Below are 60948 nucleotides of genomic sequence, written 5' to 3' on the forward strand. Positions count from 1 at the left end.
AAAACAGAGCTCCTAAGATTTTTATCAATTCTAAGTCTTTATTACTATTATGAATTTCTCAAAAAAAAACACGTTACTTTATATCTTAATTAGAATTTGCAATTGAACCTTTAACAATATGGGGTTGAACTGCGCAGTCCACTTATACTCAGATTTTTTTTCAGTAAATACAGTTAGCCTTCCATATCCACAGGTTCCTCATCCACCACCAAACTGGATCCAACATAGAGTATTGCAAGATGCAAAACCCTCAGACAAGGAGGGCTGACTTTTCACCTCCTTGGGTTCTGCAGGGATGATGGGACTTAAGTATGCAAGGATTTTTATATCTGCAGGGGAATTCTGGAACCAATCCCTAGAGGGTACCGAGGAATGACTCTATTTCATTTGAAGATTTTCTATCAAAATCACTGCTATGCCACCATAATCACTGCCATCTTTCTCTTTTGCCTGGCTATTTGCCACAGCCCCCTAACTGGCCTCACTCCCTGCCTTCAATATGATCACCAATCCATTTTTCTCTAAAAAAACGTGATTATACCGAGACTACCGTGTCATTTCCCTGCTTAAAACTATCAATTGTATGTGATTGCTCTGAGAATAATATTCCAAGTTCTTGAGCAACATATGCAAGGCCTTCACCATCAACCCGTTGTCATCGTTAGCAACCCTTCTGTAGCTTTCCTGAGCAACCCGTGCTACTCCTGTGTACCCATGCCAGCATTGATTTTCTCCTCATGCCTGCCCCACTCTTATCTGTTTCCAAAACTCTTCCACATTAAGTGCCTCTTCTGTGTCTACATCTAAAACCTTGTACAAATTCCTATTATCACCTGTCACGTTGTAAAAGTAACCCTGTTAACTAATACCATTAGACTGCTAGTTAGGTATTTGAGAACCAAAAACATCACTTCACCTTTGCTGGGATTCTGAAATGGTGCCCAGTACTTAATGAGTTCCATCAATATTTTCTGAATGAATGATTATGTAAATAAATAACTGGAGAAAGCTTGGGATAATTGCAGAACTGGGAGTGGGAATTGCACAAAACTTCATAATTTCTTCTTTACAAAAGGGATTTGAAATGTACTGATTCTAATAAAAATTTCCTTCCCACCATTTTCTCACTCATGAATCATTAAGTTGAGAAAACAAAAACGTATATAAACCATTTTATATTTTATCGATTGGGGTAATGCCTGTCTTTAGTCTCCATTCTCGTATCTAAAATTTACTTTTAATTCTTCACGGGTAGAAAGCCCTAGCATTTAGAAACTTGTTTGGAAACACACTTTCATGCTTTCTAGAATGTTGCTATTTCATTTACTATTCTATTCCTCACTTTGAAATTTATAACACTGAAAGATTGTTTCTTTGGGTTTTACATTTTAGAAAACACATTGTCTCATTTGAATCCCAGGACAAATTAAATAACATAATGGGGAAATCAAACAAATAATAGCTCAGTTTTTCTAGCTTGCAACTTTATCATTTTAGAATGTTTGTTTAAGATAACAAGTGCTTACAGAATTTTTACAAAGTTACACGTTACTTTAAGAAACTTAAAAAAAATAGTAAGTAGAACTGCAAAGAAAAATTACCACAATGAATGTAATTTATCACAAATCAGGATTTGGTACACTTCTTCCCTTCAAGGTGTATATGTGTGTAGGGAAGACAGGGGAAGAAGTTGACAGAGGAGGGGTAAAGGATACAGGTATACTAGATATTCAGTTTATATTTTTTAGGAGTAAAAATAAGTTTGGCAGCTATAATTTAACCATCCCAATTTCTTCTCCCTATTCACCCCAAAATAGCAAAATGAGCAAAATAGAGCACCCCTTGCTACATTTTTAAAGACATTTCTGTGCCCACTCTCCAGTTTCTTGCTTTGGATTGTACCTGAAATGCTGCCATTGGAACCTGACATCTTGATACTCTTTTAAGTGAAACATACCCTTGAGTGGGGTAACATTTCAATCTGTTAGCAGTCATCTATTTACTTTAGGTGAATAAGTGATCTGAGAAAGGAGTGTTGAAAACTACATATGGGAACCAAGCATAAGAGCTCTGAGCACAATATGAGAGCACCATACACTGATTAAAAGAGATGTCACCAAAGAGAAAGCTGCAACAAAGGGAAACAAGAGGCTCCAATCACATGGCCTTCAGCCTTCCCAGTTTCGCTTTTGGACAACCCAAATCCCTAGTGAAAGGGGCATGGAATCTGAACAGGAGTGGAGGAAGTTGAAGTCAGCTAAACACTTTTCTTTTTAACCACAAAGGAAAGTTGCTTTTGTCTTACTGAATGAATAGGACCCTAGGAGTGGGCATGAGGGCTCTGCTGGAACCATGTGCCCTAAAGACAACGCCGAAGCGTGCAACTGAAAATGAAAATGAAACTGTAACTTGTGACCATCTATCTGTGTCTTCTTTCGCCTTGCCTCTCTGTGCTGTTGACTGTTGCGGCGTGTCTGTGGCAAAGAAAGACCATGCTGCAGTCAGAGAAATCAGAGGACACCACTTCAACAATTAACCAAAAATAGGACAGGGACACCTATCTGCCTGCTCTTGGACGTATTAGGTCATTCAGCTCAGCTGCGTGACTGGAGAAATCATTTTGCCATTATAGGAAAAGGTAGGGGTGTAGGATGATGAGAGAAAGGAAGAGACATGACTCAGAGTGGGAAACAGCACATAGCCAAGGGCAAATATTTCTCTCAGACATAAATGGATCAGGAAGAGGTGAGAGCAGCAGGTCATCTTTGGAGCATTCTTTTCTTTCCTGCCTCCCAGTCACTTGTCACCGAGCACCAACCAGTAACAAAAGGGGAGAGAAGGGCAGTATACAGGACCTGTTTCTCTAACTGACTGGCACATCGGTTCCAGCCAACTGCTGTCTCAGCTAACTAGGGCAGTGAAACAAGGAGTCATTTGGAAAGTTTCAGGGATGCACACTCCACATCCCAGGGAGGCAAGTGGTGAGGAATAACCACCACGCTTATTTTACTGAGAAGGAAACTGGTTGAAATTCTTTATGCATTATATGGCTGGGAGACCTCTGATCTCAGTACAAACAATAACGGGAGTATTTAGATTTGTTAAGCACTTATAATCTTCTGGGCATTTACTTAATCAGTACAATAACCCTACGATGGGAATGTTACTGTCATTCCCATTTTTCAGATAATGAAACTGATGCTGTGAAGTTAAGGAATTTGCCCTAGACCACAGTCAGGATGTGAGCCAAGAGAGCCTGACATCAGAGTCCACACTCTTAATCACTGTAGAGATGATTTTCTACTTCCTGAATGAATGTGTCCATGGCTGTTCTTATGACTTCCAGCCAAAATCTTCTTTTTTCATTCATCCACCTTTCCTACTCTGAGAAGACCTTTTTTCCATTCTCCCATCAACGGAGGCAGTTTCATGTCCTCAGTTGTAAGAGCTGCCCCAAGCTAGCACCTGGGCTTCATGTACCCTCCTCACTCGGCCTCTTCTAATCCCTGAGCCCCTCCCCCAGCCCTGTAAGCCGGTTTTCAGGGCACACCCTTTCTTTCTCCTTAGGATCTGAGCTCTAGACCTTACACTCCAGCTAAAGTCAGAAAAATCGTTCCCAAATGCCGTTATTCTCACTTTTTGTAAATTCTATAGAATTTTATTCCTTCACACAGACTTCCCTAATATGTATCAAAAGCTCAGTGATGATTTTTCTTCTCAATGCTAAACATCATGACATGTAAAATATTAATAATTACAGCAATAATTTCAGTTTGGACTAAGCATCTTGTTTTCTAGACAGAATCCTTATTTTGTATTTTCTTCATTTTGTTTGGAAATTTCTTGTCAGTTTGTACATCCTTTAATATGTTATCCAATTTTATTGTCAGTTACTTTATCTTGGAGATCCCAGGGAAAACCATATATGAGTTTATTTTCTCCTATTGAATAATTTGCTCATGATAAATTTTCTTTATTTTATTTTTTAGAGACAGGGTCTTGTTCTATCACCCAGGCTGGAGCACAGTGGTGCAATCTCCTAGGTTCAAGTGATCCTCCCTCTTCAGCTTCCCCAGTTTCTGTGACTTCAGGTGCATACCATTGCACCCAGTTTCTACATATTTTCTCACAAAGTGACGGTGGTAAACCAATCGGTATCAAAGTCAGGAATTATATTGAAAAATTGGAAATCATGACACTAGAATACATAAAAAGAAACATAAGATGAAACCAACCCTTTCTCTCCAGTTATCTATAGCCTTTTTGGGGCAGACATAGGAATAGCACACATTATTCAGGGTTAGGTTAGGTAACATAAACAAGACGAAAATATCCCCACAGAATTTCTAGTCTATTCAATCAATTTCAAATGTTGTATGTGCAGGGGCCATGCAGGGGAAGGGATGGGTGGAGTAAGGAGCATGATGAAAGCACTGGAAATAAAACACCAAAAAGTAATTTGTTATCATATAGAAGAACCAAGTGAGCAATCAACTGAATCATTAATATACATTTTATTTAGACGAGGAAAATCCTATGATGATTGCAATTTTTAAAATTAGATTGCTAAAAAAGTATCAGCATTGTTGGTATTATTTGTCCTAGAAGTGACTGAAGGGTCCTAGGGAAAAAAATAGCTGTGTAAAGTGATTTTTATTAAAACTATTTTTTTGGCCGGGCACGGTGGCTCAGGCCTGTAATCCCAGCACTTTGGGAGGCCGAGGCAGGCGGATCATAAGATCAGGAGATCGAGACCTTCCTGGCCAACACCGTGAAACCCCGTCTCTACTAAAAATACAAAGAGAAATTAGCCAGGCGTGGTGGCAGGTGCCTGTAGTCCCAGCTACTCGGGAGGCTGAGGCAGGAGAATGGCATGAACCCAGGAGGCGGAGCTTGCAGTGAGCCGAGATCACGCCATTGCACTCTAGCCTGGGTGACAGAGCGAGACTCCGTCTCAAAAAAAAAAAAAAAAAAAAAAAAAAAGACTGGTTTTTTTTTTTTTCTGAGGAAGAGAAATCCTATGTGGGGTTATCCTAAGCAACAATCCCATTTGACTAGGCACACATAAACACAAAAAACTGTGACAATCAGTATGTTCAAATAAGGGACAATGGCAAATAGAAGATTGTAAAATAATTTTCCTGGAAGAACTTTGGCAATGATAAGCATTAATCTGGGGCAGATCAGATGCAGACCAGGCTCTATGATGTGTGATGAGCTAGGGGTCTATTGATTTCCATGATTTTACGGTTCTTAGAGTTGAAGAAATATTCAGAATTGGAAAGGAAAATCCCTCAAGTCTGCAATGAAGTCTGCAGGGCATGGGACTCTCCAAAATGCAGGATAGGTTTGGGCTACTTTGAAGCAGCCCCTAAGAAATTGTTCTTTTTATGAAGTTAATAGATTGGTGCCACCTCACCTCTTGCTGTTCACCAATACCTTTTTGGTGTGGTCAATGAGACAACTTAATATAGCTCAAGCCCTTTCATAGCAAAAATAAATAAAAAATAATAATAATCCTGTCTACTGCCCAGTTTGTAATTCTTGATTTCACATTCCAAGAAGCCTTCAGTTTATAGAAATAGAAAGAACTGCCAGTTCCCTGCAAGCAGCTTGGCCAACTTAGCCTGTAGGGTTCCCCCTTAAATGATGCTTCCTTCAATTTGCTTACAAATATTTCTTTAATAGTATGTTCCTTCATTTTATTGAGTTGGGATTCCCTGTAAGTCATCCAGCCTGCAGTGCTGCTGCTCTTCCCCTGATATAAAGGATCCTTTTGTGTGTATTTGTGGAATTTTGTTCTCCATTCAGGGTTCTTACATAGGAGAGTGATATTTGCTGGCATAACTTCTGCATTTTCAAACATCTTCAGGTTTAAAGTTTTTATTTCGCCTACATTACTGTTTCTCAAAATAAAATGAGCATAGGAATCACCAGGGGATCTTATTAAAATGCCAATTCAAATTCAGTAAATCTGGGATTGGTCCTGGGATTCTGCATTTCTAACAAGCTCCCTGGATGCTGAGGCTGCAAGTCCCTAGATCAAACTTTGAGTAGCAAGGATCTATCTAGTAAGTAGCTTGAGTACGACATGGAAAGAGATGAAGATAAAGTAGCTACAGACAGACAAGAAAAGAAACTAATAGAGAGTTCATTTGTTTGGCTCTATGAAAAGATTCTACTGGCTGTCCAAAAACTAAATCCCCCACACCTGCTTTAAAACATATTCACATTCCCTCTGAAGTTAGCTGAGTTGCTTGAAGGCAAAGCCAGCAGTGCAGAAATAAACCCCATTCTCCAGTATGCACAAAAGCTGATGTTGCAATTACAGATTTTCCCTGGAATTAGTGAAAAAACAAACTCATCATATGATTATAAGAAAGTAAAGTTCTGTATGAAGAGCAGATCACTTACGTGTATCTTCACCACATGAACCTACACCCACACACACACACGTATATAAACACACACACACAGAGTCTTTAAAGACTGACTTTATTTTACACTGTAATCCCAGACTTCGGGAGGCCAAAGTGGATGGATCGCTTGATTCCAGGAGTTCGAAACTAGCCTGGCAAAAATCCTGTCTCTACCAAAAACATAAAAATTAGCTGGGTCTGGTGGCACACACCTGTAGTCGCAGCTACTAGGGAGGCTGAGGATCACCTGAGCCTGGGAGGTGGAGGCTGCAGTCAGCCATGATGCATGCCACTGTACTCCAGCCTGGGCAAGAGAATGAGACTCTGTCTCAAAAAAAAATATGAAAAATCAACTTGCATACATATATATAATGTGTGTGTATATATAAGCACATATACATATATTACATACATATATACTTTTAAAAGAGTAAAATATTTTACTCTTTTAAAGCATCATTGCCTCAAAAGGAGTGGTTTAGAGATAAATTTTCCCCAGGTAAAACCAACTCCTGATAAGTAGTTTATTTACTAGGGAAAGGGCCAAAAGGAAAGAGAGTTTCCTTTGTTAAATAATGGAGCCCTGACTTAAAGCCAGATGGGTTACAAAACAAAGGGCTTCTGTGGAGAACTACTCCCAAATATTTACATTAACTTAAGAAAAACATGGAAGTTTAATATCTCCTTATAATTTGGGGTAGTATTAAGGGGCTAAAGTCATTTTTATTCTTTATCATTTCATTATAATCAAAATGGATTTTTAATTACTTACTTGTCAATAATAAAATCTATGTTTCCCTAATATGCTATTTAAAAGCTCTACTAGTATGCTATAAAATGGTGCGTTTCTCAGATATAAGCTATATTATGTTAAATATATATTAAATCTAGGTACTAGTTATAGCATATTGCATTATTTTGTTGTCCTACTAGGTTTGAGAGTTAGTCACACTTTGGATAACATTTATGGGGCCTCTATACTTCTAAAAGGTGGTCATAATTTTGTTTTGCTTGAATAGGAGAAAACGTAATCATTGTATATTTAAATATTTTACATCTCTCAACTAGATGAAAAGTAATAATTTGTTTTAACACTTGACCATAATTTTTCTGAAAATTGCTAAGCTCAAGCTTTATAGTAAATATTTTCAGTCTTGAGTTAGGTAGGGCTGTAATTTTTACTTTTATTATTGATACAAATCTATCCAGATGGAAAATGAGCCAAATATTTATTTACCCCTCATTTCGTGCTTACTGAATACATTATCCCTTGATTATATTAGGGTTTGGCTCCCAGTTTAGAAAAAGACTTAGTGTCTTTAGAGAATGGTAGCCATTATTTTGGTAGGGTTATTATAATCCACTCAATTTCATGGCAGCTAGTTTGATTTCTTATGTGTCATCATAATGAGGTGATGAATTGAAACCTGAAATTTTTCATGGACTTTAAGCACAAATGAAAATAACTCAGTGAAATTTGGTTTGCTTATCACTTCACATTTTCTCAATATTTGAACTTACTTTTATACTGATAAATCATATTGCCTTTATGAGTTTGTTTTTAATGGAATTAAAAAGAAAATATTATCCCAAAGAACAAAATTTTGCAATAAGATAAAGTAAGATAAAGAAAGAGTGTACACTTTGAGATAACCTACCTTTAAAGGCAAAATTTTGCTCCATTTTCAAAGACAAGCACAAGTTCCATCAGATTTAGTTCTAAATCCAGAATAATAATGATGATACTTTGCCCTCTGTAGCACAAATGCCAATGAGACTATTTCAGGAAGTCTCTGCAAGTGGAAGTTTGTTTCAGAAATCTGGTTTCAGGCAGCATCTCTCCAAATCTTCATTAAAACAGTGAAGAAGTAGGAGGAAGATGCCAGCACTTTCAGCAGCCCTACTGAATGTTGGCCTGGGGCAAGCCCCTATGCTCTGCCAACTCTGCTGTAAAAGACAAGGAGGAGAAAAATGAATGTTTTTGTTTTTGAGATGGAGTTTTGCTCTTGTTGCCCAGGCTGGAGTGCAATGGCATGTGGTCTCGGCTCACTGCAACCTCCACCTCCTGGGTTCAAGTGATTCTCCTGCCTCAGCCTCCCAAGTACCTGGGATTGCAGGAGCCCGTCACCACACTGGGCTAATTTTTGTATTTTTAGTAGAGACGAGTTTCACCGTGTTGGCCAGGCTGGTCTCTAACTCCTGACCTCAGGTGATCTGCTTGCCTTGGCCTTCCAAAATGCTGGGATTACAAGCATGACCTACCGTGCCCAGCCAAAAATTAGTGTTGTAAAGAGTGATTTTTGTCAGAAATTACTGAAATATAAAAGCTGGCACTCTAAAGTCTAGTTTCAGCTACCTAAAATCTATCATTCTTTTAGGTTTCATCAGCCAAGAATTCTGAGGAAAGGTGGTGGCCTAAATTATTATTTCAGTAAGATAAATTATCAACTGTCTTGAAAATCACATTCTATTTTAAGGCAAGAGAATGTATCTGTGACCACCGCAAGCCCCTCTCTCTGAGGCCCTCTGTCAGGCATCGTGTTTGAGAATCTTCATCTAGAAGTTTGCATTTGATTTGTGATTAAGGGATTTTTGTTTTTGTTACCAACTGTTTAATGGAAAAAATTTTAATATACTGTATAAAGCTTTCTGAGAAAGAAGTAATAAATGGCAAAAATAGTAAGTATCAAAAAGTTAGATTAAAACTTATAAAACTGAAAGCCAAAAAAAAACCTCTAATGACCACACATATGTGATATAGATTTGAGTTCTTCATACATCCCTTGCCATGGCCTCATCATTGGTAGCAATTCCATCCCCATCCCTTGATGTTGGGCTAAGTCACTTGACTTGCCTTGGCCAAGGGAACAAGGCAGAAGTGACAAGGTGCCTCTCCAAGTCTGGGCTTTTAGAAGCCTTGTATGTTTTTTCTTGTCCTCTTATGCCACTGCTGCTTTACGGAGCATGGGAAGAATGTACCCCAATTATCTTGCTAGTACAAGGAGGAGGAGAGACATACCAAGCGGTGAGAGGTGGATCTGCCCCAGACACCTCACCTAGATCAGCCGAGCCCCAGCCAACCCAACCCATAGCTCTATGATAAAAATGGTGGTTGTTTAGAGCAGTGAGTTTTGTAGTAGTTTACTTATGCAGTATTATTGCAGCAATAATTGATTGGTACACCCTAAAATGTAGTCTTAAAATAAATGTGTGTCAGATACATGATGACAAAAATATGTTGGGTCACTTCATCTTTCACTGTCAATTGGCTGTTGTGATATCCTTTAGACAGGGTCATAACGCCACATCTGCACTGCTGGCCTAGCAGTCACAATATGGCTATTCCTCTAGCAATTTTAGCTAGGACACACAAAAAAACTGCACTTTCAACATAGGATTTGCCACTCAAAAGCTTTCTTAAGAATTAACCTTATTTCCATTGTATTAAATAACCAATCAGATTTATTTTGTATTGAATAACAAAATATTTTACAAATAAAATTGTAAAGTGACATAGGAAATGCTAAAGACTAAACATATTCTTTCACTATCAATATTTGGAGTTAATTAGGTTAAAAAGCCTTAATCAAGGCTACCAATGAAAAGTAAATATTGGCAGAAGTTCTGAAATTACATATGTGAAATTTGAGTTCGAGGGTTTGTTGTAACTCAGAAACAGCAGCCCTTAGAGATGTTACCGGCAAAAATCTTGGCAAGATTTGGTTGAAGGAAAAGAGGGGAAAATTAGGGAAGGATGACACTTCTGAAGTTTCACTAATGTTCTTTTCCGGTTGCCCCTGGAGCTTTCCCCTACCCCATCTACCCTTGTGGAAAAATTTTTATAGCATAAAAGCAGAGATAAGGCTTTTCTTAATTCCAAAATCCTGGTCCTGGGGGATTCATGGCATGAAAATATTGGTGGGCGATGTAAGAACAAGGCTTCCTGCTCAAGGGAGAAGAAATTGAGAAAAGAAGCAAAGTAGTTTTTGACAGGAGTATTTCTAGGGTGGGCCCTGATAAATTAAGAGGATCGAAAAGCAAAGATGTCTGTGCCTTCTGTTTCAAGATAGGGCACATGGAGGCAGTGACACGCTGGAGCTTCTCTGCACCATGACAGAGCATAGGACTCATTCTGTTCTCTACATCGCACTCAACATAGGAGGTTCCACTATGCTGTATCAGACCTGCCCATCCAGATTCATCAGATTTGCTTGCAGAGAGCTCCAAGAAAGGAACAGAAATAGCAAGAAAGTGTCTCTGGCCCAAAGGGGCACATTCAATGAGCTTGAAGGAGAGTGCAGCTCTTGTTCTCCTGAATGGATCAATAACCAAGGACAGACAGAGTGACATACTCATCAGCAGATGCCAAGATGCACAGCTAAGGAAGAAACCCTCCTCCACAGACACACCCAAGATTCCTGGTCACCTCATAAGCCCCTAGAATTTAGAACAAAATGGAAGACACTAGAAATTGACTGAAATTAAGTTTCTGCCACCTGAAGGAATGTGGCTCTGTAAAAGACATTAAGATCAGTTACAGAAAAAGAGAAAGTTACAATTCACGTGGGACTTTGACAGTATCTATAATGTTTTCTGTTTAAAAAGCTCTGGAGTAAATAAGGCAAAATGATACTTAATCAAGCTAGGTGGCAGGTGTCCATCATACAATTTGCCATATTTCAGATAATTGAACTATTTTACAATAAAAATACTTTGAAGTAAAATATGTTTATTTGAATCTTAAATTTGTGGACTAAAATATGTTCCCTCAACCTTAGCAACTATTGTGCTTTAGGCAGTATTCTCAGAGCTTCAAATACATCACCTCACTAAAGTTTACACACTCCTATTGGGTAGATATCAGTGGTATTTTTCATTTTGTAAATAAAGTGAAGTTAATTTAAATAAATAGTAGGAAAAGAAAACTCTTAGCCATCTTGATCAGAAAGATTTTTAAAACACAAAATCGCTGTTTGCTTGCTTTTTTTAAAAAAAAATAAATAAGTGAGAAAAAATTATTTAAAATACTCAAAGTGGAAAAGCCCAATCCACAGAAGCTTCAAGTTAGAACAAGGTGAGGAATGGGTCAGGTGATGTGGCAAGTCTTCATCCAGAAAGCCATTTCTTTCCACATATGAAATGGGCAACTGTAGAAAGGAGGCCTCAATGGGATTCAGCAGATGCAATGAATAGCAGAAGGCCTATGGGGTGGTGATGCTGATAAACAGGGTAAATACTGAGCTGAACTCAGAGATCATTAAAAGATGACATGTTTATGTACTTACACACAGATGGTTAAAATGTTGGCATGTTTATACACTTGCATGTAAACAGTCACTGCTCTGATATGTACGTTGCCCTTCCCCTGAGGACCCTTAACTTCCTAATGATTCAGCAACTAACCAGCAGTACTCTAATGCACAGCTCCAGTGCCATGGCTGAAGTTTGAAATGATTGGTTGGTGGCTCTGCCATACTGATTATAATATCATACCTGGTGATAACTCCTATTATAACCCAAGCTGGAATTCCTTCTCTGAACGCATTGCCAGAGGCACATTTGGGAAGTCTCGGAGTGCTGAGTGTTGGGAAATGTTGGAAAGATGCCTGCTTCTTAACACCATTGATATCATTGAGAGTGGTCAAATCTTTAGATTACAAATCTTATAGTGGTAGTTAAAAAAAAAAGTAGCCAAGAATGCGAAAAGAACCCATGGTGGCAGGGATGGGAAGAGGAAGTTGTACCAGAGTAAAGCGATACAGAGAAGGAGATGAGAGAACACAAAAAGCAATGAATTTCACAATTTTGCCATAAGCTGACCCTGACTAGCCTACTTAAGAACCCCATCTCTCAGAAGTTGCTAACAGGTTCTCTAGTGATTTATCAACTGTAAAATGTTTCATTATCCAACAAAACTCCTTAGGAAAATGTATTTTTAATGTATTTAAGCTTTAGTATCCTCATCGCTCAGATGGTTGGTTTGGTTCGCCTGAGTGGCTTTTAGATCTATATTTCTAGTGCCCTCTAATCCATGGGATGAACTTTAATGCTGCTTCTAAAAAAGAAAAAAATTAGAGGGCAAATGAATTGCCAAATACTCATTTTTTAAGTAAATGATTTGGAGAAAGTTATTAACTCGCCTCCAAGCCTAAAGTTATCTGTGTGGGAATCAAACAAAAACAATTTTGCTTATATCATCTATTCATTTCCAATTTTGTACCTATGCTAACAATGTTCTTCTTCTCCTTTTATTTCTCATAAATCTGGAGCAGTTTCTCTAAGTCAGCTATTATAAACAGACTAAGATGTGTTTCTCTTTGGTGCCAGCTTCTTGATGAGGCAGGTTAATGAAGAGTTTGTGGTTTTTCCTCTCATTAGGAATGCATTTTGGCATTGACAACGCTTCACTGATTATTATGATTCCATGTGTTGCTGTTGATTAGACTTTTCTACATGGACTTTCCCAGCGAGATTGCTTTCCCTCGGTTGAGTACTAGTTAAGCATTCACTTAAAGGCCTCCCTGGAAAGTCCTTTTCTTGCTGGAATGTAGGACAAGCTCCCTCTGTGTTCCTGTTGACTTTTTTCACAGTTAACGTTACTCATCACAGCTGAAGACTGAATAACAATAGATGGGAAGTGGTTTCCACATTTTTCCATAGAACGTAACCTCAACTGACTTGTATGAAGGAAAAATTAAATGAATTTATGGCAGTCGTTAGAGGTGGGCTAGGTACTATAGAACATATTGAACCTGACAGTCCTTTTCTAGTATATTGTGTTTATTAATATTTGTTAATATAATTTGTTCAAACAATTTAGAAATGCAATCTGACAGAAATGAAATTAAGAAAACACAACTTTTTGGCCAGTTGTAGTGGCTCACGCCTGTAATCCCAACACATTGGGAGACTAGGGCAAGAGGATTGCTTGAGGCTAGGAGTTTGAGACCAGACAGGGTAACAGAGTGAGACCCCCGTCTCTATAAACACTTTTTAAAAAAAACTAGCAGGGTGTGGTGGTGCACACCTATAGTTTCAGCATTCTATCAGGAAACTGAGGTGGATCACTTGGGCCCAAGAGGTCCAGGCTGCAGTGACCTATGAATGCACCACTGCATTCCAGCTTGGGTGACAGAGGACACCCTGTCAGAAAGAAAAGAAAAAAAGAAAAAGAAAGAAGGAAGGAAGGAAAGAAAGAAAGAAAGAAGAAAAGAGAAACCCTAATTATTTGTTTATTCATAAATAAGCTTATTTTAAAACATTCCAAATTTTTTTAACTTTTATTTTAGGTTCAAGAGTACATGTGCAGGTTTGTTAAATAGGTAAATTTGTGTCACAGGGATTCATTGTACAGATTATTTTATCACCCAGCTACAAAGCCTACTCCCCAATAGTTATTTTTCTGCTCCTCTCCCTCCCCGACGCTCCACCCCTCAAGTGGGCCCCAGTGCCTGTTGTTTCCCTGTTTGTTTCCATGAGTTCTCATCATTTAGCTCCCACTAATGTGGTATTTGGGAAAACCCAACTTTTGAAAGATCTTTAGTCTGCTAATCATGAATGACCAACATAATTACAGGCATGCCAACATTTGTGACACTGTGACAATTTCCCTGCCATTCTTAGTTAAAACTGATCTTTTGTTCCAAAAATTTTTGCTACCAACAATAGCCTGTCCTTTATAGTTCTTTTATATTTTTGTGTCTTCTCTCTAACTAAATAATCAACTCTTTCAGCATTCCATCCATTTCCCTTTCTCCTCCCTCTTACTCGCAACCCACATTCCCCTCTCTATTGTAATTTTAACCTGTGCCCCTTCAAGTGTATTCCAGCTTTTTTTAAAAAATAATTTCAAGTGATACTTTGACTTTTGACTGCACATGGAAGCGTAAGTAACATGTCCTTTCATTTCTGGATAATGAGTTTCCTGATTAATTACAGCTCAAAAGTAAAATGACTGATTACTATTTAATTCATTTTGTGCTTCTTTACAATAAAGACAGAAGCCCCAAATTCAGGAACAGATAAAATACTTTAATCGCTATCACATCTTTTTAAGTCTAGTCAATTAGAAAAGTCAAATCTTTCCTCACAGCCAAGCACATTAAAAAAAAAATCTTCTCTGGTAATAAACTTGAAGCTTTAAATAATTCCACAATTATAAATATTTCGTGTATTTTGCAAATATGGCATAACCTGTTGGCATAAAATTCCATTGTTCCAGAAAATATCGGTAATAAAATTATAGAAAAGTTAAAGATCTTCATTTCTTATTTCGAAGCGTTTGGGAGACATTTCAGAAACGGATGGGAAATGTTAAATTCTGCATGCCTGCTTAAGTTTCCATCCACACCGACTAGATGTAAACGAGTGTCACCAAAATTACAACACAGGCACCCACACAGATTCCTTCCACAAGGGATCCACAAAGTTTAGATGTGAAATGTACCTAAAGGTTTCTAGCCATCTTTCATCCCTCCCTCTGTGAAACAGGGAGACAGATGTGTCTTAAGGCAGAGATGGAACTTGGGCGATGGGCGGGGGGTGGGGGAGGTGGGAAGGGACGGCTTAGGACAGGGCAGGATTGTGGACTGTTTCTGCCGCCTTGGTTGCCCATACTGGGCATCTCTGCAGGCGCGTCGGCTCCCTCCACCCCTGCTGAGATGATGCACTGCGAAAACATTCGCTCTCCCCGGGACGCCTCTCGGTGGTTCAGAGCAGGGAAAATGTTGCCTCAGGTTTAAAATAATCTGCCCAAGCACCCCAGCGCGGGAGAAACGTTCTCACTCGCTCTCTGCTCGCTGCGGGCGCTCCCCGCCGTCTGCTGCCAGAACCTTGGGGATGTGCCTAGACCCGGCGCAGCGCACGTCTGGGCCAACCGCGAGCAGAACAAACCTTTGGCGGGAGGCCAGGAGGCTCCCTCCCAGCCACCGCCCCCCGCCAGCGCCTTTTTTTTCCCCCATACAATACGAGATCTTCCTTCCTCAGTTCCCTTAAAGCACAGCCCAGGGAAACCTCTTCACAGCTTTCATCCAGCCACTGGCCAGCATGTCTGGGGGCAAATACGTAGACTCGGAGGTAGGCATCGGTGGGGGCGCGCCGCCCCGGGCGCGCGGGGAGTGTCCGCTTCTGCTATTTGCCTCTCCAAATATCCCGACTGCTGCCCTGGCCCCAGCCCTCTCTCCACTTCGGAGCACTTCTCTGGCGTTGGCACCGCTGAGGAATGGGCCTGGGCGGGGAGGTGAAGAGAAGCCAGGAATGTTTTATGTTTTCCTAATGGTGAGGGGGCCTAGGGAGCCCCTAAGCTAGGAGGACACGGAAAAGAGGACTGGGGTTCTGAGATTGGGTCTGTTGGGCCCAGGACGCGTTTTCTGGATGGGTCTAGGTTGCTCCCTTGTCGCGGGACCCCCGCGGTCCGGCCCTGCCTGCTGGGGGTTCGAAGAGGTGGAGTGCAGGGTGGAGGTGTCATTTATCCGAGTCCTGAGGACAGTCCCTGGGACTCCCCTCCAGGCGCCCAGACCGGCAGGTCCCGGAGGCGGCGCGCGGTGTGTTTGCACTTTCCAAAGTTCTTGAACCATCTCAAGAACTCCTTCTGCATCTTGGCGTCTCGCAGGGGTGTTCTGAGAGGGGCGGACCTCCCCTCCCCAAACTGCCACCATCACTTCCAATGCCCTCCACGCGCTGGAGCTCTGCCCGGGTGTGGAAACCTCATCTTCCAACACTCAGCTGCCCTTCAGCCACCCGCCCGCAGCCTGGGAGTGCTCTGAGGGTGGGTCGGGGGAGCTGCGCAGGTGAGACTGAGTTCTAGGACGTTTAGGGGGTCTGGCGCCTGGCTCCGCCAGAAATGGGAACTTTCGGGATTGTGATCATCACGGCGGATTGAGGAGGGAGAGCCGTGGAGGGACAAGAGAGGGCCGAGGCAGGGTGGGGGACGCGGACAGGTGCGAGGGGGACGCGGGCAGGTGCGAGGGGGACGCGGCCAAGAAGCAGCGATAAAGGGAACATTCCGCGGGTCGGGCGGCTGCTGTTGGATCTTAGATAAAGCTGGAAGGGATTACCCGGGCAGGGGTAATAGGGGCCGGGGACGGGAACGGGAAACAGGTGAAGCGCTCAGGGCGAGAGCGGCGCGGCTTAGGGAGTCCGGGAGAAGCCTGCGGCTGCCCCCTCGCCGCCGAGGTCCTGCGGGTCCTGCGGGTCCTGCGGGTCCTGCGTGCTGAAGCGGGGCGTGCGCGGGCGGGGACCTGCGGACGGCGCAGCGGGGCCTGCCCTGACCCCTGGCGGTGGGCAGGGGAGGCAGGCGCGCCCTGCAGAGTACGGAGGGGTGTGGTGTCCTCTGCGAGATCCTCTTAAAAAGCTGGCTGCGCGCAGGCGGTTTCTGTGCACCGAGCCGTAGCTGTCGGAGCGGTTAGTTCGATTTCGAGCTCGAGGTTTCCCCCGCCGCCAGGCTGACTTCTGATCGCTTGTTTTTCTTTTTGCATTTTTCCTCCCACCGCCGTTGCCGCCCTCCGCCTCCTGGCCGTCCGCCCTCCGCCCTCTGCAGGGACATCTCTACACCGTTCCCATCCGGGAACAGGGCAACATCTACAAGCCCAACAACAAGGCCATGGCAGAGGAGCTGAGCGAGAAGCAAGTGTACGACGCGCACACCAAGGAGATCGACCTGGTCAACCGCGACCCTAAACACCTCAACGATGACGTGGTCAAGGTAAGCCAAGGCGATCAACAGGGAAGGGCTGAGACAGCTCTCCTCTGGCAGTTAGCCGGTGCATCCTTCTTTAGCATTGCCGTGTACGCACAACCCACCCCGCCCCCTACACACACACACACACACACACACACACACACACACAGAGTTTTGTGGGTTTGATGTGTGGGAGCTCCCGCAGTCGGCAGAAACGTTACATCTCCCTTCCCCCATCTCCTCCCAATAGTTAGTTCAGCTGAAATTCAGCTAAAGTGAGTTTTGTAGAAGTTCCTATAACTACACTTTTATCCTAGCAAATGAATCTGTTGACCTCAGCAACAGACGGCCCATACTCCTTGGGACGGTGAGATGGTTCCTATCCATTCCCAGGTTGAAAGTCTAGTGACAGGTCCCCACTGCACGTGGCATTAAGACAGTAAGATAATTGTGTCAGGTCTTGTGCTGAGGATGAGTCAGAATACAAGATAGATGGGCATGTTCCCCCAACTAAAACGATGGGAAGTGATTTTCTTAAAAATACTACAGTGGATGGAAATGCCTAGGACTAAAGACAAAGAAAATACGTACTTATTCATATAGATATGAAAGTTACTTTAACTAGACTAACAAGTCACTTGTGCACAACTAAGCAAATTTACAAAACCAAAAACAATGTATGCCTCTTGGTTTCTTCTATCTATGGACCTGCACTTAGATGTGGAAAGCTGCTTCTTTAGTAGCTACCTGGGTCAGCCTGCCCTGAGCTAATGGCACATTCAGGTTGGAGTTCCTTTTCATACTTTCAGGATGTGCTTGGTGAGATTAAAAATAAATGGACTGGGTTATTGGCCAGACTTAGATCTGACTCAGTGGTCAGTTTTAAATTATCACTGTTATTCGATTCTGACCCTTTTAGCCAATCTAGTGGGAGGAATTTATTGCCTAAACACATCTGGATTGGGATATCATGGGCTAGAGCCATCCTTGGCAGAGGGTTTTCTCTGAGAAATGGAAGGCTAAGGAAAAATCCTGGCTCAGGGATTGCAATGTGAAGATCTACTCCTATACAACCCCCAGCAATCAATGAGGTGGATGAGCAATTTCCACCCACCACGCCTGCTATCTATGGATGGGAGGAGCTATATAGTTCACAAACTGTTTACATTCATGAATAATACATTTCAAAAGGGGAAACAGTTTAATCTGTAACTGGAAGGAAAAAAAAAACTGTCAGAATTGACTCTCTTGGCTTCCTGGAGTAGGAAAAAGGAAAATTGGAGCATTTGCAGCTTTTTTTGACTAGCTGGATTATGGAATATTTAAAAGCAACAGCAACAAAAGTACCTTATAAACTAGAAAATAGAATTGCTAAAAAACTATTTAGTAAAAACATTACCTTAAAGGGAGAGGATGTTTGTGTTTTCCCCCACCCCCACCCTTCTCATGTAGCTTTGAACAAGAAGGAGAGTTGCCAAGAAAAGAGGCAGATTTCTGAGAGGGCTGGCTTCACTGGATCCTCCCTGTTGTTCCACTGCACTGTGAGTGAGATTCCCTGGAGCAAGCGAACCTCCCGGGATGAGTCAGAGAGGCCAACAGTGTGGATGTGGGTCTCCACACATAGCATGACTAAGTTGAGAAAGAAAGGCCCCACTGGGAAAAGAGACTTCAACACAGATGGAAAAAAAACATAACAGGCTTGGAGGAAATAGCAGTTTACAAAACAGCATTTCAAAGAGCAAGTGTGGGGATCCTCAAATTAAAGAAATTAAAAGAAAAAGCTAGAGCAAGCTCCTGCTAGCCTAAAGAAACCAAACCCTGACTAGTTGCTCATAGAACTGTGAGCAAAACAAGACAGTCAAACCAAAAAATCCACATAGAAAAGAATTTGGCAGTCTCACTCAGATGCCTGGCCTAGAGGGGACTTCAGAGAATGCCCTACAGAGAGACACCAAGACTACAAATGCAAATTCTGCCCAAAGAGTGCCTGGCCGATGAACAGGGGCCTATCTACATCTTATGGAGACTCCTATTTTATAAATATGTATCCTCAACTACAAGCACAAACAAAATAACAGAAACAGGGATGATTCTCTCCCAGTTTCCATGACAGTAAATAATAAATTTCCCTAAATTTTACTTTAGACAACATAGACTTTTTTATTTTTTATTTTTATTTTTATTTATTTATTTATTTATTTTGAGATGGAGTCTCACTCTGTCCACCCAGGCTGGAGTGCAGTGGCATGATCTCAGATCACTGCAACCTCCACCTCCCAGGTTCAAGCAATTCTTCTGTCTCAGCCTCCTGAGTAGCTGGGACTACAGGTGCACGCCACCATGCTGGGTTAATATTTGTATTTTTAGTGGAGATGGGGTTTCACCATGTTGGCCAGGCTGGTCTTGAACTCCTGACCTCAAGCGATCCACTGGTCTTGGCCTCCCAAAGTGTTGGGATTACAGGTGTGAGCCACTACGCCTGGCCAACAACATAGACTTCTTAAAAATATCATGACAATAATTTTGGGTGCTTCTTAAAAGCACCCAAAGCTTTACTGCTAATGCATGGTAGCTTAAAACTTCACATAATAAGAAAGAAACAGTGGCCAATGGAATCTATTGTTAAAGGTACCCAATCAAGTCAGGAAAAGTTGGTCCTAAAAGCAAGCAGCCCTGTAAAAGTTGCTATGTCCAATATGGTAATCACTAGCCATTTGTGTTTCCATTTAAATTTCAAGTAATTAATATCAAGTAAAATTTAAAATTCAGTTCCTTAGTCACACTAGCCACATTGTGAGTGTGCAACAGGTAAAGCTAGTGGCACAGACATAGAACATTTCTATCAGCACAGAAATCTCTATTGGACAGTGCCAGATTAGGGTGTTCTCTGCATTGTAAAAGCATCCCCTTGCCAAGTTAAAGAAAACAACAACAAAACTCTAGAGAAGAAATGAAACCCCAGTTTTATTTCCAGAGAGGAAAGAAAACTCATGTGTGGCATGAATTTATATTTCAAGAAGGTTCAGCATTATCACCTATTTTACTAGTAATAATGACACATTATAGTATACAATCCAGTTCCGATAAAATTAATTTCTCATCTTACTAAAAGCTTGCTGCTCCACATTATGAGACAACTTACCCAAATATAGACATTTACCCAAAAATATTAAGTAGCTTGTGAATACTTTTTAAAATTTCCTTTAATTAAAGTGGTCACAAATTCAAACCCTTCATTCTCCCTCTGAGATTTCTATGTCTTCTTCTTTTGTTCACATTGTTATTCACATGTTTATTATGTACTTATTTTGATTTTCTAGATAAATAAAATGGCTTCAAATCTATAATTCTGATAAAATTAGCCATCAATTAATTTATTTATTAAACCCATGCAATATGCTAGATTAGATGCTTTGCTGTGTAATTCCTACAATAAATCCTGGCAATCACAAAGAAGATTACAGTTAGTGAGACAACGTGCACACAGGTAAAAATTGTTTTAAAAAAATACATACATACAACCAAAATAGTAAGTCACTGCTACATGGAAACTGATTGGTCCTTTTTCCTTTTTTTTTTTTTTTTTTTTTTCTGCCTTGACTGCCAGGAAGCAGTTTCAAATCTATAGCTGGATTTTAAGTTTCATTAATTCATGTTCCTTATTCTCTCCCACATATGGTTTTGTATTTTCACTTCCCCCTTTTAACTGACATACTGTCTTATGTGGTCTCTACTGTAAGCCTTCTCATCATTTTGGAAACAGACCAAATACAATATATATGATAAGAAATCAAAAGTAAATACAGTAGTGTTGAATATTGCATAACAAAAAAAGGTTTTTAAATAGGGAATGATATCAATATGAAGTGTTAGGGAGAGCCAGCCGTGGAAAGGATAGCAGGGTCAGAGAAGGAGGATGTATTGCAGATGGTTTAATGGAGAATGGTATGAAGGAGGCGCAGTTTGAATTGGGTCATGGAGGACAATGGATTGCAAATAGCTGGGGCAAAAGCACAGGAAGGCATTCTAAATAAGCCAGGCATGGAGAAAAGAATGTCTCCCACAGGGGAGATTTAGTAGCTCAGTCAGACTGGGATTTGAGATTTCACATGGCAGAGTGATAGGTGATAAAGGTGAAAAGACTGATCATAGTAAAATGCAGAGTCTCTAAATCCAGCACTCATGATAAGTTTGGACATCATCATGTCAGCAGTGGGCAGTCATAAATGACTGCAAGCATCGGTGTGGTATAATGAAGGTGACATTTTTGTAAAATGACTCTGGTGAAGGTACAGAAGGTAATGAAAAGTAGCCAGTCTAGTTGAGCAGAAAAGAGTTCAGATGTAATTGCATCATGGTCCAGATGTGAAATGAAGACAATGTGAAGTGGCATTGGGGATCGAACCATACATGCACAAAATGACAGAATTTTAGAATTGGAAGGGATCATCATGGTTACCAGGCTGGCCTCCAATTCCTCTTTTGTAATATTAATAGAAATTAAAGGCTAACAAGTTTAAAATGTTATCCATCCTTTTACATAGTTACTGCCCAAAATGAATATTTTGAAATGTATCATTAAGGAAGAATAGATAAGATTGTGATTCACCATGGACTATTGTCATGACAGGAAAAATGTGTTTAGATGATTCTGTTAGCACTGAGACAAATCAGGACATCTGAAAGGAGGTCTTTGTTGAAAAACAGAAATACGCATTCATAACTTGCTTTTCTAAAATTGGAATGTAATGATTCTTAAATATGCACAGACACAAATTTTTCTTTAACAGTCAAGAAAATGCACGCACATGATAATCAGATCAGTTTTGATTTTAATACAATGGTTTAATGCCTCCATGATCCCTTTCAACTAGAAAGCATTCTAGAGCAATTGGTGATTAATATCAGTATAACAGTCATTTGTAAAATTATTATTTATTTGATATACATCTAATCAAAGTATAAGATTTAAAAGATCAGATTGTCTCGGCACCATGTTAATATCTTTTTCTGTTGGCACTAGTATTAGTTTTGCTTGTATGTTTGTTTAGGAGATAGCTTCACAAGTTGGTGATTGATATTCTACCATGTATGAAGTCATGCATGGAATTCAGAACCCCCAGCTTGTAAAATTGCATTGTGATCATCTTTAGTGGGAAATTGTTCTCAGAATACTGAGCAAAGCATGATACTAAAATGGCAGCTATTATTCATTCTTAAGCATATGAAATGATTTCAAGTTCAACCCAAAATTATATACATTTTAAATGCTTATTAAAAGAGTCTTTTCCCTCCTCCATCTATTAACTGCAATCAAAAAACTTCTGTTTTAACTGAACAAGATTTCATATTATTTATTAACATTTAAGGCAAGGTGCACCAAGTACCCTTGAATTATGAAAAGCTTCATGATGTGGGATATTCTTTCAATTAATGGCAGGGTTGGCTACACTTTTAAGGGGTTGAAAGTAGGAACAGCTGCAATAGTGAGCAGCATCTGGAAAGTCCAGTAATTTGAAAAACCACCTGTTTGTGTATCCTGTCCACTCAAGTCCATAAAATAACAGACACTTTCATATTCCAAATGAAACTGCTTTTTAGTTTGCCCTACTTTTAAACATAATTCTCTGTGATGGAATGACCAGAAACAGGTGGTCTCTAGGAGGACAGGGCTATGTGCGCTCACCTGCAGGGTTGGACCTTCCATGATCCCCCTGGCTGTGGGGAAAGTTGAGGGCTGCTGTCTTCATACAAAGATGCTTTATTCCAAGATATACACACTCTTCTTCCACACCCTGGAGACCTTGCATATTTATTATCTTCTTTACCATAATCTGAGGCCCTAGAGAAAAAGATCTGCAAACTATACTTGTTATAAAACAACTTTCTAAAAAAGACACTCTCAGCCCCTAGAAATTATGCCTAACACATAGATGCTCAGAGGCAACCTGTTGTAGTGAAAGAGAATTGTGCCAAGATTAGAAAACAAATATTTGCAACTTTTGTAACTTTCTTCTCTAAAACTTGAATGTGGTGATTCTAAAGTAGAGACTGACACAAAATTCTTTTTCTTTAGCAGTCAGGAAAAGGCATGCATGACGTAATCAGATCAGGTATGGTTTCAGCATAATGGCCTAATGCTTTCATGATCTCTTTCAACTAGAAAGCGTTCTAGTCCTACTGGACGCCAAGGAGGAAGAAGGGACTGAAAATATTAGGCCCATAGATTTATCTTCCTCAGTAGTCCATGAGATTTGACCTTATACATAGGGAGCAAAATTGTTTGTCTAAAAGCAGTTAATAAATGCCCCAAAAAGGCCGGGCGCAGTGACTCACTCCTGTAATCCCAGCACTTTGGGAGGTCAAGATGGGTGGATCATGAGGATAGGAGAGCAAGATCATCCTGGCCAACATGGTGAAACCTCATCTCTATGAAAAATACAAAAATTAGCTGGGTGTGGTAGCACGTGTTTGTAATCCCAGCTACTTGGGAAGCTGAGGCAGGAAAATGGCTTGAACCCGGGAGGCCAAGATTGCAGTGAGCCAAGATTGCGCCACTGCACTCCAGCCTGGTGACACAGCGAGACTCCGTCTCAAAAAATAAAATAAAATAAAATAAAATGAACACCCCAGAAATATTTTGGGCAAACTATTTTGTGTTTCTTTGCTTTATTTATTTATTTATTTATTTTGAGACAAAATCTTGCTCTGTTGCCCCGGCTGGAGTGAATGGCACAATCATGGCTCACTGTAGCCTCAACCTCCTGGGCTCAAGCGACTCCTGAGTAACTGGGACCACAAGGATGTGCCACAATTCCTGGCTAATTGTTTTAGCCAGGATATAAATGCTGCCCACATAGAGTTTGTAGCTATCTCCTTGACTTTCTTTATGCAGATTCCTTCACAGACTTTTAATGGATTCCTTTACCAAATTCTACTGTCTGTTAAAATCTTCTATCTTTATATCTTTGGTCCAAACAACATGTCATTTATAAACCTTCAAATTGTTTCTGGGCAAATAAACAAGGCAAAATAGGAATATATATTTTTAGGCAATTTGCTTCTGTTTCAGTCTTATAAAAATTGTAATTAAATTGTAGAAAATATTTCAATTCCTCTCTAATATCCTCTCCTCACATACTGGCTCTCAACTTCTAATCCTCCTGTTGAAACATTGATTGGGAGGCCAAGGCAGGCGGATCAACTGAGGTCAGGAGTTTGAGACCAGCCTGGCCAACATGGTGAAACCCTGTCTCTACTAAAAATACAAAAGATTAGCTGGGCATGGTGGCATGCACCTGTAGTCCCAGCTACTTTGGTGGCTGAGGCATGAGAATCGCTTTAACCTGGGAGGCAGAAGTTACAGTGTGCCAAGATTGAGCCACTGCACTCCAGCCTGGGCGACAGAGTGAGACTCCATCACAAAAAAAAAAATAAAAATTGTAATTTGCAGCCTTTTAAAAACCCCATAGCCTCTTTATAAACCCAAAAGCACTATCAAATTTGGCTAGGTGTCAAAAGAATCAGAGGAATGTTTACAAATACAGATGCCTGGGCCCACCTCAGATATATATATAAAATATATATATAGTATTTATAATATATATATATATATATATTTTTTTTTTTTTGAGGCAGAGTCTCACTCTGTCACCCAGGCTGGAGTGCAGTGGCATGATCTCGGCTCACTGCAAGCTCCACCTCCCGGGTTCACGCCATTCTCCTGCCCTCCCAAGTAGCTGGGACTACAGGCGCCTGCCACCACGGCCGGCTAATTTTTTCTATTTTTTAGTAGAGACGGGGTGTCACCATGTTAGCCAGGATGGTCTCAATCTCCTGACCTTGTGATCCACTCGCCTCGGCCTCCCAAAGTGCTGGGATTATAGGCGTGAGCCACTGCACCCGGCCCAGATATATTATATTAGAATATCTAGAGGTGGAGCCTGAGTGTCTGTATTTTTGAGAGTTTTAAATGATCAGTCTTCAAATGATTACACTGTGAAGTCAGATTTAGAAATGACTGTACCCAAGGTTGGCTTAAAGATATACACCCTGGTTGATTCTACCTGAAGAGAGCAAATAAGATACACAGCAAAGTTGTAGATGTTTTCCCTGCTAGTAGAATACTTGCAGGTTAGGCCATTTAAAACGCTGCCAGAGAGTTTTGAAACACCGTGGAGGGCTCCCAAATCAACTTGCTCGGTGGTTCTCCATCCCTTCAGCCTACTTGGGCTTAAAGCCAACTGCAAGCTTAGAGCCTCAGAGTGACCTAAGAATGGGGTGACCATATATTCTAGGTTGTCTCGTACAGACTAGCCAGCACTACTCAGCCCCAAGTAATAGCATCCAGGCATGCTCAGAAGTGTCCCATTTGGAAGAAAAAAACAATATTGTCACAAATGAATTGGCAATGGCCTGTCTCTGATTCCTATACCTGGAATATACTGGAAGTCCCTACTCACACTATTTTCTAGCAGAATAGGCAAAATTTCTACATTCCAGGCATGTCCGGCCTTTCTCTGATTCCTTTCTCTAATGTCACTCGTCTGCTGCCTTTTATCACAGCCATTAAACTGCACCCTAACTTAAAAGAGGATCCCTTATATTCCAATCTACTCAACCTTCAGATCTTTCTTTCTCTGAAACACAGGGTTAATGAGACTGACATCCTTCCATCACATATTTTCTCAGCTACTCAGTAAAAGATGTAAATGTTTAACATAGTTTAAACTATTTTTCAGTTAGTCCAGGAAACATAAAATGGCATGCTTGCACATGAACCATTGTTTAGGGTGGGGGAAGTGTATTTAATTTTGTCTTAAAGGAAATCTGCATGATCCACAGGCTATGCAACTACCAAGGGAATTAGTTGGTAGAACAGAATTACACCTGCACAGAATACAAATTTCCTGCCTTTCATGGGAACTGTGTTGATGTTTCAGATATGAAATACATCTTGTTTTCTTTATTGAACCTCGAGAAGATGTCTCTTGTTGGTCATTATTTTATGGCAGAGGAAGTACATATTCCTAAAGACACAACCGAGTTTCCCTTTAACCATCATTAGTTGTGCTGGCCATTGAGAACCAGACGCTTTTACTTTCAAAGAGACTTAAGTTTTGATGTTGTATATATGTTCTTAATATTCTATCTCATAGCAATTTAAAGGCGACGTTTTAAAAAGCTGCATTCAGTGTATAAACTTCTCCTGATCCCAGCAAGGATGTTGCGATGATTTTATGTAAAAAGGTAAGTTGTGTCTAGATATGGCAGTGGCTCATCTCATGCATGGTGCAGATGTCAAACACAATTACATTTTCTTATTTGCAATGACTAACAAAAAGAAGCTGAGCCCAAGCAGTGAGAAAGCAGGAGACTGGGGGGACAAGAAGCAAAGGAAAAAAAGTAACATGAGCACCCTTCTCCCTGTCCTGCCACCTGCTCCATGCTGGGCTGGGCTACGATATCTCATATGCCAGCTCCACAACTCCCAACAACCATTTCTGTGCATAGTGCTTCCATGTGTGATGACCCAATCAGGCTCAGGTGTGGACTGAGTAGTTAAATTATAGCCCTTGTCCCCAAAGAGTTTAGGGCTTAGTGGGGAAACAGACACGTAAACAAACCTGAGTGAGGTCATGTAATCAAAGGACAGGCCACAGTCAAGCACAAAGAAGAGAGTTCTCAGAGGTCTCCAAAGCCGAACATATGTTCACCAGGAACAGGGTCCCAGCAGAGGGAGCAGCAGGAGCAACCAGAGCCTTGAGGGGTCCTGGCCTGTTCTGGGCACCAGCAGTGGATCAATGTGGCCAGAGCCAGGGATACTAGCAGAAGCCAGATCAGCAGGGCCTTCCTTGTCCAGCAAAGGCATTTGTCTCGTTGTAGGCCACAGCGACCCACAGACGGCTTTTTAGGCCAGAAAAAAAGCCATTAAAAACGGAGTCATGTCTCTTGTTGGTCATTATTTCATGAAAGGGGAACTACATATTCCTAAAGACACAACCATTTCCTCTTAATCCTCATTAGCTGTGCTGGCAATTAAAAAACCAAAAGTTTTTACTTTCAAGAAGATTTAAATAACTTTTGAGGGTGTACATATGTGCTCAATATTCTGTCTCACAGCAATTTAAAAGTGAAGTTTTGAAAAGCTGCATCCTGCACTTATCAGAACCATATCTGATGAGATATCCCCTTTAAAGGGCTCTCGGTGCAATGGGGCAAACCAAGGGGGTTTGTGCAAGTGGGAGTGAGACAGGAGATGGGGTGCTTCTTCCAGCACTCCCTATAGGCTGACTGGGTGACAAAGATCATTTTACTGACACCTCCAATGGCCCTATGAGATGGGTACTATTATTATTATCATCATCATATTCCTTTTGCAGATAAGGAAACTCAGGCTTAGCAGATTGCCAGAATAACACAGGCAGGAAGTGGTAGAGTTAGGGTTTGAACCCAGGTAGTGAAACTCCAAAGCCCGGATTCTTAACCGCTGTCCTCCAGTGCCTCTCTGTAATAAGTCATGATCCCAGAAGCCATTAGTGTGACCACAATATGGAAAGAGATGACGGTGTCCTCACACTGGGTGAGCAGCTTATGGTGATTCCAGACACGATCTCTGTTGGGAGTGACAGGTATGAGCTTCTAGGATCAGACCCTAGATCTTGGCAGGTGGTTTGAGGAAGGAGAAGGACCAATGTAAAACCCCAGGCTTCAAGGAATGTGGATGCTGGGCAGGGAGGATTAAGCCCCAAAGACCAGAAATGGGGTACAAAGGGCAGGTGTGGCCAGAGTAGAACTAGAGTAGAACTTCCAGTGACTAGAAATAGAGCTAGACACGTTGCAGTGGTGGATAAGGTTGAATCGCTTAAATCTTTAAAGTGCCCCTGATCACCCAAGTTGGCCAGAGACCCTGGGGTGGGGCTGATTCTGTCTGGATATACAGGGAGGGGTAAGCATGAGGAAAGGAAGCAGGTCCTGACACCTACTTTGCACTAAACAGCTCCTTTTAAGGTTCTCAATTTGCCTGCTCAATTTCTACAGACATTTGTGGGACCACACCAATACATTGTAAAAGCAGGAAACAATTGAGAAAAACCTGAGTTTTATGTTGGTAGGAGAAATGCCTATGGAATATGGCAAATTGTTTCTCTGAGACTTCCTCCCTAGTAATTACATATTTGTTCTCAAAAACAAACGCCAGAAGGAAGAAACAGATTTAATAGTGCATTTTACAAGGCACCATTAATCTCTAAGAAGAACAATTAAAATGTCTCAGCAATCATGGTTCACTGTATATATTTTCTATCTTCTTAGAAGTAATATATGGCTGGAAATGGGCATACCAAAATATGTCAAGGAAGTGGAACTGCGTTCATTAGATTTCACCACTAATTATTTTGGTTAGCTTCACAGATCTCTCTTCCTTGCTTGTTCTTGAGAGCGAGGCTTTTTAGTAGGAAGAGAAATTGTCTAAAACAATTAATAACCACAAATTCACCAAACTATTTTGGGTAAGTCCCTCTATTTCTCTAGGTCTAAAGCTAGGAATAAGAGTCATTCTCATATAATGTTCTGTCCCAGAAAGGGCATTGTATTAGTCTGTTTTCACGCTGCTGATAAAGACATATCCGGGATTGGGTGATGTATTTAAAAAAAGAGGTTTAATGGACTCACAGTTCCACATGCCTGGGGAGGCTTCACAATCATGGAGGAAGGTGAAAGGCACATCTTACATGGTGGCAGACAGAATTGAGAGCCAAGCAAAAGGGGAAACCCCTTATAAAAGCATCAGATTTCGTGGGACTTATCATTACCACAAGAACAGTATGGGGGAAACCACCACCATGATTCAATTATCTCCCACAAAATGGGAAAATTATGGGAACTGCAATTCAAGGTGAGATTTGGGTGGGGACACAGCCAAACCATATCAGGCATTAAACCAATATTTGGGAAGCACCAGCCCTGCACCAGGCACGGAGCACGTCATGAGTCCTGCCGCACCACAGCCTGCCTGACAGACCTCAGTCATCTGCTGGAGCTTGCCTCTGACATCTGGGCCTCCTCAGAATCAGCCATTTCTTCTCCTTGCCCCCACCATCCTTTGTTTTTATCTCTGCTGTGGCATTCATCAAAGCCTTCCAACCATTCTGCGTCACTGTCCTTCAGTGTCCTCTCTCCTCTCCCTTCCTTCTCTCCTCACTTTGTGCCTGTGTCCTTCAAGCAGGGCGATGGCACCCTCACCTCTGTGGCTGCCCAGTGCCCCCATGCAGAGTCAGACATCAGAAAATAGATGCCGAATTCAGTTGACACTCTGAAATTCTGTTTAAAGTAAGTTAATGTGTGCTTTGAATGAAAAGACACTGGGATTACATTATTGAGTGTCTTTCTTCCTTTGCCACTTTTGTCCCTATTGGCCATATTTGAAAACCTTGTTGGAAAAAAAAATTCAAGAACTTAAATAAATTCAAAAACATTTAGTCTATTTACTTAGGTGAAGAGAAAACATATTCTAATATGTGTGTATATTTAAACTATTTGTTATTTAGACTTTTTTTTTTAAGTCTCCAGGTTTAGGAGGACACAAATACATCTCTCCTAAACCTTCCAGTAAGCAAGCTGTGGCATCCAGATGATTTCCTGGGGTCATGGAGGATGAAGCTAATCTCCTAGGTGTCTGGCAGACAGGACAGGCAAATTCCCAGAATGCCAAAATATACCATCATCTGCTGTTTGACATTGCCCTTAAGTCCAGAGTGTGGAGGCTGGAGGCTGGGTCTCTGGCTACAGGAGAACTCCCCTGGCAAGGGAGGGGTGAAAGGACTGCCTGTTGAACCCCCCATCTATCCCCGCACCATGGCAAGATTGAGAGGAATGACTAGATCAGGGAATGGCCTGAAAGAAAAATCCGAAACCTCCCATCCCTGGACGAGGCCACAGCTTTGAGAAACCCAAGCCTTTGCTTCCTTCTCTTTGGCTTTACTACTTCTAGATGCAAATACACAGAGCTCTGAGATTTTGTGTGCTGGGAGGTGATAACTGTTAACCCACTATTCCAATAGCACAGAAATTTCTCTTTGCCTCAGAAGTGGTTTCTCATAGATCTCAGATTTCTTTTCAGGAAAAAGAAAAAACAACAACAATAACAACACATTAATGACTCTGAAAGAGTCAGACACCATTAATTCCATTATTGGTGTCTGTGCCAAGTGAAATGAACGTCAGCTGTTTTCTCAGATATGTTTCCTTCTTTTGCCTCCTATAATAAGAGATGATTTTACTGTAATAATATAAGACTCATTAATTTGACCCCAAGTAGCTTTCCTATCAACAGGCTAAATGTAAAATACCAGGATCGTTATTCAGTTGAGAATAGATAGAACTAGGAAGTAGCCATCAAAAAAGAGTGATGAGATGCATTGTGGATTTGGGGTGTGACTTGGTATCTAACATACAGCCAGAATCACAGTCACAGCACACTTAATATTTTATCAGAAACTTGCGTGAACAAGTTAAGAGGACTCTCAACTTAAAAATGACACCAATTGCAATGACCTTGTTAACATTTGTGATAAAAATAATAGCAAAGGGATTTAGACAAATTACAATAGCCCATAAAAATAAGATAAAGTTTAATACAAAGTAAGATGATGTTAAAAGACTTGAAATAAAACAGATATATTAAGTAGGCAACACATAGGTAAGCATATAAAAATAAGAAGATACCAGGATAGAGTTGTCATTTTTGTGGGAGCCTGTGATGTGGAAAACCAAGATGCCTGGTGAGTATAATGGATATGGAAACCCCCCTTGTAATAATTCCACAGCTCCAAGGGGCCAAGGTCTCCAGGTTGAGTCACTTTTGTAAACACGCGCATAGATGAATCCACATGCCATACCTCCTTGAGTAAGTGGGGACTCAAACTAGGTCTGTCAATTGTTCCAGAAAATTAAGCATCTAAATAATTTAATGATAATTTGAAAGAAGCACAATGAAATATTTCAAAGAATGTCACATACAAGATTCTCTACCTCTTCTGCTATTGGTCAGACTCATTCAGAATAGGTTCCTGCTTTGATCTTAAGAGGGAGGTAGAGATTCTGGAGAAGCCCTAGGGAAGAGCAAAAGGAAAGGAATAAGGAGCCAAGAGGAAACCCCAGGTAAGGCTGAGGAGGGACTCTTTCGTGTAGGTGATTTATTGGAAGGATTGGAAGGAAACATGGAATGACAGTTACCTTTGGTTATTGTCAGGTTATTATGAGACTTACAAGCACTGCTCAGACGCAATCAGCATTCAAGATAAGAAATAAGAGGAAAGGCTAGCACACTTAGCTTTTTACTTAGAAAAGTGTTAGGTAGGCTGAGCATGGTGGCTCACTCCTGTAATCCCAGCACTTTGGGAGGCCAAGGTAGATAGATGGCTTGAGGCCAGAAGCTTGAGACCAGCCTGGACAACATGATGAAACCTCATCTCTACAAAAAAATACAAAAATTAGCCAGGCATGATGGCATGCACCTGTAGTCCCAGCTACTTGGGGGGCCGAGAAGTGGGAAGACTGCTTGAGCCCAGGAAGTTGAGGCTGCAGTGAGCCATGACTGTGCCACTGCATGCCAGCCTGGGCAACAGAGTGAGACCCTGCCTCAAAAAAAAAAAGTGTTAGCTGACATGAGAGAAGATCTTCCAAGTGATAAGAGTGGCGAATCCCAGGAATGTGTCACCAGAGGTTATTTTGTAATAGTCATGTGTTAAATTCCTTATTTGTCTATATAACTTCTGAAATCCTTCTGCCTGTACAGTTATAGTTTGGTGCATAACAGCGTTCACACACAGCCTCATAATTAAACACAGACATACATATGAACACTTTCCCCTATGCCAGCAGGATACTTGGTTTGTTTAGGGGCAAAGAGGAATTGATGTGGCGTTGTTTCAGTCAGTGGTTGAAAATGCAAGTGGTAAACATTGAAAAATAGAACACTGCAAAATGCATGCATTGTATATACCAAAAGGTCAGCATGAAGCATTATCTGTATGGCAAGCCTGCCCATCCACTCCCTCCTACACATTGCATATTCACACAGTTTTGCAGCTTGTATAAACCCCTATTGTGATAGAAACTCATGAAAGAGTGTGGCCTCTGCGAAAGCTGGCCCTTCTGTGAATTTAGACCAGTGGTTCTTCACCTTGGCTGCAAATCATCTGGGGAACATTTAAAAACACTGTTTTAAACACCCCAGCCCTAGAAATTCTGATTTAATTGGTCTGTGGTGGGGCCCAGAACTCTGTATTCTTTTTTTAAGGCTCTCAGGTGCTGCTAATGTATAGCTAAAATTGGGTCTGGTTTAGACTCTCAGAATTTCTTAATAATAAAACACTCTATCATGACAAGACTTTCAGGACCTTAAGGGCCACAGTGGGGTAGTTATCATTTCACTAGGTCCTCATCTGGGGAGGTCCTTGGCATTTTTACTGGAATATGATATTTGTCACTCAAATTTCTATTTCAAAAAATTCTTTCTTGCACACTGCCTTAGCAACTGCATGAGATATACTTTGTACATAACACAAATCTCATATCACTTATGTAATCCAGCTCTGTGGTTCCTTCCTTTCCTTTGCCTGTTTATTTTTAATTCTTCCCAAGAGGAAGCTTAGCCAGTTAGAACACCAGAGTATCATCCCCCTCCCCCTTTTCCCACCTGAGTTCATGGCTTAGACATACTAGGAATGAAGCTGACAACATGCACTAGTTTTTTTCCAAATCATGCAGCAAAATTCCCAAAGTGCCAGTGGCCACAGAGATCTTCACAGGGCCCAGGGACAGGCAGACATCATTCTTTCTCCAGCTCCTGGCACAGAAAAGAGACCTTAAGTTACTGAGAAGATACCAGTCACTCCTCAGAGCAGACAAGGAAACTGAGCCTCAGAATAAAGGACTGAATTTCAGTCCTTTCTTGAACATGGACCTCCAGGTTATATTGGGCCTTGGAAAAGGCACTTACACTCTGGACAGTAGTTTCTTCATCTATAAAATCAAGAGGCAGAAGCAGACAATCTCTAAGTTGCCTTTATTTATAAAATTCCGAGATTCCACTTGACCAGTATTCATACAAGAGTTGAAGCCTGTAAGAGTGCAGAAAGCCCACGCAAAGAGACAGTGGAAGACCTCTCATCAGTAGTATTTTTATTCCCCTCTTCCTAGGTTTTACCAGTCGGCATCCTAACTGTTAATATACAGACTGTGGTATTTAATTAAATCATTTTTGAAATACTGAGCTATCAACAGATGGCATGCTGAATGCAAAAGGACCACAAATAAATATTTGGTACTGAAGAAGATCAAGAGCTGGAGTTCATTTCCCATTCTGATCTGGGCTCAGAACTCTGTGGTCTTCCCTTTGATCATCCTTGCCACCAAACTGGCTGTATGTGTTCTAAGATGGATCAGAAAATCAGTTCCAAAGTTGGCTACAAACTTTCAGGTTTGGATTTTGTTTTGTTTTGTTTCGTTTTTGCAACCAGCCAGTTCATCTTAGTTCACATGACAGAGAAGTGCATAATTACTTGCAACTTTAGTTAGAGCAGTGGCCTTAAGAAGGTCTAGCTAAATAAAAAGTGCTCAGACTTTCTGAGTGCTGACAGTTGTCAAATTCACCTAGTTCACATGGCCCCATTTCTATCGTTTTTTTTTTGTTTGTTTGTTTTTTAACAGCCCATCTGTGAGCAATAGGATCAGATGACTAAGAGCTACAGGGCAGAAACACTATTAATTAGAGTCAAATTTTCCCGTTACCCAGCTGTAAAGAGTTTGTTTCTCTCTGACCCATATAAAGTTTAGCATTTAGGCCCCTGCATGATTTTAATTCCATCACTTAACACCCCAGCCATATGATTCTGAAGGTAAACATGAAGGCGTTTGAATTCCAGACCACCTAAACATTCTTAAGGAAATCATCATCTCCATGGGCAGAGCTATGCCAAAATCTGTAGGTTTTAACTCAAATTTCTTGATAAGCAAAAACTGAATTAATTTGTCTTCCATTTTGTTCACCTTTTTGCCAAAATTATGCCTGGATTAGAATAAATAAATTCAATCAATGAATGCAATCACTAATTCTTACGCCAGATAATAACACATTCAGAATTCTCCTTTCCCTGGGAGATTTTATCAGGTTAGTGTTCTTGTAAACAGGAGAAAGAGAAAAATATCACTTAGTAAATAGCAGTATTCACTAATTCATTCATTTATTCAACAAATATTAATTTACTACCTACTACATTCCAGGGAGCTTAGAGTCTAGTATCAGAAATAATAACCACACATACACATACACACACACTCCATTAAATAAGGATGTGATAGGCTAGATGAAAAAAATAAATAAATAAAAGGTCCAGGAGAGAAAAGAAGGTGGGGGCTAGAAAGAAGTCATTGAAGAAAAAACATTTAGGTTAAAACATTATGAATAACTCAAAGTGAGCCAAGTGCAGAGTGCTGAAGGAGTGCTCCAGGCAAAATCAATAGCAAATGGGGAGTCCTTGATGTAGAAAAGGGTTTGAGGATTGTCCTGCGAGAAATACTCAAGATTCCAGTCTGAATTCTAGAGGTTAGTGATTTAGAGAGGCAAGCATGAAAATGACTTCCTCTCTTACCTTAAAAGTAAGACAGTGCACCGTAGAAGGAGATCACCCTTCCTTGGTAATGATTCCTGAGTGAGCCTGAGAAGCCAGAGGCCGTCTCTATTTTATAGGCGCTGTCCCCTTTTCAGTTACCCATGGCCAGCTCATTGACCTTCTCCTGGTCCTGTTTCCTCATTTCACTTACTCCGTCCTCAAAATGTAGATGCTTCATAAATATTGGATAAATGAAGAATGAACTCACAAAGTCACAGTACAGCAAGGCAAAAGTGCCTGCAATAAATAAACAAGCGTTCTAGGCTAGAAATATTTCTCAACTTCAAATTGTATCTTATTACATTGTATTCTTATTGTCTAGTGTGGTAGTTCTCAATCAAGGGAGAGTTTTTTTTCCCTTCCAGGGGATATTTGGCATTGTCTGGAGATAGTTTTAGTTGTCACGATTTGGGAGATGCTTCTGGCTCGACTTGGGTAGAGAAGCGGGGATGCTTATAATCATCCAACAGTGCACAGGACAGTACCCCCACCCACACTCCAGTAATGAAGAATCATTGGACCCAAAATGTTAATGGTGTCCAGGTAGAAAAACCCTGTTGTAGAGGTTGGGGACTGCGTCTTGACAGCCACATTATACAGCGTATCAAACAATTCCGTATAATGGGCTGTAATTATCCTTGCCTAGACTTTGCAAGAACCCTAGTGTATATATTTTTCCTCACTTGCCAAGCAATGTTCAAACCTGCAGAGATTTATTTCATTCATTTTCTGTGTGTTTAGTAAACAGACTAGAAGCACTGGAGGAAAAAATATTCCAGCAATGAGGTAAGACGAAAGCTATTAGTAACCCTAGTTTGACTTAGCTGAATAGTAGGAAACAACCTCTGCCATGAGGAAGTGTTTTGTAGAAACTGAAAAGACGCTAATGGTGTTTAAAAAGCTGTAGTTCAAACAAATGTGCATGCAGACCAATGGGTAGCCTGAAAATGATGAAGACATTTCCGTTTCTTGTGTCTTTGATAGAAAAGAAAGAACTTTTATTTTCTTTAGTGTGGCAATCATTCAGATTTGTCCCATGACATGCCCAGAAGTTTGAAGAATAACAAACTCCCAAGTGTAAACACAGAATTTAGCGAGGAATCCAGGCCTCTGGATGAATCCCTGTAATTGTATGTTTGGATAAAATAAGATTTTCATACATTAAACAAGGTAGGATTTTTCTATCTGGGACAGAACTTTCAACACTTGGAGGGGTTGTGGTTATTTCTCCTGAAAGATGGCAAACATGAGTGCCCCGAGTTATCCCTCCTCGCTGTTCAAGTTCGCTAACTAATCACCCAGTATCCATGCTATCTCTGGCCCTTCTGTGGCCTATTTTTATACTGTTCACTGTTCAATGTCACTTGTTTGGTAACACTCAACATCAACATGTGCTACCAAATTGACACCAGAGGACAAAAAAGAATCAAGATATGTACAGCCTGCTTTGTACTGAGCCAGCTGCCACTAGATGTTTTTTGTGATAATGAACACGTGAGGCCATGTGGACACGACAGATGGCTCCGGGTTCCCTCAGACGGCTCACAGCCAGCTGGTCAGCAGTGCAGTTTTAGATTCCCACGTGGGAACCCCATATAAAAGAATATGCGGCCGGGTGCGGTGGCTCACGCCTGTAATCCCAGCACTTTGGGAGGCCGAGGCGGGTGGATCACAAGGTCAGGAGATCGAGACCATCCTGGCTAACACGGTGAAACCCCGTCTCTACTAAAAAATACAAAAAGTTAGCCGGGTGTGGTGGTGGGCGCCTGTAGTCCCAGCTACTCCGGAGGCTGAGGCAGGAGAACGGCGTGAACCCGGGAGGCGGAGCTTGCAGTGAGCTGAGATCGCGCCACTGCACTCCGGCCTGGGCGACAGAGCGAGACTCCGTCTCAAAAAAAAAAGAATATGCAGGCCAGGCGTGGTGGCTCATGCCTGTAATCCCAAATTTGGGAGCCTGAGGCGGGTGGATCACCTGAGGTCAGAAGTTCGAGACCAGCCTAGCCAACATGGTGAAACCCTGTCTCTACTAAAAATACAAAAAAAAAAAAAAATTAGTCAGGTGTGGTGCTGGGTGCCTGTAATCCCAGCTACTTGGGAGGCTGAGGCAGGAGAATCGCTTGAACCCGGGAGGCAGAGGTTTCAGTGAGCAAAGACCACGCCATTGCACTTCAGACTGGGCAACAAGAACAAGACTCTGTCACACACACACACACAAAAAAAAAAGTCTGCAGGCTACACAAAGAGGTATGAAAATGTTCCAGAAATCCCAAATCCTATCCCTGAGGATCATTTTTGGTGCCTTCCAAGGGAATGTGTGTGCATTTTCTACAGCTTCCCTAAAAAAGCATCACAAACTGGATGGCCTAAAGCTACAGAAATTTATTGGGAACAAATTTCATGATTCTGGAAGCTAGAGGTCCAAAATCAAGGTGTCAGCAAGGCCATGCTTTTTCTGAAGGCTATAGGGAAGGCCTTCTTTTTCTCTCCTAGTTTCTGGTGGTTTGCTGGCAATCTTTGGCATTCTGTGGATTGCAGCTACATAACTCCACTCTGCCTCCATCGTTAATGGCCTTCTGCCTGTCTGTTTTCATATGGCCGTCTTCGTATAAGGACGCCAGTCATATTTGATGAGGGGTCCACCCTACTCCAGTATGACCTCATCTTCACTAACTACATCTGCAATGACCCTATATCCAAATAAAGTCAAATTCTGAGTGTCTGGGGATTAGAACTTCAACAGAGCTTGTTGAAGGGGACACAATTGAATGCATAACAGGATGTAAACTAGAAACGGGTATCTTTTTGTCAGTGTAGGAAGATTTAGCTTAAATTTTCAAAGTGTAATACAAACCCCAGGAAAACTCATACTCCCTCCTAAGAAGAGCAAAAGATGGAGAAACCCAATGGTTACCTTCAAACAAAAGGAAAGGAGGAATAAGACGAAAAGGAATTAATCCAAAGCAAAGAGAGTGGCTTATATGGAATGTTGGTGCAACTTTCTCTGACACACCTGTGCACTCATCAGCTGGGGCATCATCTCTCTGGGGTACATTTGGTCATGTGTGCCTCATGGTAATAAACTCCAGAAACCTCATTGACTTGCTAGAGATAAGCTCATCCTTCTTGCTTGCTTAATGGCAGAATACAAAATAAGCAGTCACTGACATGGAACGATTTCAGGAATGCCAAAAGGTTCTCCTTTTCCAAAATACCTCTTCCATCTTCCCAATACTGTTACTGACGTCCCTGACACCTCTCCACTTCTGGTTGAGGCACCTGGGCCAGAGCTCCTGATGTAGCTCCTGATGTAGCAGGCAGTGCCCTAAACATTTTGCATATATTAACTCATGCCCAGAGCAACAACCCTAAGATGAAGGTACTATCATACCACATCTTACAGATAAGAAACTTAGGCACAAAGGGGTTTAGTAGCTTAGATGAGGTAACCCTGATGAGCAGAGATTCGAACCCAGCCTCCATGCTATTAACCAGGATATCATATTGCCTTTCATACGTGCTCTTCAAAGGCAACACAGTAATTGATTATCACACTCACTCACATCTGAGTGTCACATTTTTCAGATCCGCTCCCCTAGCAGAGAATGAAGCCTAAGGCATCCTTATTTCTCAAAGTGTCCTCCCCAGACCAGCTGCATCAAAATGAGGGGATGAGGTACAAATGCCTGGACCCTGCCCTTGGAGCACTGATTCATGAGCTCAAGGCCCAAGATTCTGCATTTTAACAAGCATCCCCAGAAATTTCTTAAGTATACTAATGTATGGGAACCACTGACACTAAAAGAATGGAATAAGGGGAACGTACAATGTTATAGTAAACCAGGAAAAGCCAGAAAGACATGACAACACAGTGAGGACTCTGGTAGCCAATGGTCAGTCAAATGCCCAGGGTCCCTGGCCAGAAGAGAGTTAGGTTGCTGAGGAGTAAGAGTGATGCCGAATGTGGAGGCTTGAGAGCAGAAGGAAGCCAGCCAGCTACATCCTCTTGCTTGGATCACACACCGTTTCCTTGGTGGAAATGGTTATTTGCAGAGTGAAAGGAGGCATGTTTTACAGTTTGGACGGCAAGTATGGATGTAGACGATAAAGAGCAACCAGAGTCCATGGGTTCAGAAATCCCCATGTGTTTCTGTTTGAATGAGAGGCTTGCATAAACAGAACAAGGAGTTTGGGGTGGGGTTAAAGAGAATGGTGTGATAGAGGGAGAGCTGAATGAGGAACTGAGAAAGCAAAATCCTGCATTTGGTTCAATCACTGATTACAACCTCCCTGAGGCTCAGTCTCCTGATCTGTAAAATGGGGGAAATAATACCTGCCTTGCAGGTCCTCACACACAGGGCGTGATGTGAATCCACTGAGGCATATAGCACTGTGTAACATGAGTTATTGCTATTCCAAGGCCTGTAAAAGGCTCTTGCCTTGGAATATATCTGCCACACCAAGGCCTGCCATCCATTAATGACACACAAAGGACACTGGAGATAACGCTGTCCCTTTTTCTATGCATCCCTCCCACCCGTGCCAGAAAAGAAAACACAGTCACCTGAAGTCATTCTAAAGAGTATGCCTGCCACTTTTCCTGCACAGACACATATACACAGACACGCACATCCACAGACATGCACATACACACACACACGGAAAAACACAAGGAAAAGTGGAGGCAAGAGGCACCAAAGAACAAAGTCACTTTTCTCCTCAGTCCCTTCCCCAGCAGGGCTGGGCCTGGGCTGCTTCTCCTGCCTCCTCCCTTAAGCTCCCTCCTCATCATATTCCAGTGCATGTCCACCGCTTTGGGGCCAGGTCTACACAACTGCAGTGATTCAGATCATGGGAGAAAACCCAAACAAGCACAAAACATGCTTCAACCTATATTTTCTAAATTGTTTTTCTTTAAAGGTGAAGACTTCTGAGCTTGAATTATCCCCTTGTCAGTGGGCTTTCCATGCTGTCCAAGTGACCTAAGTGATAATCAACCTCCATTTCATTTTGAGAATGGTTGTGGTATTTTAGAGCTATGGTGAATAAGAAAGTCATTTAAAATAAAACGATTTTTATTTATTTATTATTTTTGTTTATTTTATTTTAAATGAATATTAAATCATTTAAAATAAAATAATGGGATAAAAGAGGATGCTAAAAATAATAAATATATATATCAAAGTGTGCTTGTAATACCAGGCAAAGAATTAATAAGAGATAATATTATCATTGGTGAAATGTTATGTATGGCTACATCCTTTCGATGAGCATTTATAGTTCCTTTAAAATATGCCTACTGAAGAAATATTTACATGCTAATTAACATGTGCATAGTACCACTAGGTATTATAGAGGATACCAGATGTTTGTAGTAGACACAGACCTTGCCCTAAGTCCTGGTCTTGATGTAGTCACATTTTAGTCAAGTGACCTTCCTTCAATGGGAAAATAAAGGACTTTACAAAAGACGTAGAAGACAATTCTTAATATAAAAGTGATCTAGATCTTCACAAGTTTGTGAAGAGAAGCAGATGAGTGAAATAGAACACTATCAATGTAAAATATTCTGAGGCCTCTGTAATGACTAGGAAGCAACAAGAGGGAGGTCATTTCAGAGAGAGAGGCTCTAGGTTCCAAGCTGGATTCTCAGGTCAGTGACTGCAGGTCCCCTCCACACCCATCACCCCACACCCTAAAACCCTCTTCAGTTGCTCACAAAGGTAGATAAATACCCACATTTTTGCCCTCTTCCATCTTGAAACCCTGGAAACCCTTGCTTCCGCCAGGGAAGTTTACTTAGTATCTGTCACTCCAAGGGAACCAACGTTCAAGCCAAAGAATAAGAGTCAATATTCCTACCAGAGGTTTACATTTTTCCCAGGGGTCTAGGTGGATATCCCTGGGAACCCCCGTCAACACAGGCATCTACAGTACAATCCAGGCCTCCTGTGTTCAGTAGAGGCTGCAAGAGCACTGCAGCCTTTTCCCCAGAGGTGCTAGTTGGGCCCAGTAAAGATTGCTCCTGAGAAAACACATAGGTAATAGAGCAAAGTTCCTATGTTCTGGTAACATTTAATTGTGTTACTTCGCAACCTCCTCTGCACCCACACACTCACATACGTTTATTCCACCAACTTCAAAGGAAGGTCAACACGTTAAAAATATGTGTGGGAACAAAGAAGGGAGTTTGAAATTGGTCTAAACCCTCTCTCTGTATAACTGGGTTTGACACGTACATTAGGATTTTACAAGTATGTATTTAATCTTTTTTTAAAAAAAGTGTTTACGTAGGGTTTAGAATAATGACAATAAATCAACATTTCTATTGTCCATTTGTGTGTTTTCATAGTAAATAATGGTCATTTATCCTTAACCAGTAATACATATTTATGGGTTTAAATTAGCAAAAGCCTCTCAAAAAGTAGCTCCACTCATTTATCCACCGGTGTCCAGATGCCATCCAGCACATGAGGAGCTCCCAGAAAGGAGCAGGGAACAAACTAGGGCTGTCAGGAGTGGAGGAGAAAGAATGGCATATGCAAAAAGGAGCTGTAATGAAATCCAAGGGAACATGGCACACTCTAGTCTTTTGCACAAGACAAAGGGCAATCCTGGTAAAAATACAGATCCCCAGGCCCCATCCCAGAGAGTCTGATCTGATTCTGAAATGGGGCCAAAGAATCAGGATTTTAACAAGCACCTTCACCAGGTGATCCTTTTGCTGAGAACCCCTGAGAAATGAGAACCCTGTGCTAGTGCTGAATGGAGCATTATTTTCCAGAGATGAAGTTTGGTGATCAGTTTTCCAGATGGAGCTGGCCCTTGGTCTTTGGTACATACCTGGGTATAAATCCAAGCCACTTCAGATATATGGGCTGATATTTCGACCCAAACACTATCTATAGCCTAAATTTTTTCTAATATTCTGTTTGTTATGAATTGTAGAAAGTTGTAAATGCTGTATTTCCTTCTCATCTATTTCTGGACTTTGTCACACGACCAAATTCAAGGGCATCTGATAGACATTTATTGCACACATTTTTCTGTAAACATGAAAACTGAATTGTCTAATAGAAAAGGGCAAGGAAGTAGAAAATAAGAAATCATCATCAAAAGTGGTTTGTTTTGGAATTATATTAATTGTCTAGCTGCATAACAAATCACCCCCAAAATTGAGTCGCTTAGAACAACAAACATTGATCCTCCACAGTTTCTGTGTGTTAGGAATCAAAGTGATTTAATGTAATGATTCTGCTCAGGGTCTCTCAGGGGCTGCAATCCAGGTCTCGGGCTGGGGTCCTTTCAAGGCTGAGCTGGGGAAAGATCCATGTCTAAGCTCACTCACATGGCCGATGGCGGGATTCAGTTCCTCTTTGGCTGTCAGACTGAGGGCCTCCATGTCTCCATGGTTGTTAGCCAGAGCCCTCTCTCAGTTCCTTTCCACATGGGCCTCTCCACAGGGCAACTCACAACATGGCAGCTGGTTTCCAGTAGAGCAAGCAAGTGAGAGAACAAGAAAGGCAAGCAAGGTGAATGTCCCAGTCTTTTGTAACCTCATCTCAGAAGTGTTACCCCATCACTTTTGCCATGTTTTATTATTTAGAAGCAAATCACTAAGTCCAGCCCACACTTAGAGGGATGGCATTACACAAGGGAATGAACACCAGCAGATAGGGTCATTGAAAGCCATCTTAGATGCTGTCTATCGCATCTAAGTGTGAGTTTTCTAGATGAAAAGAATATATTAATTTGTTTCAGTCTTAGTTGATGTACCATCCCATTTGTGCTTCGCTAAAACTTGTATCAATGTAAAGCAAACATTTTCTGATACAATTTAGGTAGTGTACTGTGGTAATAGAGTCCAGTAGTGTTGGAAAGATATGTTGAGGTCAGAAATTAAGCTCATGTTTCTAAAAGAGGAAATGTACGACTACTATGCAAGCCAACAGGAAAGAGTGTTTTAAGAATGCTTTCTGCTACAGGTGACTAAAAACCTAAACAGCTGTGGCTTAAAAATAAAGGTATATCTATGTCACATAAGTAAAAGTCTAGGGGTGGGCAGCTGTTGGCATTGCTTCAGTAGCTTGATAATGGCAAAAGCAGCATCTCTTCTATTTCCTTGGCCTTCTAGTCATGCATGTCACCTCACAATCACAACACAGGCAACACCTCATATTCTAAGCAAGATGAAAAGGGCAAAGAATTATGCCATATGCCTCTGTCTCTTTTCAAAAGGAAGAGAAAGCTTCCCTGGAAGTCTCCTCTAGCAGATTTCACTCAGATCTCATTGGCCAGAACTGAGTCACATGCCTGCCTTAAACCAATCACTCACCAAGAAAACTAACATTATCATGGCAAGTCTAAACTAACTGTGACTCATCTCTGAAATCAAAAGATTATTACCATTACCCGAATCCATCAGGATCCTGTTGGCAGAGAAGTGGGACTGTAAATTTTGAGCAGGCAACAAACAAGTCTTCTGTAAACTTCTTACGTGTTGTTTTTTATGTGTTCTATATATCCAGTACAATCACAATTTCCAATAACAGTCTAAAAAGGTATTTTCCAATAGAAACAGAATGTGTAAGATCATTACTTACGAAATCCCAAATGTACTTAAGGTTTCCTTCTTGAAAATTCCTTATTCAAAATAAAATGTCCAGATTTTGAAACCCAGAAAAGATTCTATATTTTAAAAATCCTGTGCACATGTAAACTGTTTTTCAAATATTGCCTTCAGATACATTGAACAGAATGAAATCTTCTGAGATTTACTACATCAGCCAAGTATTATCAAAACAAACAGGACAGATTGCTTTTCTTGACGTCTGCTGCTTGATTTGTGTTAACTCATGTTTCTGAAATTGTAGTATCATAAGCCAATGCTGCACAAAGGTATTTAATGTCATTTATAAAAATCTAGTAATGTAAACTGTTAACTCCTTATAAAGCATCTGTTGACACACAAAAATATCACTGAAGTGTATTTATGCTTTTCTTCTTTAGGTCTGCATAATAATTCTCTCCAGAAGGCCAAGTTGTTGCATAAATTACAGAACAGAAAGTTGGTTGTGGGAGGGGTAGCTCAACCTCATCTGAGGCATCCCACTCTAAGAAACTAATGGCACCTACACCTCTTGGGCATTGAGTTTTTAAGCCAATTTTTAATTCTTGTTCTGCTCAAATTCTAAGTGAGCACATAAAGTGCTGCTCCAAGCAAGACCAGCCCTTGTAGAAGGGCAAGTGGAGTCAGTCCCCTAGGAAACGGGACTGGGGAGTGATCGTTTCAATGAGAGATAAATCAAACTGATGCTAAATGTGAACAATGAGCCCATTAGAGATTGTGAGAAAGAGGCACCATCATCCACTCAACAATAGACCTGTGGGACCTCTTGATAGCCTGAGGATGTTTAATTTCAGGTGCAGGTATCCAGAATGTAGCAGCTAGACTGATCAAGGATGTGTGATGATAGCAAGCAGTAGTGGAAGAGCCCAGGAGAGTTCCTAAGCCTGAATTGCAATCCTGTGCTGCCATAAAATGGGAAGATATACTTGTTCCAGTCATCTGACAGCTTTGGTCATCAATTTCTCTATCTCATATGTGACTCTGTTGCTTTAAGAATCACTTTAGCTTTAAATATCTATGAATCTGCTGAAGCAGCTGTGCTTTGATTGATGTGGAACTCTGAACTCCCTTAAATACAAAGACCAATTATTTAGCCGAGCTTTGTTGGATTCAGTGCATGAATCTGAATACATGTCAAAATATACTTGGATTTGTAAAAAATATTCCTTCCTGGTTTTTTCACCGTAGATAGATGTACAAAAATGTCCGTGTTCACACTGTGGAAAGGACATTTCTCGTAAACTCACACAGAGATACCTTTCAAGTCAATGCCTTAGAAGCAATGAGAGATTTAAAGGAGACCTAGAGATATGAAAGGAGAAGGCAGAGAAGGTACGTGAGGAGGATGATGTAACTTCCTAGGGAAAAAGTATGAAGCATAAGGCTGGACATAGACCTGGGAATCAGGAAATTAAAGTTCTAATTGCAGCTTTTCCATTGGTTCACTTGAGATCTTGAGAATGTCTGTCTCATTTTAATCATTCTGGGCCTCAGTTTCTATATCTGTCAATTAGAGTGAGAGTCCCTGGCTGGGTGCCCAGGATTGTGAGAACATACCATTCACAGCCATAAAAATACAATCAGTACCAATAATGTACTAGTACCAGTACCTAGGATGCAAAACATCCTAGGTACTAGATGTCCTAACTTAAAGTGGAAACATTAACCAGAGTAATTCTTTGAATGATCAAACTGGGAATATTTTAGGAAGCATATCTATCTGGGTGAAAATTAAGCAAATAAGACAATTGTAAAGGCTTGTGGTCTCAGGAATACAAAGGCAAAAATGCCCAGACTTGAAATATGACAAGTTCTAGTTTTGTCACTTAGCATCTCTGTGACTTTGGATAATTTCTTAACCCCCGGGAGTATTCTCATCTGTAAAATGGGAATAATGACATGCACTTCAGTGGGTTGTGGTGAAGATTATTACAAATGGAAATTAGCTCTTTTGAGCCACTTGTGGGGTTTAAATTCCCAGCCCTTATGTGCTTTGCAGCTGTTAGTTCCTCTTATTACAATTGTCTATTTAAAAACCTAGTCACAGCCTGGTGCAGTAGCTCACGTCTGTAATCCCAACACTTTGGGAGGCCAAGGCAGGAGAATTGCTTGAGCTCAGGCGTTCGAGATCAGCCTAGGCAACATAGTGAGAACCTCTCATCTCTACAAAAAGCAAAAAATTAGCCAGTGATGCATGGCTGTAGTCCCAGCTATTCTGAGAGCTGAAGTTGGAGGATTGCTTGAGCCCAGGAGGTAAAGGCTGCAGTGGGCAGTGATCATGCCGCTGCACTCTAGCCTGGTTGACAGAGCAAGAGTCATCTTTTTCCAAAAAAAGAAAGTTTCTTTTTCCAAAAAAAGAAAGAAAGGGAGGAAGGAAGGAAGGAAGGAAGGAAGGAAGGAAGGAAGGAAAGAAAGAAGGAGAAAGAAAGAAAGAAAGAAAAGAAAGAAAGAAAGAAAGAAAGAAGGAAAGAAGGAAGGAAGGAAAGAAGGAAAGAAGGAAAGAAAGAGAGAAAGAGAGAAAGAAAGAAAGAGAGAAAGGAAGGAAGGAAGGGAGGGAAAGAAAGAAGGAAAGAAGGGAGGGAGGGGAGAGAAAGAAAAAGGAAGGAAGGAAGGAAGAGAGGAGAGAAAGACCTAGTCACCAAAAGCAAGAGATTTTTTAAATGCTACTATTTTTTGGGCATTTACTAATCATATTGCTATGCTCTGCACCCATGCTAAGTACTTTAAATAAATTATCTCATGTACTCCTCTAAAACTAATTACTGCTGTGTAAATGGAGGTAGAAAGAAACTAAGCTTTATTTCTGCCTCTATTGTTTCTTTAACCTGCCTTGCTTCCTTTTTCAGCTGCACCTAATTGGCTGTACTTTTAATTTTCTTTTAAACTGCCTTAAATTTTAAAGACTAAAGCAGCAATAACTAGCTGAATATATTTATATAAGATGTTATTTTTGTCATGTTGCTTTCCAACCCTGGAGACCTGCTCTAAATTCACTTGGACGTTTGAGGATAAATCGTGCTCACTAGCAGTTTCTGAAAATGCAGTTTCACTGAAAATACAGGCATCCAGAAATTTAGTAAGCAACTTAAAAGAAAGTATAAGAATTTCCTATGTATTCATTGAAAAATAATTTGAATTTATGCTTAGAAAAATAGAATTATTATTAAGAAATCTTACACACTCATGTTTGTAAATATCTTCACTAAGGACCAACTGTATATATGGTGTAACACTGTCCTCAAAGAACATGCCGGGAGAATTGTTGCAGTTACCGGAGGGTTAAATTTGGCAAACTCTTTTTTATTAACGTGCCGTTTAATTATGAAATAGCATACTCACCTTAGATAAAATTTGAAAACCATTTTTGTAAAGTGGTGCAATATTGAATAAAGTTGATAACTTTCAGACCAGATTTAAGCCTCAAATCTACCTCTCTTTTACCTGGACAACTCATTAGCATTTCTGAACCTCACATTTTTTCTATAAAGTGAGAATACTATATTATAGAGTTATTGTCAGTTAAATGAGAACAGTGTCTGATCATAATAACTAGTCAACAAATGTTCACAACTCTTCCCCTCCTAGGAAAAGAATCTCAAGGCAGACCTGCTTCGGGTCTGCTCTGTAAAGAGGTAGGAATCCTCTGCTCCTGGTAAATTGCTTCCTAACCTTCTTTGGTAATGGACTATTTTTTAATAAAGGTAATGGATCATTTCCCATTATACACTCAAAATGTGTGTACCCATTTCAGGGCAGTCATGGATGACCACTGCCCATCTTTTGACCCCAGATTAAGAACACCTGCTGTAATATTTTAATTCTGCCTTCAAATCCTCTTACAAAACAAAGACATCTTTAAAAAATAAAATCTTTAGGTGTCTTGCAGTTGAATGCAGGAAAACCAGAGCCCCTTATTTTTGATAGTTTTGGGAAGAATGCAGTGTCAGAACACAAACACATAATAGACAATTAAATAATTTGCACAGAAACTTTGTAAAAGTATTGACCTGATTTGCCATGTATTTGCCACCTTTTAAAACACACAAGTAAATGTTTACCCTGTGTCTAGATCCAAATGGGTGAGGAAAAAATGAGTGACAATAAATCTACTTTAAGCTCACTTACATAATTGTGGCCATACCATTTTTTTCACATTACATTATTAGAACATTGGACAATAAGTCAAGAAACAGAATGTTCTACAAAATAAACTTTAAAAATTGGTAAGCATCATGTACTTTTTCCAGAAGACATTTTATTTTGTCTTTTTGGCACTGAGCCAAAAGGTGGCTTTTTGGCACTGAGCAGCTCCGTGGAGTCATGGCAGTCCTCATTCCCTAATCCTGAACCTGCCTGAGTCGCTGCTGGCAGTCATCCACTTGTTTGGATTTCAAACCGCATTAAATCCCCTCCTATAGCTGTCACTGCCAAGCACTTGCACTGGCTCTGTCCTACCTTTCTGTTGGTAATTCTGTTTTTAATCCTATGTTTCAGTGTAGTTTATATAAATCTTTACAGAGGGATAAAACTTCCTGTAATTAATTGTTTGGGTGAACGTGTACCTGGGAGAGCTATTGGGAAAGGAGCCAAATTTGCATTCCAGCTCCTTTCATCCCCACCCTTGAGCTAACCAAGTCCTGTAGATTCTTCCCTTAGCATCTCTGGAACCTTCTTTTCTTTTCTTTTTTTTATGACCACCTTTCCAGTCCTGGCCCTTCAAACTTGAGTGACAGCAACAGTCTCCCTGCCTTGAGTCTCTTTCCTCCTTCTCCCAGTGTGCATACCGTTGTCAAACTCATCTTGATAAACTACTGCGTCGATTGTGGCTACACTCCCCTACTCCCACATCTTCCATAGACCCCACTGTCTGTAAAATAATATTCAGTCTGGCCTCAACCTGTCTTTCCAGCCTTGGTGACACAGGTCTGTTCTGCCTGAGACACTCACTATGACACCCTTGCTTGTTCCTGGGGCTTTGACACGTTTCCAAGGTCCCTTTCTTCTTCCTCTCCAAATCAGCCAATTGCCCAAGCCCTGCTCAAATCTCCCACCTCATGAAGCCTTCTTGATGCCTCCCAGCTCACCATGATCTAATTTCCTGAAGTAATTATGCTGATTGGGCATTTGAAGAATTGTTAACCAATTATGAACTAACTGCCCCTTAAGATTGTATGTGTAGTTGTCTTCAAATGCAGTTGAATTATGTCACGTTCATTACATTGTACTGAGTGCCTCGTATCCTTATCTATGTTTGGGGATTTTACTTTAAGTCAAGAAATTTAATCACATCCATTTGGTTTTCTCTAGAGCTATAGTTCTCAACCTTTTGTGTGGTAGAGAAACACCCAGAGAACATGTTTAAAAATCTCCTGGATTCCACCCTTGAGAGATAATAACGTCCAAGGGGAACCCAAATACCTGTGTTTCAGGTAGGCTTAGTGGCTCATCCTATTATACCAACTCCTCGGAAGGCCAAGGTGGGTGGATTCCTTGATCTCAGGAGTTCAAGACCAGCCTGGGCAATATAGTGAGACTCCATCTCTTAAAAAAAATAATAATAATTAGCCGAGTGTGGTGGCATGCACCTGTGGTCCCAGCTACTTAAGAGGCTGAGGTAGGCAGATTGCTTGAGCTTGGGAAGTAGAAGCTGCAGTGAGCCATGATCATGCCACTGCACTCCAGCCTGGGTGACAGAGCAAGATCTTGTCTCAAAAAAGTAAAAATTAAAAAATCTGTGTTTCCAAGTTCCAAGTGATGCTGATGCTGCTGGTTGCCTTTAAGCATCTCACAAAGAACGAACTCATAAATGCTAACACAGTATATGTCTATGGATACTGAATAGTGGGGTTTTTGTCTCTTTTCTTCTATTCTGTGCTTATGTTCTGTCACTTCTACCTTTTAGATTGACTTTGAAGATGTGATTGCAGAACCAGAAGGGACACACAGTTTCGACGGCATTTGGAAGGCCAGCTTCACCACCTTCACTGTGACGAAATACTGGTTTTACCGCTTGCTGTCTGCCCTCTTTGGCATCCCAATGGCGCTCATCTGGGGCATTTACTTTGCCATTCTCTCTTTCCTGCACATCTGGGCAGTTGTACCATGCATTAAGAGCTTCCTGATTGAGATTCAGTGCATCAGCCGTGTCTATTCCATCTACGTCCACACCGTCTGTGACCCACTCTTTGAAGCTGTTGGGAAAATATTCAGCAATGTCCGCATCAACTTGCAGAAAGAAATATAAATGACATTTCAAGGATAGAAGTATACCTGATTTTTTTTTCCTTTTAATTTTCCTGGTGCCAATTTCAAGTTCCAAGTTGCTAATACAGCAACAACTTATGAATGAATTATCTTGGTTGAGAATAAAAAGATCACTTTCTCAGTTTTCATAAGTATTATGTCTCTTCTGAACTATTTCATCTATTTTTGGCAGTCTGAATTTTTAAAACCCATTTAAAATTTTTTCCTTACCTTTTTATTTGCATGTGGATCAATCATCGCTTTATTGGCTGAGATATGAACATTGTTGAAAGGTAATTTAAGAGAAATATGAAGAACTGAGGAGAAAAAAAAAAAGAACCAACAACCTTAACTGCCTACTCTAAAATGTTGGTCATTTTATGTTAAAGGAAGAATTCCAGGGTATGGCCATGGAGTGTACAAGTATGTGGGCAGATTTTCAGCAAACTCTTTTCCCACCGTTTAAGGAGTTAGTGGATTACTGCCATTCATTTCATAATTCAGTAGGATCCAGTGATCCTTACAGGTTAGAAAACATAATCTTCGGCCTTCTCATGATCCAACTAATGCCTTACTCTTCTTGAAATTTTAACCTATGATATTTTCTGTGCCTGAATATTTGTTATATAGATAACAAGACCTCAGTGCCTTCCTGTTTTTCACATTTTCCTTTTCAAATCGGGTCTAACTCAGCAGCTCGCATTAGGTCAGCAGCCTCCCTGAAGACCAAAATTAGAATATCTATGACCTAGTTTTCCATGCGTGTTTCTGACTCTGAGCTACAGAGTCTGGTGAAGCTCACTTCTGGGCTTCATCAGGCAACATCTTTATCCATAGTGAGTATGGTCGACACTAGCCCGATGAAATGAATTAAAGTGGACCAATAGGGCTGAGCCCTCTGTGGGCTGGCAGGCCTGAAAGCCAGCTTTCCCTGCCTCTCATCAGCTGAATGAGGTCAGCATGTCTATTCAGCTTCGTTTATTTTCAAGAATAATCACGCTTTCCTGAATCCAAACTAATCCATCACCAGGGTGGTTTAGTGGCTCAACATTGTGTTCCCATTTCAGCTGATCAGTGGGCCTCCAGGGAGGGGCTGTAAAACGGAGGCCATTGTGTGAGCCTATCAGAGTTGCTGCAAACCTGACCCCTGCTCAGTAAAGCACTTGCAACCGTCTGTTATGCTGTGACACATGGCCCCTCCCCCTGCCAGGAGCTTTGGACCTAATCCAAGCATCCCTTTGCCCACAAAGAAGATGGGGGAGGAGGCAGTAATAAAAAGATTGAAGTATTTTGCTGGAATAAGTTCAAATTCTTCTGAACTCAAACTGAGGAATTTCACCTGTAAACCTGAGTCATACAGAAAGCTGCCTGGTATAACCAAAAGCTTTTTATCCCTCCTGCTCATATTGTGATTCTGCCTTTGCGGACTTTTCTTAAACCTTCAGTTATGCTTTTATTTTTTTTCATACACTTATTGGAACTCCGCTTGATTTTTGCCTCTTCCAGTCTTCCTGACACTTTAATTACCAACCTGTTACCTACTTTGACTTTTTGCATTTAAAACAGACACTGGCATGGATATAGTTTTACTTTTAAACTGTGTACATAACTGAAAATGTGCTATACTGCATACTTTTTAAATGTAAAGATATTTTTATCTTTATATGAAGAAAATCACTTAGGAAATGGCTTTGTGATTCAATCTGTAAACTGTGTATTCCAAGACATGTCTGTTCTACATAGATGCTTAGTCCCTCATGCAAATCAATTACTGGTCCAAAAGATCGCTGAAATTTTATATGATTACTGATATATTTTACAATTTTTTATCATGCATGTCCTATAAATGTTACAAGCCTGCACAATAAAAATGTTTAATGGTTAAACAGTCAGCTTCATTATTTTTTCCCAAAACAGGTGTTTATGTGTCAGAGTCTGTGTATTTGTATGTAGTGAGCATGTGCATAGTGTGTGTACGTGTTTGTATGTGTTTGTGGGGGGTAATGGTCTCCCACTTTAAAATTATTACAAAGTCACTTAGAATATTTCTGCTAAGGTCATCGCCATTTATGAGTTGCTTCAGATAAAAGTTATAATTAATAACAAAGTTTTTTTTAGCAATTTGCCCAATGTTTTATATGTCATCTAATTTGAGCCCCCAGCAAGCTTGTGTGATGGATGTTAATAGTCTCACTTAGTAAAAGACACAATTTGCATTTGGGGCCAATGCCTTGAACTTTGCCATGCCTTAACTGGGTTTTAAAGAGGTATATTGCAGTCTCAATTTATGTTTGTTGCTTGGCTAAGTTTACATTCAGGACTCCTATATTAGGGTTCTCCAGAGAAACAAAACCGATAGGAGATAGATGCAGATAGATAGATAGATGATAGATAGATAGATAGATAGATAGATAGATAGATAGATAGATAGATGGACGATAGATAGGATAGAGATGATAAAGATAAAGATAAAGAGAGAGATGAAGATAGAGATAGATAGAGATGGACATGAAGATGGAGATAGATATTTACATATATAGAGAGAGACAGAGATAGAGATATATAGGGACAGATAGAGACAGAGATAGAAATAGAGATAGAGATATATAGAGACAGAGATAGAAATAGATAGATGTACATATAGAGATGGAGCTACAGTTAGAGATAGATGGAGGTGATGAGAAAGAGATAGATGGGGATGATAAAGATATGGATGGAGATGATACGGATAGAGATAGATACAGATGGAGATGATAGAGATACATAGAGATGATAGAGATAGAGAGCAAGAGCTTTATTATAAGGAACTGGCTCACACGATTATGGAGGCTGACAAGTTCCCAAATCTGCAGGGTGAGTCAGCAAGCTGGGAACCCAGGAGAGCTGATGATGTAGTTCCAGTCCAACATCAGCAGGCTCAAGAGCCAGGAAAAGCTGCTATTTTAGACCAAGTCCAAAGGCAGGAAAAAAATTCAATGTTCCAGTTTGAAGGCAGTCAAGCAGAAGGAATTCTCTCTTACTTGGTGGTCAGGTTCAGGGTCAGCTTATTCTATGCAAGCCTTCAACTGATTAGATGAGGCCCACCCAGCTTAGGGAGGGCAATCTGCCTTACTCCGTCTATGAATTTAAATGTTAATCTTATCCAAAAGCACCCTCAAAGAAGCATTCAGAATAATATGTGACCAAACATATGGACACCCCATGACCCAGTTAAGTTGACATAAAAAGTCAATCATCACAGCTTCCAATCCAGTTCCATCTACAAAAATAACTATATGGCTTTGGACAACTTTTATTCCATATTGGTAATAAATAGCTTCATACATCACACATTTAGCCTGTAGTCCTAGCAGTTCGGAAGCTCAAGGCTGAGACAGTAGGATCAATTGAGGCCAGGAGTTCAGGCCAGCCTTGACAACATAGTGAGACCATCAGAAAGAAAGAAAGGAAAGAAGGAAAGAGAGAAAGAGAAAGAGAAAGAAAAAGGAAGGAAGAGAAAGAAAGAGGAAGGAAGGAAGGAAGGAAGGAAGGAAGGAAGGAAGGTCTCATACCTTCCCTGATGTGGGTGCTAATAGTCAAGCATTCTATGTTTTAATTTATAATCCATATTTTTAACACTGGGTGGAGGGGAGAAGTAAAGAGAGGCACCCTTAACATAACACAGAAGGCTGAAATCATAAAATAAAAAGGTCATGGCAATAAACACACAAAATATCAAACTTCTATATATCAAAAACAGTAGAAACAAATACAAACAAATGATAAAGACTGATAACAGAAAGCATTTTAATGCATAGCATTATAATATACCTAAAAATAAAGACAGCTTTCATCAATTAAGAAAAAGATGAATAATAAGCAAAGATAGTTCACAAAAAGAAGTACACAACAATTATGCAAAAACTTATTAGTAAAGAAGTAGTAAGAGTTAAAGCAATGAGACATCATTTTCACCTAAGTCTGCAGAGACGGTGAACAAAAGTAATGTCCATGCTGGTGAAGATGCAGGTGAGTGGGCACACTCATTTATTGCATCTGTGAGGGTAACTGGTATAAACCATTTGGAAGACAATTAAATGTACACATGATATATCCCACAATTCCTCTTACTAAATAAAAATAATAGAGGCAATACCAAGGTTCATCATCATAAATGTTCACCATTTTATTGTCAACAGCATAATATATTGGAAACAACATAAATATTAAAACAACCAAATTGGTTAAATAAATTATGGTATATGCATTTAACAGACTTCTATTAGCTTTTAAATATTGGATGGAATAGAATATTTAATGACATGGAAATATGTTCATAGCATGATGTTAACTTAAATAGTAAAACTTAAAAATTGTGTGTAGGATATACTGCTACTTTTTGTTTAAAATTTGGGTGTGAGTGGATTTAAAGAATTGTGTCATTTCTGAGCTCCTGTCAGATACTTTACAGACATTATTGCAAATTTATACAAGATTTCAAAATAGATATTGATGTCCCCATTTTACAAATAAGATTTAAAGAGTTTTAGAAAGTCACCCATTCACCATCACTAATAAGTATTGGAGCTATTGTCTAATCCAGGAGTGTCTGTCCTCAAAATTCTGTTCCTTACACTCATCTATCCTCCTGCTCTCTGCGGTTTCTGAGCCCTAAGCCTTTCTCCTCTTCATGAAGCTTCCTGTTCCCACTGGCTGGCAGAATTATTTCATCCACTCTGAAATGTATAATAAGCAAGTAATGTGAGCAGAATTGGAGTAAACATTAGCAGAAGTTAAGTAATAGTTAAAACTTGTATTCAACTTCGTATGTCAAGTGTATCCTTTATAAATGTATTAGTTTATGTAATATTTGCAATAACCCTATATGGTATGTATTATCATTGTCATTCCAATTTTACAGAGTAAGAAATCGAGGCACAGAAGAGTCAAGTAACTCGCTCAGAGTAACACAGCTAGTAACTAAGTCAGGATTATGAACACATGGAGTCTGGCTCCGGAATCTAGGAGCTAAACCATGGCACCAAATCATATAGTTAGCAGAAATCCCACAAAACAGAAAGCAAGTTGTGTCTCTACTGAGAACAAGTAATAGTCAACAATATGGGAGCCAATTAAAATGCAAATTAAAACATTTTGAGTCTAAAATATAAAATTAAAACTGCTCTCACAAATTTAACAAAATCTTTTATTTAAGCATTTACATATAAGTTTTTACGACATAAAAAATGTTTCATAATAGGGTATATTCAGTCACATTATAGTTTAGTGACTTTCAAGACCGTAAAATGACTAAGTGTTAAGTTGATGTACAGACTCCAAGACAGAGATTTTAATGATGGAAAGAAACACACTTTTTGAAATAAACTCTAATATTTATATTATTTGACAAATATTAAATTATCTCCATGGAATCAGATAAGGTTCTATCAAGTAACCGATAGAACCACTTTACCATTAAGATTCAAGACTATTTTTTTCTTTAGGACTCTCCATTCATTTATTTGACTTTCGTATTCATTCTCAGATCTAACAGTTGCTTTAGTAATAATGAATGTCTCAAGATGTTGTGCATTATCCAACTTACCATCAATGCAAACTCTCTCCACTTCACCAATGCACACCAATCCTACTGATACTTGCTCTCATCTTATTTTTCCCTTCCACTAAAATGGATGATTCCCTACTCCGAGCAAAAGCCAGTCCCATCACATGCGCTCCGAATCTCATCCTTTCTTATTTTCACAAGATCTTTGTCATCTCGTTTAACTCTTTTACTATCTATCTCTCCCTGTGTTCTGAATTGCTCTCATTGGCCTCCAAACATCGCATATAACTTTATAATTTAAAAAAACCACATTCCCTCCCTTAACCTTATAACCTCCTCCAACCATCAATGTTTTTTCTCCTTTCTTTTACAGCCAAAATTAACAAAAGAATTATTTATATACATTGTCTAAACACTATTAAATTACCCTACCTATAATTATACTTTTAGGCCAAACAGGTTTTGGGGTTTTTGGTATTTTTGTTTTTTTTTTCTGAGTCTTGATAAGTTGCCCCATCTGGTCTTGAACACAGAGGCTCAAGCAATCCACTCACCTCAGCCTCCTGAGAAGCTGGAGCTACAGGCACGTGCAACGGCACTCAGTTGAACAGGTTTTTTAAACAATTTTTACTTCTGGTACCCAGATGTAAGCATAGGCATGCTCAATAGTTAATGTCATCATTGGTCCATGAGGGGCTCTCTTCTATTTGATTTTATTTATTTTATTATTTAATGATCATTAATTAACACCTATGAATTCATCACCAAGTCAAAGAACTAGAACTCACAACTACACGTTTGTTCCTTCTCTTTCCCATCCACCTGTACCCCTGCATCCATATGAGGTAACTATTCTCCTAAATTTTGTATTTATTATCTTTTTGCCTATTAAAAAATTTTAAATACAATCTCCCAGGGGAAAAAAAAAACCTATTTAGTTTTAGTTCTTTTTAAAATATTTCTAAGGAGTACCATGCAGAATGGACCGTTCTGGCATTTGATTTTTTTTCACTTAATATTAAGATTCATTCATATTGTTGAATATAGATCTAAGTCATTCATTTTCAGTGCTATATATTTGTCTGTTGCGTGAACATATCCATTTTTATCCAGCTGCCTCTTGAGGGGGACATGGTATGCTAATGGTGCTGCTATAATCATACTTATACATGTCCACTGGGAGGGTTTGTGGGCATAAATTCCTCTAGGGATTACCATTAGGACTGAATTGTTCAGTCCTAAAAAATGATACACCCCCAGCTTTTCTAGATATGACCAATGGCTTTTCAAAGTAATAATAGCAATTTACACTGCCACCAGCATTTGGAACTGTCAAACTTCTTCAATTTTGCTAATCAAGTGGGTGTGAAATAGTATCTTATTTTAGTCTTGATTTATACCTTTCTGATTACCAATGAGGTTAAGCGTCTCTTCACTGGTTTTTGGTCACGTGGGCTTCTTCTGTGAAATGACATGTCATTCAGCAAGGGTTTTTTAAAAATGGGGTTTTTTTTCACTGAGTCATAAGAATTCTTACAGATTCTTAATGTTTTCATTTTATTTTTACATATGTTTCAAATATTTTTCTCAATTTGTATCCTTATTTTCACTTTCATTATTAAAGTATTAGTGAACACAAGTATTTTGACTTTAGTGTTCATATTTATCCATTTTTTATTTTTAGTACTTTTTATAATGTCAAAGAGATATTTTCCTACCAAGATCAGTAAGATATTTATTGTATTTTAACTAGCATTACTGTGGTCTAAGAGTTTAAATATCTTAGGCTTTTCTAGCATAAAAATATTTTGCAATATGTTCAATCACATTAAAGATTTGCTTTTAACATTTAAGTCCTTAATCCAGTTACATGGAGTTGATTTGTTTGTGTTGCATGACGTAGGAATCCAATTTCATTTTTTTTCTGAATGAGACAACCATTTATGCTAGTTTCATTAATTGAAAATGTCCTCCTTTCTCCTTTAAACTATAATGCCACCTCTGTTATTTATTGAAGTTCCATTCATACTTGGATTGAATTCTGAACTTTCTATTCTAGCCCACTGGTCAATTTGTTTTTCCTGTACTCATATAGCATTTTAAAGTGAGTCTCCAAATCTTGTAAGACAAGTTTTAATTTCCTGTTTTCTTTGCTCCTTACTTTCTAAGGGCCTTGGTTTTTTTTGTTTGTTTGTTTTTGCCATTTAATTTTCCAGAAAAACTTAAAATTGTCTCATCCATTTCTAATAAAAACTCACTTGGAATATCAATTGGAATTGAATTGAATCTTTAGATCAAGGTGGAAAATTGGCATGTGTATGATACCAAGGCTTCCTAGCTCTAAACATGGAAGTAAAATTTCATTTATTTCTTTATAAGCATTTTCAGTAAAGTTTCATAATGTTCTATGTAGAGTTTTTTCATGTTTTATGATTTATTTATTCCAAATACGATAATTATTATGCCTAGTGACTATTTTAGTACATATTTGCTAATTGTTGACTGTCTTTAGAAATGCAATTGACTTAATATTGAGGAATAATTAACATTAAAGTGAAATACATATATCCTAACTACAGTTCAATGACTTTTGACAAATGTTATGTTTTTTAATTGCCAAATATATAAAATTTCTTAACTTAGTTTTCGTTTGAATTTCTAGCTCTATTTTTGGAAAAAATATGATCTAAATATACTTGTTCTTGAAATGTATTAAGACATTTTATGGTCAGGTCCATGATAAATTTTTATAAATATTTAATGTATGCTTGAGAAGAATAAGCATCCTCTAATTTTTAAATGCAGAATTTAATATATGTCTGTTATATCAGCCTTATGTTTTGTTGTTCAGATTTTCAATATTTTAATGACTTTTTTGTCTAGTCCGTTTCTTAAATGAGGAGACTAGACTATCGGTCCTTCCTAATGGATTTATAAGTGTTTGCCTTATATACATTTCAAGCTACTCTATTCAGTGCATACCTGTTTAGAAATATTCTCTTACTGATATGTTGGTTCTACATACCTTTTATGGTTAGGTAGTGAGTCTTCCTATCTCTAATTATTGTTTTGTCATAAAGTTTATTTTGCTAAAAACTTACATAGTCATACCTGCTTACTTAAGCATTCTCCTGGCTGGGCACGGTGGCTCACGCCTGTAATCCCAGCACTTTGGGAGGTCGAGGCAGGCGGATCACCTGAGGTCAGGAGTTCGAGACCAGCCTGGCCAACATGGTGAAACCCTGTCTCTACTAAAACTAAAAAAATTAGCCAGACGTGGTGGTGGGCACCTGTAATCCCAGCTACTGGGGAAGCTGAGGCAAGAGAATCGCTTGAACCCGGGAGGCAGAGGTTGCAGTGAGCCGAGATCGCAAGACTCCATCTCAAAAAAATAAAATAAAATAAAATAAAAGATAAACATTTTCCTGATGTATTTAGGTCCAATCTTTTACTCTGAGGGCTGTCATGCACTAGCAATATCAGCAGTACACTACCCAGCTCTAGGGAATGCCATTTAGAGAGACTGTCATGTGAATGGTATCTCTTAGACTGTGTGCCTATAAGGTTCCCATGTTCTTATGCTTTATGAGAGTCCTTTATAAACAGCACAGAGTTGGATTTTGTTTTTTATCCAATCTGATAGTCTATTCTTTAACTGGCAGATTGGGTCTATTTATATTCATGGTGATTGTTAATACATTTTTCTTTTCTTCTATTCTCTTACATTTTATTGCAAGTATTCTATTTTTTGTTTCTTTTTAATACTTTCTTATTTAAAGTAATTAATATATATACAGTATATTTTATATATATATATATGTTTGTGTATATACACCCTCTAACTAGACAAGATTTTTAGTATATGTTCATTACTTTTGGCCTTCCCCCCACCAGGGTTGCCAATCATATTGACACCATATAGAGCTTTAATTCTGTGGTATTTTGGATATAGTTCTTTTTTCTTGATATTTTTTCTTCTCTTTCTTTTTTTGAGCACTTATGTTAAAACATCTTTTCAATGGGAGTCCTTTTTATGGTAAAGCCTTGTATGCCTGAGAATATTTTTATTGCCATCACATGTCTGAATGACAAATTTATTAATTGTAAAATTCTACCTTCAAATTTATTTTCTTAAGTATTTTTTTGAAATTACTCCATTGCCTCTGGAATTCTGCATTTTTTGAAACCTCTGATGTCATTTGTGTCATTTATCATTTTCTCTTTGCCTATGATATTCTTAAATCTCAATATAATGGACCTGTGTGTGAATTTTTAAAATATATATTTTTAAATATTTTTAGTATATATTTCCCATGAAATGGTTCTCTAAAGACCATTTCAATCTGTAGCTGTTCTTTCTTTTGAAAATGTTCTCCACATTTCTTTAAATATTTTCCTCTTTCGATTTTTATAATTTTTCCTTCAGGGACTCTAAGTATCTAAAACCTGGTACTTCTATTATCCCTGGCTATGAATTTTTACATTTTCTATCATTCTAGAAGCATTCTTCCATCTGGTCTTTCAACTCCATCATTCTTTAGCTGTATCTATGTCACTATTTATCCCACCTATTAGGTTCCTTCAAATCTACATTTTTATCCTGATATTTTACATGGCTTTTTTTTTGTGGGGGGAATTTCTTGTCTTGTTTCATGTTGCTAATATATTTCTTTTTCTCAATTAGGATGTTTATTTAAGAAGATACAAATTATTGGTCCTTTTGTCCTAATATATCTGCTCCCAGGGGTGTTTGTCATCCAGTTTGTTATTCTGCTTTTGAGATCATTTACTCCTCAGATGTCCTCTACCCAACCCATAAATGAAGAAATAGCCCAAGGCTCCACCCTAAGCCCTCTCCTTGTCTCTCTGTGCATGTTCTCTCCAGACTCTCTCATCTCCCGTGGCTGTCTCATAGATAAAAACTGTACTACTCATGCTTCCTCCACCCTGCCAAATATTCTACATCATTTTTAATTGTTCAATCATCCACATAGCTACCCAAGCTTAAAACCTAGGAGTCCCCATAGACCTTTCTTTTCCTCAAGACCTATAGCCAATTCATTACCAGATTCTGTCAGTTCCTTCTTCAAAATATATCTTGCTTTTGCACCCCTGCCTCGATTCCACTGCCACAACCTCTGTATGAGCAGCCATAATTTAAATCCTGGTCTACTTTAGGCAGTCTACCTGTTTCCACCCTTAACCCCATCCAACTCATTTGGCCACTTTGCTCTACAGCAACACACATTTTCACAGAGGTACACACACATACACACACACAGAACTTAAAATCTTCTTGTATCTTCTCACTGCATTCAGTAAAATGCATTCATAAAATCACATCTCTTTACCAAGGCCTACAAAGTTACATGATTCAGCTCCTGCCTATCTCTCCAATCTAATTGCATACTACAACCTCCTCATGATCTGTGCTCCAGACACACTGATGTTCTTTCAGTCCCAAGAACATGCTATGGCCCCTCTCAAAGTCAGATGACTTTGCACAGCTGCTCCTTCTGACCAAGATGATCTTACACCATTCTCTCTACTTTGCTACCTCCTTCTCATTCTTTAGGTCTCAGCCTCAATGTCAACACTCAGAGAGGTCTCCCAGGTCTTCCCTAAGTGAAGTAAGTCCTTTTATCTTAATCTCTATCTTAGCCTCTTGCCTATTTCCTTCACAGTACATACCATATTGAGTAATTAACTGTTCACAATGTTTAGTTTTTCACCACTTTTAGGATTTAAACTCCATGAGGCAG

The 60948-nt window shown here is 39.9% G+C and overlaps 1 protein-coding gene and 1 long non-coding RNA gene across 3 annotated transcripts; both read left to right on the plus strand.

Annotated features, from left to right (window-relative positions):
• Positions 1-14948: 14948 nt before the first annotated feature.
• CAV1 (caveolin 1) lies at positions 14949-51527 on the plus strand. Of its 2 annotated transcripts, none has more exons than XM_054495517.2 (3): positions 14949-15494; positions 16957-17121; positions 49301-51527. In XM_054495517.2, the coding sequence occupies exons 1-3, from the start codon at positions 15465-15467 to the stop codon at positions 49640-49642; spliced, it is 537 nt and encodes a 178-aa protein (XP_054351492.1). In that variant the 5' UTR covers positions 14949-15464; the 3' UTR covers positions 49643-51527. The 2 variants fall into 2 exon arrangements, with proteins under 2 accessions (XP_054351492.1, XP_054351493.1); XM_054495518.2 differs by lacking the exon at positions 14949-15494 and adding an exon at positions 16794-16820.
• On the plus strand, positions 39969-45867 carry LOC134739884 (uncharacterized). Its single transcript, XR_010126974.1, has 2 exons — positions 39969-44992; positions 45030-45867. It is a non-coding gene; the product is annotated as an uncharacterized LOC134739884 (long non-coding RNA).
• Positions 51528-60948: the final 9421 nt, after the last annotated feature.

Source organism: Pongo pygmaeus, chromosome 6, assembly GCF_028885625.2.
Source record: "Pongo pygmaeus isolate AG05252 chromosome 6, NHGRI_mPonPyg2-v2.0_pri, whole genome shotgun sequence".
Lineage (NCBI taxonomy): Eukaryota > Metazoa > Chordata > Mammalia > Primates > Hominidae > Pongo > Pongo pygmaeus.

Bases quoted from the DNA above. Each gene is read 5' to 3' on its own strand.
- CAV1 (XM_054495517.2), top strand. From the start codon at position 15,465: ATGTCTGGGGGCAAATACGTAGACTCGGAG. The intron at 15,495-16,956 runs GTAGGCATCGGT...CGCCCTCTGCAG, and splicing joins GCAAATACGTAGACTCGGAG to GGACATCTCTACACCGTTCC. The intron at 17,122-49,300 runs GTAAGCCAAGGC...TCTACCTTTTAG, and splicing joins TCAACGATGACGTGGTCAAG to ATTGACTTTGAAGATGTGAT.